This window comes from Lactuca virosa, chromosome 2 (genome assembly GCF_052849685.1).
Source record: "Lactuca virosa cultivar CGN04683 chromosome 2, Lactuca_virosa_CGN04683_v6, whole genome shotgun sequence".
Taxonomy (NCBI): Eukaryota; Viridiplantae; Streptophyta; class Magnoliopsida; order Asterales; family Asteraceae; genus Lactuca; species Lactuca virosa.
Window position 1 is genome coordinate 224,847,957 of NC_136427.1, and position 72,089 is coordinate 224,920,045.

General features: G+C 39.5%; 2 protein-coding genes across 3 annotated transcripts; both read right to left on the reverse strand.

Annotated features, from left to right (window-relative positions):
* Window positions 1–23,487: 23,487 nt before the first annotated feature.
* LOC145158253 (epi-neemfruitin B 7-O-acetyltransferse L7AT-like) lies at window positions 23,488–25,173 on the reverse strand. Its single transcript, XM_079077175.1, has 2 exons — window positions 25,013–25,173; window positions 23,488–24,901 (listed from the first exon to the last, which is right to left on the reverse strand). Exons 1-2 carry the CDS (start codon window positions 25,171–25,173, stop codon window positions 23,488–23,490), a joined length of 1,575 nt encoding a protein of 524 aa, XP_078933301.1.
* A 26,309-nt stretch (window positions 25,174–51,482) lies between these two features.
* Window positions 51,483–54,144, reverse strand: LOC145160306 (aspartic proteinase 36-like). Of its 2 annotated transcripts, XM_079079446.1 has the most exons (8): window positions 53,498–54,144; window positions 53,172–53,292; window positions 52,642–53,072; window positions 52,409–52,565; window positions 52,254–52,336; window positions 52,055–52,151; window positions 51,875–51,947; window positions 51,483–51,776 (listed from the first exon to the last, which is right to left on the reverse strand). In XM_079079446.1, the coding sequence occupies exons 1-8, from the start codon at window positions 53,812–53,814 to the stop codon at window positions 51,673–51,675; spliced, it is 1,383 nt and encodes a 460-aa protein (XP_078935572.1). In that variant the 5' UTR covers window positions 53,815–54,144; the 3' UTR covers window positions 51,483–51,672. The 2 variants fall into 2 exon arrangements, with proteins under 2 accessions (XP_078935572.1, XP_078935573.1); XM_079079447.1 differs by lacking the exons at window positions 51,483–51,776; window positions 51,875–51,947 and having other exon boundaries at window positions 52,055–52,138.
* Between the last annotated feature and the right edge of the window lie 17,945 nt (window positions 54,145–72,089).

Below are 72,089 nucleotides of genomic sequence, written 5' to 3' on the forward strand. Positions count from 1 at the left end.
CTGCCTGAATCAAGGACTCATTCGAGTGGTTCTCATCGTATATAGAGCCTACTCAACCTTCTCTTTTGGATATAACTTAGTTTATGTAAAAAGTCTAGTCTAATTTCCTATCTTTGTTCAAACTAGGACCTGTTAGGTCTTGATTAGGTCGTAGTTCTGTCAAAATTTTCCCATCTTGGTTTGATGTAAGACCTACTTCTAGGTCATTTTTCCCGAACTTGTTACATCCGTAAATACCAGTATTATTGACAGATATCTAATCCCATGGAAATTTTATCCAAATGCTTTCATCTACATTCAATCGTGCTATTCAATTGTGTTGTTGGACTATGGAGAGTTAGTCCATGAGTCATTCTCATCAAATTCTCCCTATTAAATTCTTATCAATATCTTCATCTTTGTAAACTTATAGTTGAAAGATGCCTCCACGTCGATCAACGAGGCACGATCCTTCGATAACTGTAACACCACCTGCTCCTCAAATTGATACGACAGCTCTGAATGCTGCTGTAGCTGCGGCTGTGGCTACAGCCATGGCTTAGTATCATTCCACCAACGCTAGTGGTGCGGAAACGCCTGTTCAATCTACTCATGGTGAAGCTCCTGTGCGCTTGAGAGAGTGCTCCTATAAGGGCTTCACCAACTGTAAGCCATTGTCCTTTAAGGGGACTGGCGGAGTCATTGCCCTCTCGCAATGGTTCGAAAAGACAGAGTCGATCTTCGAGATCTGCTCATGCCCGGAAGGAAGCAAAGTCAAATTTGATGCTTGCACCTTCGAGGCAAAAGCCCTGACATGGTGGAATAGCCATGTCAAGTCACTATCCCTTATAGTGGCAAATGCTATGGGCAGGGAAGCTCTGAAAGAGCTGATGATTGAAGAGTACTACCCGAGGGGCGAAATCTAGAAATTGGAGCAGGAACTGTGGAGCCTAACCATGAAAGGCTCCGACATAGTCTCCTACACCGCCAGGTTCTGTGAACTGGTGGCCCTCTGTCCCAACATGGTTCATATAGAGGGAAAGAAGATAGAGAGATACATATGGGGGCTGGTGCCTCCATTTCAGGGGAATGTGTTAGCTTCAAACCCCACTACATTCGATAGTGCCAAACGGTTGGCACAGTGGCTCATTGACCATGGGGTTCGTACCCCGGCCGCAACAACAACCCTGGCCATCTCAGAACCCACCAAAACCGCTGATTCCAAGCGGAAGTTCTGGGATGACAAAAAGAAGAAGAAGGCTGCCAAAAAGCAGCAGGTCGTGGCAGTACATGCTGCGATAGCACCTGCCGCTGCTGCTCCGGCAAGGCAGTATGCTGGAAGTTTTCCTAAGTGCAACCAGTGCAACTTCCACCACATAGGAGCCTGTCGTGAAATGCAGTGCTCTAACTGCAGCAGGAAGGGGCACACTGCCCGCTTCTGCAAGGCTCCAGCAAAACCAATCACCCAAGTCCCCGACGTTGGTGTGGGCCAAACTTGCTACGGTTGTGGCGAGGTGGGCCACTACAAGAGGAACTGCTCGAAGGCAGGGAATGCCGGTGGAGTGGGAAGGGTTCTGGCCATAGGCCATGAGGAGGCGGTTGCTGACCCCACAGTGGTCACTGGTACGTTTCTCCTCGATAACTCTTATGCATGCATACTGTTTGATAGTGGAGCGGAGAGGAGTTTCGTGAACCAAAAATTTGCTCATTTACTTAAGCAAAAATCACGAGCACTTAAAGAACCGTTCACTGTAGAAATGGCTAATGGAAAGACGGAGAGCACTAGCAATATATAAATAGGGTGTACCCTAACTCTAGATAGCCATTCATTTTCGATCGACCTCATGTCGGTCTCAATTAAAAGTTTCGACGTCATTATCGGCATGGATTGGTTGAGTCTTCATCGTGCCGACATCATGTGTTATGAAAAGGCGGTTCGCCTTAATCTGCCGTCTGACGGAACTCTGGTAGTTTATGGCGACAAACCCGGCACAAACCTTCGTATCATCTCGAGCATTCAAGCCCAGAAATTCTTGCGAAAGGAATGTCGCGCATTCCTTGCTCATGTGGTCGATGTGAGCCAAGAAACGAAAGACCTTAAGAACATTCCAGTAGTACGCGACTTTCCCGACATATTTCCAGAAGAACTCCCAGGATTACCTCCGCAACGTCAAGTCGAGTTCAGAATCGACTTAGTTCCAGGGGCTACCCCAGTAGCCAAATCGCCCTATCGTCTAGCACCTGCAGAGATGCAAGAACTGTCCGTTCAACTTAACGAACTGCTCAGCAAGGGCTTTATAAGACCAAGCTTCTCACCCTGGGGAGCTCCAGTCTTGTTCGTCAAGAAGAAAGACGGATCGTTTCGTATGTGCATCGACTACAGGGAGCTCAACAAGCTAACCGTCAAAAATCGTTACCCTCTGCCTCGTATAGACGATTTATTTGATCAACTGCAAGGGGAGAACTTCTTTTCAAAAATCGATCTAAGATCCGGATATCACCAACTACGAGTGCTAGGGGAGGATGTCCCGAAGACAGCCTTCCGAACTCGTTATGGGCACTACGAATTCGTAGTGATGCCGTTCGGATTAACAAACGCGCCCGCAGTATTCATGGATTTAATGAATAGGGTGTGTCGTCCTTACTTGGATCAGTTCGTCATCGTCTTTATCGATGACATACTTATCTACTCTCGTAGTAAGGAGGAGCATAGTCAACATCTTCGACTAGTCTTAGAAACGCTGCGTTCGGAGAAGCTTTATGAGAAGTTCTCAAAATGCGAATTTTGGATCCGAAGAGTCGAATTCTTAGGGCACGTGGTTAGCGAAGAGGGAATACACATGGACCCTTCCAAAATCAAAGCCATTGAGAGCTGGTCAGCACCGAAGACGCCTATAGAAATTCGTCAATTTCTAGGCCTCGCTGGCTACTATCGCAGGTTCATTCAGAACTTCTCACGAATCGCAAAACCTCTTACGACTTTGACCCAGAAAGGTGTAGCCTTTGACTGGGAAGAGAAGCAGGAGGGAGCGTTCCAAATGCTCAAGCGAGCCTTGTGCACCGCACCAATACTATCCCTCCCCGAAGGGATAGAAGACTTCGTTGTCTATTGCGATGCGTCAAATCAAGGGCTCGGCTGTGTACTGATGCAACGAGGTAAGGTCATCGCCTATGCCTCGAGACAGCTGAAGACACACGAGGTCAACTACACCACTCACGATCTTGAGCTAGGAGCAGTTGTGTTTGCTCTGAAGATCTGGAGACACTACCTGGATGGTACAAAAAGCACTATCTTTACAGACCACAAAAGCCTACAACATATACTCGACCAGAAGGAGCTCAACATGAGACAACGACGGTGGGTCGAGCTACTCTGTGATTACGAATGTGAAATTCGCTATCATCCCGACAAGGCCAAGGTAGTAGCTGACGCCCTAAGTCGGAAAGAATACTCTGGTCGTAGAGTCAAATCATTGACTATGACTATCCATTCACACTTGTCCACGCAAATTAAGGAGGCTCAGCTCGACGCTTTGAAACCTGAAAATGTGGCGGGTGAATCCATGCGAGGGATGGATAAGAACTTGGAAGTCAAGGGTGGCGGAGCTTATTATCTCATGGATCGGATCTGGACACCGAAACACGGTGGTTTCAGAGACTTGGTCATGACCGAGGCGCACAACACTCGTTATTCCGTCCACCCAGGTTCAGATAAGATGTATCCGGATCTTAAAAAGCTATACTGGTGGCCTAACATGAAAGCAGAGATTGCTACCTTCGTAAGTAAATGCCTTACTTGCGCCAAGGTCAAGGTCGAATACCAGAAACCCTCAGGTCTACTACAGCAGCCGTAGATACCGGAATGGAAGTGGGAGCGGATCACTATGGACTTCATAACCAAGTTGCCCAAGACAACGGGTGGACTTGATACCATATGGGTCATCGTCGACAGATTGACCAAGTCCGCACACTTCCTGCCTATCAAAGAAACAGACAAGATGGAGAAGCTTACAAGAACCTACATACGGGAGATTGTACGACTGCACGGTGTTCCCATATCCATTATCTCAGAAAGAGATAGTAGATTCACTTCGAGGTTCTGGCAGTCGCTACAAAGTTCCCTAGGAACTAGGCTGGACATGAGTACAACCTACCATCCACAGACCGACGGACAAAGTGAGAGGACTATCCAAACCTTGGAAGATATGTTGCGAGCCTGTGTGATCGACTTTGGGAAAGCATGGGATACTCATTTACCCCTTGTCGAATTTTCCTACAACAACAGTTATCACACGAGCATAAAGGCTGCTCCATTCGAGGCCCTCTATGGCCGAAAGTGCAGATCCCCTCTGTGTTGGGCTGAGGTGGGTGATACCCAGTTAGCTAAAGGACGAATTCCTGACAGCACTCTCACAGGTCCGGAGATCATACGGGAAACGACAGAGAAAATCGTTCAGATTCGTGAACGATTGAAAGCCTCTAGAGACCGACAGAAAAGCTACGCAGATAAACGAAGGAAACCGTTGGAATTCCAGGTGGGAGACCGTGTTCTATTGAAGGTCTCACCCTGGAAGGGCTTAATACGCTTTGGAAAGCGTGGAAAGCTAAATCCAAGATACATAGGGCCTTTTGAGATTCTTGCGAGAATCGGCCCTGTAGCTTACAAACTTAACTTACCTCGTGAACTCAGTAATGTACATTCTACTTTCCACGTCTCGAACTTGAAAAAGTGTCTGTCCGACGAGACTCTTGTAATCCCACTCGACGAAATCGAGATCAACGAGAGCCTCAACTTCGTGGAAGAACCTGTAGAGATCATGGACCGAGAGGTCAAGCAAACAAAGCAAAGTCGTATCCCGATAGTGAAGGTTCGCTGGAACGCCAAGCGAGGATCTGAATTCACTTGGGAGCGAGAGGATCAGATGAAACTGAAATATCCTCATCTTTTTGCTTAGTTATTTGTAACTACTTAATTGCTTAAACTCTAATTTCGGGACCAAATTCCTTCTAACGGGGGGATGATGTGACAATCCGAAATTTTTATCTTGTACTCTTATTCAAATCAATGAAGGTCAGACTCGTTTTTGCTATCTTCTAGCTCTGTTTGGAGTCAATTAGAGTGTTTAAAACTTAGTATAATCAGGGGATGAGTCGTGGGATGAGTATTGTGAGTGTAACACCTTGCAAATGAGCCAAACACACCAACACAAGGTGTGTGCGGCCGCACACAAGAGTGTGCGGCCACACACCCATCCCAACCGCACACTCTCCCCTATATATTCAACACTTGTCATTTTTGAACACTTTTCCACTTCTTCAAGACTAGAACTCGAAATCCTCTCAAGTATCATCCAAATCTTCATCTTGATCTTCATAAAAGTAAGTAATTCTTCCTTTTGATTTGTTGATACACGACCCTAACTAGCAAAACCCTTTGCTTTGATCCATGAAAACATCCATTTTTAGTCAAGAACACCAAGAACACACACTAGTTTTGGACCTTAATCACCCTTTCAAGTCTCTATAACGTGTATACACTTATCATAACTTGTTATATGCTAAGAACACTTGATGATATACTAGAAAAAACGATTTTATCATCTTCATAAAGGGCGTGCGGCCGCACACATCATGGTGGCCGCACACACCCTTTTTAGGTCCAAAAATGGCAATGAACTCAATATAAGGCTAAAGCTTGAAGTAAGAAACCTTCCTAGATGAGTCCTAAAGCCTTAAAATACATTTTGGCACATTTCATAGGGAGTGTGCGGCCGCACACACACCCTGGCCGCACACACACAAAAATTGTGCATTTTGACCATACACTCCCTTGTATAGCTATATACCCCTTATATACCATCACATATGGTGGTAACACTTCAAAATAAGTGTTTACTAGTCCCTAAGGTGGTTCCAATTCAATAATTAGTTGTTATAAGCACTAATTGTATTCATATATGTATCATTATATGTTAAATAGGATTCGTTTGTGTTCAAGACTCCAATTGACACCCAACAATCCTATATCGATCTTTCATTCGAGTTACTCACTACAGGTGAGTTCATACCCCTTAATCAACCTTTTAAATGATTTTAAATGATTTTATGGGGGGGGGGGGATACAAGTTGAACTATTATAGTTATTATATCAATCACATGTGATTAATAACTACCAAACAAGTAGATTTATTACTTTTCAAACTGTGTTATCAAACAAACTACTTCAAACTGTTTTACAAACTCTTTTACATGTTAAATACTTTTAGTAAACTCTTTTAAACTTATACTTTGTCATATGTATATCTATATAGATATAGTTATATAAGTGGGATTGAAAGGACTTAGGACTGATAGCTCACCTTGCTTCCTGTTCCTTGTTTGGTTGTGGACTTAGGGTATCGGTTATTTGTCCGAAGGTCGTTTGAATCTTAGTTATATATTATGTATATGTGTATAGATATAAAAGTTCCTTCATTCAGTTCAATACCTTTGGGTAGCAAAGGTATACAAACATGTTTATACATAAAAACAACATTATTAGTAAACTATAATAGGTATAGTTTAGGAAGTTACAATACTATTACTAGAACAGTGAAACATACAAAGAGTCAGTTCATACATGAGTTAATACACACTATGATGAGAAACAAACATAATGTAACATCCGGATTCCCAGGTATCTTATTTTATGCATTTATATTGAGTTTTGGAGAGGGACTCGGCGAGTAGGCGCCCAGACTCGCCGAGTAGGATCGCGCATGGTTGGACTGATTTAGTGGCGGACTCGGCGAGTCCATACGTGGACTTTGCGAGTCCACGCTGTTTAATGAAACCCTAATTCTCGGGGCCTGAGCCCTATTTAAGGACCTTTATAGCCCCAATTTGCGGCTATCAGACCCCTGAGAAACCCTAGAAATCAGAGAGAAGGCTTGTGGTGCAAGAGGAAGGCTAGTTCATCACTCTAAGTGTGATTTTGCAAGAAAGAAGGAAGGAGGACAAACAAGGAAGGTTGAGGAGCTCAGATCTATCATCCATTTCATAAGAGGAGGCTACTAGAGGTACTAATATGTGCTCAAACTCGTGTATTTGGTGTTCTAGTTGAATCTAGGGTTTTCTTGTGCCTTCTTTGGCTTGGATTCAAAGTATGTGAGGTCCCAAGGTGGAGTTCTTCCTAGATCTGGACCTTAAGAGGTCCAGAGAGTCCTATCCATATTGTTTTTTTTCTATTCCATTAGAGATATGGCCCTAGGTTGCCATTTTAGGGGTTATTTCACCCAAAGAAGCTTTATGGTCATTGCATGGGTGTAAAGGTCGGACCTTTACGTGATTATAGTGGTTGGGAAGGCCATATCTATGGATTAGAGGAACAGATCTGACCTCAGAAGGTCATTTGAGTGTGAGCATGGAATGAATTCGTCGAGTCCATGAGCGGACTCGACGAGTTGAGTCGGGTTGCCCCGCGACTCGCGATCTGTGATGACCCGTGGAGTATAGGGTTGACCCAGTGAGTCAAGAAAGGACCAGGGGCGAAGAGGGCAGGCGTGTACTCGCCGAGTCACCTTAGTGCACTCAGCGAGTCGGGTCAAGAGTGGCCGTTGACTTTCGTTGACTTTTAGAGTTTCGGTCAACAGTTGGACTTTTGAGTCAAGGAGGGGTAAAATGGCCTTTTACCCTTCTGAGGGATCGTAGAAGGGGGTTTAATCTAGCCTTTGAGAGCCATTACTTATTGAGGATACTTTGTATGTGATTAGGCGGGGACTAGATCAGTAGATTCGTGTGCGAGATCATCCGAGATACCCGAGGTGAGTCTTCTCACTATACTTTACCTTGAGTGGTAATAGAGCTATGTGATAGAGTATTTTGTATGTTATGTATGTGATGTGTTGCACTGCATTATTTCTATGTGACATATGCTGTGTGTATTTCAGAGTTACAGAGTTAGAGCCGTAAGGTTCACAGAGTTAGAACCGTAAGGTTCACAGTGTTAGGACCAGAGGGTCCACAGAGTTAGGACCAGAGGGTCCATAGAGTTAGGATCGGAAGGTCCACAGAGTTATAGCCTCGAGTGGCTAGTATGTGTTATTTGTGGTATTTTGGGGAACTCACTAAGCATTTATGCTTACAGTGTTATGTTATGTGTTTCAGGTACCAGTGAGGATCGCGGGAAGGCGCCGGCATGATCCGTACACACACGAGGAGCTTTTTATATTTATGATCTTGGGATACGCTTTATGGAATGTTATGTGAAACAATGAGATTTTTATAATGTTGTGAATGAAAGTATGTTTTAAAATGTGAAAAACTGTTTTGAAAAATTTTGTCGTTACACATAACATACAGATAGAGAACACTATGATGAGAAACAAACATAACATATAGATAGAGAACACTATGATGAGAAACAAACATAACATACAGATAGAGAATACTATAACGAGAAACAAACGATAACGTACAGAGAAAACATACATACATACTAGACAGATAGAACATACAATACAACTAGTACATACAATACATATACAAGAACATTGCAACAGTTATGTGAGCCACGTAACGGGGCATGACATCACCTGTCATGGCTCGTTTTGTATCCAGAGTCTCCTTAAATGGAGAGCGTTGAGTTTGTGTATTGATCTATACTGGATTGACTATCCTACACCTTGCTGCTCGCTACAGTGGGACTTGCAAGTCTACGGGTGCCAAACGTCATTTCTTCCGACGTCTTACATCGTCGTGTTTCTAGTCGGTAGTATGGTACAGGCCAATCACATGGTACTTTAAATAACAATTGGTTTAAGGTAGTTAGTACAACAGTATTTACTTAATACAACACTACAGTACTATTTTATTTCCCCATTGCATTCACTTGTGATCTTCACATAATGAACAGTAATGTACGATCAGCCAGCGCCCGAACGGTGATTTCCCAAAATACCCTTACATTATGTGCTATGAGATATTATGTGATATGCTATGTATGCTAGAGTAGGCTAGGTATTCATGGTTAGGACTAGAGTGGGCCTGATTTGTGATGCCTTAGCCTAGGAGTTATTGCTACAATGAGATACTTCGAGAGTAAGTAGGTAGCAGCGAGGAGCTTATGAGTGGTCTACTGGAGGGCAGCCTGATTTGAGAGAGATATAGAGTACTTGTGATCCGGGATCCAAGGAGGAGGACTTAGGGTGAATACTGATGCGGTGTGGACGGTAGTATAGGGCCCGTACTACTGAAGACACCGGAGCAGTACGCACTCTAAGTAAGAATCCTTTGGGTACCAGGGAACAAGTAGAGTTGAGTTATTGAGTGTGAGTATACTCGAGCGAGTCTCGGATTTCTTTCGTGTTGTATTTCAGAGACATCATGGTTGGGACGCGTCATCACCCAGGAGGCAGTGGTACCAGTGGTACCAGTGATGAGGAGATCCGCAGATTGATTCATGAGGAGGTGGCTGCGGCCATTCGAGCTGAGATACCAGAGATGTTCGGGTCTATGAAGACCATGTTGATCGAGACTTTTGATGAGCGGTACGCCGCTCTTACTGATGCAGCTGTTGCTGCGGCCACCGCAGCCATCGCTGCTGCCAGGCCACAGGGGGGTGACTCATTGCTGTACCGAGAGTTCAGCAACACGAAGCCACCAGAGTTTGATGGGACACAGGATCCGATTGCTGCGATGAGATGGATTTCTGACATTGAGGGATGCTTCTATACGTGTTCTTGTCCGGAGCATCTGAGAGTTCGGTTCGCACTGAACCAGCGTCACTTGGGAGCGAAGGACTGGTGGAAGTTTGTGACAGCGCACTACACACCTGCAGAGTTTGCCGCGGTGACCTGGGAGAGGTTCACCGCTATGTTTCGTGATGAGTATGTTCCCCTGGTGGAAAGGGAACGTTTGGCCCAGGAGTTTTTGACCCTCAAGCAGGGTACCGAGTCTGTTACAGTGATCACCAGGATGTTCCATGAGAGGGCGATGTTCTGCCCTGAGCACGTGTCTTCCGAGCAGGCACGCATGAGTCGGTATTCAAGTATTCTGAGGAGAGACATCCGTGAGTTCCTGGCGAACTCGTCGTACCGGACATTTGTCGAGCTTCAGGCAAATGCCCGGAAGAGGGAGATTGAGCTCGAGACTCAGGCCAGGGAGGAGGCGGAGTCTCAAGGGAGGGATCGGCGACCGGCACAGTCCCAGCCGGCAGCCAAGCGGGCCAAGCCCGCCGATTCGAGATCAGGGAACCAGAAGAGCCGCACTTGTGCCAAGTGAGGCAAGGGTCATAAGGGGGTTTGCAGAGCGGGATTTTGCTACAAGTGTGGCAAGGAGGGGCATATGGCCAAGGATTCCCCCAAGGGGTTTGCAGTCTGTTTTCACTGCAACCAGACCGGACACCGGAAGGCAGAGTGTCCGCAGTTACGAGGGTCAGCCCAGGGAGCATCACAGGGATCTGCTCCTGTTGCCGTTCGAGCTATAGAGAGTCGGCCAGTGAAGGCCGAGGCACCGAAGGCTTGCGGGAGAGCCTTCCAGTTGACAGCGGAGGAGGTCCGCGCAGCGCCTGATGTCGTGGCTGGTACTTTTCTTGTGAGTTCTGTACCTGCTTTGGTGTTATTTGACTCGGGTGCGAGTCGATCTTTTGTGTCACTAGCATTTAGCCAGCACATCAGTGCCCAGCGGGAGGCGTTGAGTCGACCTTTACAAGTTTCCATAGCTGACGAGCGAGCAGTGTATGCTACGGATGTGATTCGGGGATGTGTGCTCGAAATCTTCGGTGTTGAGTTTCCGATTGATCTGGTCCCGATAGCGATGGGGGACGTATGTGTTATAGTGGGCATGGATTGGTTGAGCCGTTTTGGGGCTGTTATCGACTGTGAGCGACAGTTGGTGACAATACAAGACCCCAGTAGGGGAGTTCTTATAGTGTACGGTGAGGGTACCCGTTCAAGGTCAGCATTCTGTTCGGCTGCTAGAGCGAGACAGAGTCTACAGCAGGGCTGTAATGGGTTTGTGGCCTATGTGATGGACACACGAGTAGCAGCAGGGAGACCGAGTTCTGTTGATGATGTGCCGATAGTGCGTGAGTTCCCGGACGTTTTTCCCGAGGAGTTGCCGGGTGTGCCTCCCGAGAGGCAAGTGGAGTTTCGCATCGATTTGATCCCGGGAGCGGCACCTATCGCCAAGGCGCCTTATCGCCTTGCGCCGCCAGAGATGCAGGAGTTATCCTCACAGCTTCAGGAGTTGTTGGGGAAGGGTTTATCAGACCGAGTAGCTCGCCTTGGGGAGCAGCGATCCTTTTTGTCAAGAAAAAGGATGGTTCACACCGGATGTGCATTGATTACCGGGAGTTGAACAAGTTGACGGTCAAGAACCGTTACCCATTACCGAGGATAGACGATTTGTTCGATCAGTTGCAGGGAGCGTCTTGGTTCTCCAAGATTGATCTGAGGTCGGGATATCATCAGATGAGAGTACGTGATGAGGATATCCAGAAGACGGCATTCAGGACTCGTTATGGGCATTACGAGTTCGTGGTGATGCCCTTTGGGCTCACCAATGCACCGGCAGCGTTCATGGATCTCATGAACGGGGTATGCAGGCCGATGTTGGATCGCTCGGTGATTGTGTTCATTGATGATATACTGGTGTATTCGAGGTCCAGAGAGCAGCATGAGGAGTACTTGAGGGAGATCCTCGGAGTTTTGAGATCGGAGAGGCTTTACGCCAAATTCTCTAAGTGTGATTTCTGGTTACGAGAGGTCCAGTTCCCGGGACATCTCGTTAACCAGAATGGGATATTGGTCGATCCGGCCAAGATTGAGGCAGTGATGAGTTGGGAAGTACCGAGATCTCCCACCGATATCAGGAGTTTTCTAGGATTGGCCGGCTACTATCGGAGATTTATCAGGGATTTCTCCAAGATCGCCGTGCCTCTCACCAGGTTGACCCGGAAGGGCGTGGTTTTCAGTTGGGGCCCGGAGCAGCAGGCCTCATTCGAGACACTTCGCCAGAGATTATGTGAAGCCCCAGTGCTAGCCCTTCCGGAAGGGATGGAGGATTTTGTGGTGTATTGTGACGCATCGATATTAGGGTTGGGTGCGGTGCTGATGCAGAGGGGGCACGTGATTGCATACGCATCGAGGCAGCTGAAGCCTCATGAGGCGAGGTATCCGACGCACGATCTGGAGTTAGGAGCAGTGGTGTTCGCCTTCAAGATCTGGCGTCACTACCTGTATGGGGTTCGGTGTACCATATACACGGACCACAAGAGTTTGAAGTATTTGATGGATCAGCCCAACCTGAACATGCGCCAGAGGAGGTGGTTGGACGTGGTGAAGGATTATGATTGTGAGATCCTGTACCACCCGGGCAAGGCTAACGTTGTAGCTGATGCCCTGAGCCGTAGGGCGGAGAGTGCCCCGATACGAGACGTTTGCTTGAGATTGACAGTGATGACTCCGGTATTAGACACCATTCGGGAGGCCCAGGAAGAGGACGTGAGACCAGAGAACCGCAAGAGGGAGCGGGTGATTAGGCAGGCACCGAAGTTCGTTACCGATAGACGTGGGCTTATGACCTTTCAGGGTCGGGTTTGGGTGCCGTATACAGGCGGGGCACGTACCGTGTTGATGGAGGAGGCGCACAGATCGAGGTTCTCGATCCATCCCGGGGCCACTAAGATGTACTTGGACCTGAAGAGAGATTACTGGTGGCCCTGCATGAAGAGGGATGTAGCGTGGGTTGTTGAGAGGTGCTTGACCTGCCGCAGGGTTAAAGCTGAGCACCAGCATCCGCACGGTCAGTTGCAGCCACTTGAGGTACCCCAGTGGAAGTGGGAACAGATTTGTATGGATTTCATCACCAAATTGCCGAGGACCGCGAGGGGCGTCGATGCATTTTGGGTGATCGTCGACCGGCTGACGAAGAGCGTGCATTTTCTTGCTATCAGTGAGAGCTCTTCTGCCGAGAGGTTGGCAGAGTTGTATGTGATAGAGGTGGTATTGCGTCATGGAGTACCGATCTCGATCGTGTCTGATCGAGATGTACGTTTCACTTCCAGGTTCTGGAAGAAGTTCCACGAGGAGTTGGGTACGAGGTTGCATTTCAGTACCGCCTACCACCCCCAGACGGACGGGCAGAGTGAGCGGACGATTCAGACGCTCGAGGACATGCTCCGAGCATGTGTGTTGGACTTCGGAGGAAGTTGGGACACGTACCTACCGTTGGCTGAGTTTTCCTACAACAACAGCCATCATTCTAGTATTGGGATGCCTCCCTTCGAGTTGTTGTATGGTAGGAGGTGCCGGACTCCCATTTGCTGGGGATAGGTAGGGCAGCGTGTGATGGGTAGCACTAAAATAGTGCTGCAGACGATAGAGCAGATACAGCAGGTTAGACAGAGATTACTGACGGCTCAGAGTCATCAGAAGAGTTATGCGGATCGGCGACGATCTGAGCTGGAGTTCCAGGTAGGAGATTTCGTACTCCTGAAGGTATCTCCTTGGAAAGGAGTGATCCGGTTCAGGAAGAGGGACAAGTTAGGGCCCCGGTACATCGGTCCATTCAGGGTGCCCGCGAGAGTGGGCAAGGTAGCTTATCGATTAGAGCTACTTGAGGAGTTGAGCCAGATCCATAATACCTTTCATGTGTCCCAGTTGCGGAATTGTATAGCCGACGAGTCGGCGGTAGTACCACTGGAGGATATTCAGGTGGATGTGAGCCTGAATTATGCTGAGAGACCAATCGCGATCCGGGATCGGAAGATCAAGGTTCTGAGGAACAAGGAAGTGCCTCTGGTGCAGGTCCAGTGGCAACATCGGAAGGGGTCTGAGCTGACCTGGGAGCCGGAGTTAGAGATGCGTGAGCAGCATCCAGAGATGTTTGTCGAGCAGGACTTCGAGGGCGAAGTCTGATTCTAGTGGGGGAGAATTGTAACATCCGGATTCCCAGGTATCTTATTTTATGCATTTATATTGAGTTTTGGAGAGGGACTCGGCGAGTAGGCGCCCAGACTCGCCGAGTAGGATCGCGCATGGTTGGACTGATTTAGTGGCGGACTCGGCGAGTCCATACCTGGACTCGGCGAGTCCACGCTGTTTAATGAAACCCTAATTCTCGGGTCCTGAGCCCTATTTAAGGACCTTTATAGCCCCCATTTGCGGCTATCAGACCCCTGAGAAACCCTAGAAATCAGAGAGAAGGCTTGTGGTGCAAGAGGAAGGCTAGTTCATCACTCTAAGTGTGATTTTGCAAGAAAGAAGGAAGGAGGACAAACAAGGAAGGTTGAGGAGCTCAGATCTATCATCCATTTCATAAGAGGAGGCTACTAGAGGTACTAATATGTGCTCAAACTCGTGTATTTGGTGTTCTAGTTGAATCTAGGGTTTTCTTGTGCCTTCTTTGGCTTGGATTCAAAGTATGTGAGGTCCCAAGGTGGAGTTCTTCCTAGATCTGGACCTTAAGAGGTCCAGAGAGTCCTATCCATATTGTTTTTTGCTATTCCATTAGAGATATGGCCCTAGGTTGCCATTTTAGGGGTTATTTCACCCAAAGAAGCTTTATGGTCATTGCATGGGTGTAAAGGTCGGACCTTTACGTGATTATAGTGGTTGGAAAGGCCATATCTATGGATTAGAGGAACAGATCTGACCTCAGAAGGTCATTTGAGTGTGAGCATGGAATGAATTCGTCGAGTCCATGAGCGGACTCGACGAGTTGAGTCGGGTTGCCCCGCGACTCGCGATCTGTGATGACCCGTGGAGTATAGGGTTGACCCAGTGAGTCAAGAAAGGACCAGGGGCGAAGAGGGCAGGCGTGTACTCGCCGAGTCACCTTAGTGCACTCAGCGAGTCGGGTCAAGAGTGGCCGTTGACTTTCGTTGACTTTTAGGGTTTCGGTCAACAGTTGGACTTTTGAGTCAAGGAGGGGTAAAATGGCCTTTTACCCTTCTGAGGGATCGTAGAAGGGGGTTTAATCTAGCCTTTGAGAGCCATTACTTATTGAGGATACTTTGTATGTGATTAGGCGGGGACTAGATCAGTAGATTCGTGTGCGAGATCATCCGAGATACCCGAGGTGAGTCTTCTCACTATACTTTACCTTGAGTGGTAATAGAGCTATGTGATAGAGTATTTTGTATGTTATGTATGTGATGTGTTGCACTGCATTATTTCTATGTGACATATGCTGTGTGTATTTCAGAGTTACAGAGTTAGAGCCGTAAGGTTCACAGAGTTAGAACCGTAAGGTTCACAGTGTTAGGACCAGAGGGTCCACAGAGTTAGGACCAGAGGGTCCATAGAGTTAGGATCGGAAGGTCCACAGAGTTATAGCCTCGAGTGGCTAGTATGTGTTATTTGTGGTATTTTGGGGAACTCACTAAGCATTTATGCTTACAGTGTTATGTTATGTGTTTCAGGTACCAGTGAGGATCGCGGGAAGGCGCCGGCATGATCCGTACACACACGAGGAGCTTTTTATATTTATGATCTTGGGATACGCTTTATGGAATGTTATGTGAAACAATGAGATTTTTATAATGTTGTGAATGAAAGTATGTTTTAAAATGTGAAAAACTGTTTTGAAAAATTTTGTCGTTACACATAACATACAGATAGAGAACACTATGATGAGAAACAAACATAACATATAGATAGAGAACACTATGATGAGAAACAAACATAACATACAAATAGAGAATACTATAACGAGAAACAAACGATAACGTACAGAGAAAACATACATACATACTAGACAGATAGAACATACAATACAACTAGTACATACAATACATATACAAGAACATTGCAACAGTTATGTGAGCTACGTAACGGGGCATGACATCACCTGTCATGGCTCGTTTTGTATCCAAAATCTCCTTAAATGGAGAGCATTGAGTTTGTGTATAGATCTATACTGGATTGACTATCCTACACCTTGCTGCTCGCTACAGTGGGACTTGCAAGTCTACGGGTGCCAAACGTCATTTCTTCCGACGTCTTACATCGTCGTGTTTCTAGTCGGTAGTATGGTACAGGCCAATCACATGGTACTTTAAATAACAATTGGTTTAAGGTAGTTAGTACAACAGTAGTTACTTAATACAACACTACAGTACTATTTTATTTCCCCATTGCATTCACTTGTGATCTTCACACAATGAACAGTAATGTAAAAACTATATTTTTGGTTAATGATAGTCAGATTTGGGAAAATACATACTCTTACAAGAGACTTACATACAAACATTGAATGCCTTGGTAGAAGGCTACTTTTAGTAGAAAACATAGGGTTTTCTAGGAGAGTTCAAACACTTACAAACCTTTACAAACGTTTACAAACTTGTACATCACATACTTACAAACACTTTCATACAAACACATACACTAAAATACTTATGATCTCACCAGCTTTAAAGCTGATAAACTCTTTCAAAATAACTTGTATTCTCAGGTCACCAGTAGACAGGTACCGGTGCCAGGTTTTGAGAAGATGGAGCTCGTTCAAGACTCATCTTTTATTTTGATTTATATTTTTGGTGTCTATTAAACTTGACAGAACACACTTGTATTAAATTATATTATTAATGCAATGGATGATGTTGTTGCTTGTTTACTACTATGCATTGTTGTGATACTGTACATGACGTCCTCCACCCCCGAACGTTTCCGCCGTTCCGGTTTTGGGGTGTGACATACTTGGATAAGGTACTAAAGAGGTTTAGTATGGAAACTTCCAAGAAGGGAGAGCTACCTATCCAGAGCAATACCAAATTGAGTAAGACTCAATGCCCGAGTACAAATGAGGAAATAGTTGACATGAGTTATGTACCTTATGCTTCCGTTGTCGGATCGATCATGTACACTATGACATGTACTCGCCCTGATGTGGCATTTGCTTTGAGCATGGTCAGTCGCTATCATGGAAACCCGGTAGAGCTCATTGGATAGCGGTTAAGAATATACTCAAGTATTTGCGAAGGACAAAGGACTGGGTCCTTGTGCTTGGTGGCAATGATACTTTGAGAGTAGATGGTTACAGTGATGCCAGCTTTCAAACAGATAGAGATAACTTCCGTTCTCAATCAGGCTGGGTATTTTTACTGAATAGAGGAGCAGTTACTTGGAAAAGTTCCAAGCAAGATACAGTGGTTGATTCTACTTGTGAATCAGAGTACATAGCAGCGAGTGAAGCGTCGAAAGAAGCAACTTGGTTGAGGAACTTCATCGGAGATCTCAGAGTTGTTACAACCATCCAGGAGCCTATGGAACTGTTCTGCGATAATGAAGGAGCGGTTGCCTTAACAAAGGAACCCAGAGATCATGGTAAAACCAGACATATCGACAGAAAGTACTATTTCATAAGACATAGAGTAGAAGAAGGCCATCTTGTTGTAAAGAGGGTATCATCTGAGGACAACCCAGCAGATCCCCTCACAAAGGGTCTGAGTAGGGTTAAAGCATATTCAACATGCTCGGAGCATTGGACTGAGAGATGATATTAGTTTTAGTAGTTAGATTAGTTTTGTTCTGAAACTTGTAACAAAGTAAATGTAATTGACTTTTGGTGATTAAATAATAAAGTATTATTTATGAGTTTGGTTACTGCCTTTTGTTAATTGTTTATTATTGTGTTTCATATTTTGCATGTTTTACTTCCCGAATAATATGATTATTCAAACTCCACAGTCGCTCGTACTTTTGGAAGTAAGTAGTGAATTAAGATTGTCATGAATTGGATTACAGATTGTCTAAGGGAGTTAGACATAGCAATAGAATTGCTGCAATGTTCATGAGTACTTAGAAATAGAGATTTGAGTATTGGATAAACCCTCGCTCAGAGTATTACTTCATGGAATTCATCACGAGTAATACTGAGACGATAATATTGTATAATCTTGAAACGAAGATATATGAGTTGTAATTTGCAAAGTCGGTTATACATTGGTGATACGAAAACACATCAGTAACTTGGTGTCATAAAATGTATTGTCATGTATAGTTTGATGAGTAAAAGATACAAGCATATGAGTCAACGTTTATTCGTTCCTTTTGCCCTAACCGGAAAAGCGATATCTGTGGGCCCCTCGATGATTTGGTGTTGACTTATGTGCTGGGCCCAGCCAGGAGTAAATTGATGTGTTCAATTAGAAGTCCTATATCATCACAAATCAGAAATCGGGAAACATAGATTCTGGACAAAGAGATTGACTACATTCCATGTCTTATGTCTGGGGATATCTTGCAGAACGGAGGATTATATGATCACTTATCTTAGGACATGTAACCGACTGGGTCAGAGTTCAACAACGGCTTTTGGAAGCTACAATTTGCTGGTCAAATTTAGAAGTCATACTAGCAATTATAGTTACAAACTTATCCAAGTGGGAGACTGTTGGATTAGGTGTCGAAGCCCATAACTATAATTGGTATGTACTTGAATTGATAGCAACACAGTCCTTTTGGGTTGCCCTCAAACCTAGCAACTGGACAAGGAAATTATGAAAGGAGAGATATTGGTTTATTATAAGATTAATAAACTAATATAAATGATTTATTAATATGTTAAAAGATTAATATATTAATTAGAAATCATCAGGTTTAATTAATAGTTAGCCAGAAATTAATTAGAATTAATTTTGGGGTTAATTGTATTAATTATAAAGTGCACGGACTAGTTTGCAATTATCAAATAGTTGAGTGGAAGGTTCCAGAACCTCCTTGGAAGGGGGTGGACGAAATCTATAGGGGAAACCCTAATGATTTCGTCCAATGGGCTTGGATAAGGCCTTTGGATAAGCTTAGGCCCCAAGCAAAGGAGTATTAGGGTTTTCCCTAAACCCTAGATCCCTCAGCTATATAAGGAGCCTCCTGGCTCTCAAAATCGGTGACTCCTACCTTGGAAAAAACCTAGGCCGATTTTTGCATACCCTACTCTCTCTCTCTCCTCACAAGTTTCCTTCTTGCTACCTCTTGGGTGTGATTCCATTAGAGACATTACATTTGTGGTGCTAGGCTTCCAAGAAGATCAAGATCAAAGGATTACCAATTGTTTGCTATAACAATTGAAAGGTATGTAACTCTAAAACCCTAGTTGGTTAATTTCGAAAATAGCCTCTCTCCTTAGGGTTCTTGTTTTGCAATTCAAAGTTATATGTTCAATAGTTAAAACATAGATCCAAAGTAGGTTGCATGTGAACTTAGGAATTGTTTTCTAGTTTATTTGTTTCACCTAAAACATATCAGTTGTTAATATCGGACGTCAACACTTACATGTTTGTCACTGCTAATACGCTTTTTTTCTTTTCTTTAATAACACCTTCTAGTTGTAGAAAATCCAATACATTAAATATTAAAAACTGATATGAAACATAGATTGCATAAAACTGATCCAAACATTCAAACTTTAATAATACGACATAACAAATTAAGTACCAAATACGTTATATATATTATACAAAGTCTAATATATAAAGGTAGAAGGCTTTAGCGGGTGGCCGGTGGCGGTCGGTGGCGCTGGAATATGCCGATAACCAAAGAGTTAGAGAGAATGCAAATAGATATCGTGTAATGGGGAAAAGAGAGGAGAAGACGATCTAAAGGTAGAAGGCTTTAGCGGAGACAAATGTCGTCGCTATTTATTGACGTCGCCACAAATTTAATGTACCACGAAGGATTGCCAACCAGGATCACCATTGGATTAGGATGTTCAATCAACATAGGGGGGTTCGTCCATCATCGATCACACTAATCGTGGTTAAAAAGTCTACCGTGACAACATGTCGAATTGCATACATCTATATATACGGTACACCTTCGTTTAGTCACATTTGCTAGCTACCAATAGCTACAACATATTTTCCCCAAAAGTAGTTCAATGCCGTCGAATAGACCATTTCTTGTAGGGTTAATAATTTTTTATTAATTTTTTTGAAAATACACAAAAGTAGTTTCAAACATAAACCGGTTAAAAATATAATTAATAGACAAAACTGCAAAAACGGTCCATGTGGTATGCATTTTTTTGGGGATTTTAGTCTAAACCCTGACTTTTTTGGCTTCTTGGTCATTTTGGCCATGTTAGTACGTAAATTTGGTTCCTCGTAAAATTGAAATGAATGGCCCTTCTGATATATTTTTTATGTTTTTTCTATTTAATTTAAATGAAAAAGAAAATAAATAATTAATTTGGGCCCACATATCTCTCTCTCTCTCTCTCTCTCTCCCTCTCTCTCCTGTGCAAACCCACTTGCGATCCAACCCTTGTTCACAATCGATTCTAGCATTACAGATGTAATTTCTTTCTTACAAACATTCGATTCCACCATCTCTAACACCCATAAAAATCATGCCAAATTTAAACTTTTTAAAACATTTCAAAACCAATGATTATTACAAAACTTGTTTTCAAAATAGTTCAGTGTCCAAAATATCCCAGAATCAAATCATAAACAATAGGAGGTGTACGATCACGCATTCACCTTCTCGCGATCATCATAAGTACCTGAACCAAAATCAACAACTGTAAGCCCGAAGCTTAGTAAGTTCCCCCAAAATACCCATGCACACATCAACATATACATAAACACAAACAACATACTATGGGTCCAATCAATCATCGGGTTGGAATACCCTAGGCCCTCAACCATCGGGTTGGAATGCCAACATACTATGGGTCCAGTCATCCTCGGGATGGAATACCCCATGCCCACAACCATCGGGTTGGAATGCCCTCATACTACGAGCCCAATCATCCTCGGGATGGAATACTCATGACCCACAACCATCGGGTTGGAATGCCTAGGTCTGTTGGCTCTCTCACAAAGCAGATGAGCCTCAACCACCACTCAAACATGTGCACATATATCAGATAATCACATAACAGTCTATAGACAGACAAACCAATCTAACATATCATACTAGCATAACATCATCCTATCTATCAGGGTACTGATCTAACATATCATAGCAACATAATACCATCCTATCTACCAGGATACTGATCTAACAACTCATACTAGCATAACATATCAGGATAACAATCCAATAGGGCCGGCCTTGGTGCCTTAGACCCTTGAGTATAATGAGGAAAACTCACCTCACAGATTTCGAACTGTAGTGATAATGCAAAACTCTCGAATCGTAGCCACGAACTCAACCACCTATCACCACCATAGGACCAAGTCCATCAGAATCCCAATTTACCAAAATACCCTCAAAGTCCAACTGGTCAACCCTTGGTCAAAGTCAACGATCCATGTTGACCTGACTCGTCGAGTCCAGCTAGCAACTCGTCGAGTTCCTTAAGAACTAAGGAAGTCATGAAACCGTAACTGACTCGCTGAGCTTCCAACCAACTCGTCGAGTCCATGCGTGTCCAGAAGTCGGGGAAAACCCTTACTGACTCGACGATTCCATGCAGAACCCAACCACGGTAAATCTTCACCAGACTCGCCGAGTCGTCTATGCGACTCGTCGAGTTCATGCAGTCCATTTCTTATACATATGTTTTTAAGCCACCCCAAAGCTCCATATTGCAGATCAAACCTCCTAGGGCATGTTTTGCACGTAAAGTTGCAAACTTTACGTGCATGCATGGTCCTAAATGCCAAAACTAGACTAAGGGAAAGGTTAACTCAAAGGGAAGGACCCAAGCTTGCCAAATGTCATAACTTTATGGCTAAAGGGACCAAGGGGAGTCCAGATTTGAATTTGCAACTTCAGATCTTGCCCCAATACTCGAAATGACTCCCAAATGTGATAAAGATGGCCCTAAACCTAAACATGAAGGGATCTAGCTAAAGATAAGCCAAGGTAACGACTTGTTACCTTCAAAATGATGCCAAGAAGAAGCAGAGTCAGATCCACAAGCTCCTCTTTGCTCCAAGCTTCTTATATTTCACACCTTCTTCACAAAATGCACTAAAAATCAGTCTTAAGCTTCACAACACTCAAGAACAAGGTTAATAGCGATTAGGGTTTCTTCTAGGCGTCAAGGGGGTGATAAGGGACTGGAGGAAATGACTTAAGGTCCTTTAAATACGGTGCAAACCCTAAAAATTAGGGTTTCATTTCCCAGCTCCTACTCGTCGAGTTTAGGTCCACCGATTCGTCGAGTAGATCCAATAACCCACGCGGGCTAACCCGCCTCTACACGACGAGTTGGGGGCAACCTACTCGTTGAGTAGGTCCATAAATATGTATATAATGCTTTAGAACTTGTACCTGGGAGTCGGGGTGTTACACCATCAAAAAATCCAATTTACCCTTCTAAAATAATTGATTCTTGCATTTGGATTGTATACCCTTCACCCTATTTTATTTCTTTCCTTTACCGCTTGTGTGAGACACACACTGAAGAAGATGAATACGAAACTTGAATCATGTGCAGGTGGTATGACAATACGAAAAACAACCCAAAATCGAAACTCAAATGATCCAGGTTAGCCATAGTAGACCTTTGAACCCACCATCTCATTTCCCTGTTCTCTGGCCAGCATCTCACTCAAAAATCAAAATAAAAAAATCGAAACTTATAGCAATCTAGATCAAGTACAAAATTCAGATACAAAAGTCAAACACAAACCTTAAACCAAAATCAGAAGAAGACCCAGAGCATGCAAATTCGTATTTTGAAGCGTATTTGGTGCAAATCGAAACAGAGCATGAAATGTTGTAGATCGAAAACATTGAAGAATGCTTAAACCAAATTAGAAGATTTTTTATCACAAGTAGATCGAAGGTGGGAGCGGAGCCTGGGCCGGAGAAGATGAAGTGGGCGGCTGAGTCATGATCGGAAAAGAAGAAGCTGGCGGTTGAGGTTCCATTTCAATGTACCACCTATAACACTTCCTTTACTGGAAAATGTACCAACATTGACGAAGGCTGGTAGGCTTAGAGAACCGACTCTCTCTCTCTCTCTCTCTCTCTAGAACACATATACACAGTTAGTTTCCACTTTTTTGTTATTGATCTGGTTAATTAACATTCGAATTCAGTGGAGGAAAAACGAGAAAGGATAGTGAAGAAGATGGGGTTGTTGCAGGTACTTTCTATGAATGAGGGGTGGTGTTTAGGTACATATTAGCGTCCGATGGAGAGAGAGAGAGAGAGAGAGAGAGAGAGAGAGAGAGAGAGTATGTTGACCCCTACATTTATTTTTTATATATAAATACTTACAGGAAAAAAAGAAAAATGGAAAATAAATATAATAAGGGCAATTTAGTATTTTTAGTTTACCGAATGACCAAAATCACAAGCAAACCAACTCAAAATGACCACCAATCCAAAAAAGTTATGGTTTAGAATAAAACCCCAAAAAATTGCATACCGGGATATTTTTGCAATTTTGTCTAATTAATATAACAAATGTACAACTGTTTGAAGTTTCGAAATGTATAATATAAGTTAACATGCATATATTAATTAGTATAACTTGAAAAGCACTGCTTGAGTGCTTGGTAACAAATTTTAAAGCAACTGAAGATACGTATAAAAAAGAGCCATGCAAATCATATATGATGAATCAACTTTGCAAAGGACTAGGCTCGACAGAAGCGTATAAGAGGAGGTCAGGGTCACACTCGAGTATGTCCATTTCTTCTTGGCCCAGCGTTACCCATGCTTCAACCCCATCACCGTTGCTTGTATCCATCAATATTATAATATTGGCATAAAGAGGAATATTGTCGTTAAAATTCCCATAGCATGACCACACTGGCCTTCCCCATCCAAAATCTGCTTCATATAACCCAGAATTACACATGCTACTAGACGAGTAGTAATCTGCATCATAGCGTGACATTTGACCCCCTAAACGTTTCATCCCATCAACAATATAATCACTCCCTTGTTCGCCTTTAAACTTCTCAAGAAATATATTGTCAACTTTCGCTATACCACCTTTAACGTGCCCAATCATGGTCTCCAATCTTAAGCTATCTTTTAATTCACAACTAGCTACACCGGTCCAACAAATGTTCCCAATAGCATTTTCTGGTAAAGGTGGCGTAAATCTTCCTCGTATATTCATGGCAAATTGCAAAATGGATGGTCTTTCTCCATGTAATGTCCTTGCAGCAGTTGTCGCGCACTTCCAAATCAGTGACGTCACTGCTACAACACGAGTGGAGGAGATAGATGATGATGCAGCTGCTTTCTCCTTTAGTGCTTGTAGTGCCGAGGAATCAAACCGAAATCTCTTGGTGGAACACTTTCCACTCTTCAACATCAAAGGCCTTACAGCTAAGAATGATAGAGGGCAAGACGCATTTGAAGCCGCTTTAGTGTTGGGATGGACTAGAGATGAAGAGACAAAATTAGGGTAAAGCATCTTCTGGGGATCTCCCTTTGCTGTAGACGCCCAAGCATTTAAGAACGTCGAGTATGTGCGACCATCAATAAGCTTATGCGAATTGTACATGGAAATAGCAACACCACCACAACTAAAGAAGTTCACTTGGATCATAACGAGATACTGTCCTCGTGTTGGCTCCTTAGAATTTAGAGGAAGTAGCCCCTGGAGTAAACTGTAATCTGGTTTGGCCACAAAACTTGAGAGATCACCATCAACTTGTGTCTCGACATAATGCACACCTTCGTCATTACATTCAATATGATTATCATCAATATACTTTCCTGCAAATGGGTAAAATCGAGTGAGTGTTTCCGACAATGAATCCCTTAACAGTTTGTATCTTTCAACCACCAAGTTGTCGATGTTGATGTTGGTGTTTCCGTTAGCATTGTTTGGATAAAAGAAAATAAATGGAACATAAGAGGGAATGTTGATTTGATCCAATGCAGAAAGCTTGTATAATCGGAGTTCATGGGGAGTTGGCTTAGCAGGCTTCACATGTTGTATAGAAATAACACGGATTCCACTTTTGCTCTTTTCTTGGACACTTTTAACACCACCATAAGTCTGCGAAAACTTGAATCTGCATTATAAAACATGAAAAATAATTGTCTTATATTCAAAAGAATGAACCCTATTTGCAACCAGAAACCAAGTTCAATTAACTTTTAATCACAGAGAAAAGTGCACGTACTCTTGAGGTATTGGACTTGGTCGTTGAGTTGAAAAGAACCGAGGTTCATAAGAACATTGCTTGGTAGTAATGAGATATGAAGCAAGTAACTGTTCACGGACAAGAAGAGACTGCTTGGATGCCTTTGAGGAGACCAACAAGCTACCGAATAGCCTTATCATTTTCACCTAAAGCCTTTTCAACTAGACTGTATATAAGATGTTGATGCTTTGTTTCTCATTTGAATCTCTATATATAGGTAAATGTATAGGAAGTAAGTTACTATAAAAAGAAAAAAAAACAGAAAGTCCATCTTGAATCTTGAATGATTGCGTGTGTATAACTATATCAATTATTATGCATGTAACTATATGAAGAAAGTTTGAGTCGCATCTTGAATGATTGCGTATGGATATATATAACTATATTAAGAAAGTTTTCTCACATCTTAGATGATTGTGTAGCATGCCTATAACTATATAATAAATGTGTGCATATAACTATATTTTGAATGATTGTGTATGTATAACAAAGAGTATATTACTAAAAAGTGAAAAACATATAATTAATTATCGTAGCACCTTGAAATCTTTAATGATTTACTTATCCCAACTAATTCCAAACAATTACCCAGTAAAATTTTCAATACAATCACATACCACCAGTATATCATATTTTTTTATTAATATTATTGGTTTGTTTCGTTTTATATCTAAATCATATGTTTTTAATCGATCAAAATTCAATACCACTCTTTTAGCAAATATATTATATTAAAATGGTTTGGTTAGTAGATTATTTTCACCCATCACAATTATTGATTTCGTTTTTACAGTACATATTATTGTTTTATGGTAGATTATTTTCTCTTTATTAAATAATTCAAGATTAATAAAAAAAATCCCCCCCCCCTAGATTTGTAATGACGTATGTTTTTAATAATTTTTAGACAAAACTTCAAAATTGGTCCCTGTGGTTTCCGGAAATCTGAAGTTTAGTCTTTAATTTTTAAAAACCTCACAGATGGTCCTTGTGGTTTCAAAACTTTTAATGTTTAGTCCTTATGGCTAACTCCGTTAGTATTTGTCCGTTAAGTAAATGGTATTTTCGTCATTTCACTACCCAGGGACCATTTATGAGGTTTTTATTATTATTTTTTTTAAAAAGAAAAATAAAAAATGGAATTTAATCTCTCTCTCTCTCTCTCTCTTATTAGCTTCGATCATCTCTCTCTCTGTCTCTCTCTCTCTTTCTCTCTCTCTCTTATTAGCTTCGATCAACTCTCTCACACACAAGACACAAATCGATAACTTATCGTCTACCACGAATTTCAGGATTAGGGTTTTTGTTTTTGTTAATTTGGGGTTTTTAGTAATTTAGTATCAGTAGTAGATTGATCGGCATAAGTTTGTAGGTAAGGTGTTTGTGGAAATTGCTCTATCCAAGTAGAAGTATTTTTCAATATTGTTTTGATTTGTGTGTAATATAGTTTAGCATTCAGATAAAGTGGCGAAGATGAGTTTGGGAACGGAGGAGGATGAGTCGGGAACGGAAATACATCTCCCAGCCGACATTGATTGGGAGATGCTTGATAAATCACAGTTCTTCTTCCTAGGCGCTGCCCTATTCTCGGTTGTGTTACTGTGAAAATTAGGTTTTCAGAGGCAAAAGCAGATGTCATTGCGAATGTTGTAGATGGGTTAAGTGCAGTCGTGGCTGCTCAAATGGTTTGAACACCAATTGATGTTGTGAGTCAGAGACTGATGGTTCAAGGTGGACATGGTGCATAGATTAGATATAATGGTATAATTGATGTATTTAGGAAGATCATTCAAACTGATGGTGTTCGAGGGTTATACAGAGGATTTGTGATTTCAATCTTGTCCGAGTCTTCCTTTGTCGCCTCCGAGACTATTAACACGTACCATTGTTGAGGCGATGCTATGGATTCAATTTGAGTTGGGGATTCAATTTCAAGGGTGAGTACGATCAATCTGTTTTTTGTTTCTAAAAATCTTTCTGCTTCATTTACTATATTTTTAATCTGGGTTTTGATTTTGGTTCAACTGTTGGATGATTGGGTGCTTTGTCGGATATACAAGAAGAATTCAAGTGCACAGAAACGCATTTCTGATGGTGCTCCGACCACCGAACAGAGCCATGACTCTTCTTCATCTTCAGATCATTTGGTCTGTGTGGTGTGGATATGTTTTGGTTGTTTTCTAATCTTTCTAGAGTTGTTTACAGTAACAGATCATGTGGGTTTCGTTTTGTTTATATGGATTTATTCATTTCTTCATCGAGAAATCTGTATGTTTGCATAATGATTTGGTTTTATTCTTTCATTTCGTTTCTTATTTATTTGAATGTTGAGTTTAAGAATCTAGTGCAAGGTGAATCGAGGTAGAAAGAAACAATCTGGTATGGAGTTTAAAGATTCATAGTTTACACACACACACACAGAGGGGTGAGGCCCTTTAATATTAAATAATTATATATATATATATATATTTAAAATAAGGCATAACTTCATAAATGGTCACTGTGGTTGTGAAATGACAGAAATGTCCTTCACTTAACGACTAAATGTTAACGGAGTTAGCAAAAAGGACCATTTGTTAAAAGTTTTGAAACCACAGGGACCATCTGTGAGGTTTTTATAAATTACGGACTAAACTTCAGATTTCCGAAAACCACAGGGACCATTTTTGAAGTTTTGTCTAATTTTTTTTTAAATGACAAAATCTAATCTATTCCTAAACTACTAGAGTACATTATAGTGTTGGTCCCTGTAGTTTGGATAGATTCATACTTTTGGTCTAATTTATGAAAAATGTACAAGACGTATCCCCATGGTTTGGAAAACTACATATATGGTCCCTGGTGAAAATAAAAATACAATTTTACACTTTTTAATTTCTTTTTCCTTTTACCTATTTACAATCCTCCCTAATAAATAAAGAACTTTTTGGCATATGTCACATTTTCATTGATTTGGCCACATGTCATTTTGTGGTTATTTTCAATTAATTTTTTTCCACACGACATTTTGTGGTTTTTTTCATTTTATTAATTTTCACATAATATTTAAATGTGATAATTACAATAAATGTAATAATAAATACATATCAGTTTCATTAATTGACTTCCTTTTTTTTTTTTGAAACGAATTGACTTCCTTCTAATTTCAAATTTTCTACATTAAAGTTTCATTAGTTTCATTTGTTTATTTATCTAAATTATTTATTTAATTTAAAAGAAAAACAAACAATTTAATTTCAATAATTCAATATTTTTCTGTTTTTTCTTATAAATTCAAACTTGTTAAATGTTTAGAATTTCATATTTTTTTTTCTTTAGAATGAATCCATGTAAGGTATTACATCTTGATAATTGAAAATTAATAAAGGACCACTCACCCCATCCCAACCCTTTTCCTTACCCCCCACCCATTCACCTCTTTCTTCTACCCCTCAATTGAAAACCATAATTGCATCCAATCTCATTAATTATATTTATAAGAGAAAACTTGAATAGTTAATGATGGGGGTTAGGTGGTGGCAGTTAACTTGTTGCACCACCACCATTTCAATGTATCAATTGTCGAGAAGGAGGGGCATGAGGGAATATTGCTAATGATAGTGATGAAAACAAGAAAGTAGGTTTTAAAATGTGTGAGAATTTAAGGTCTTATGGTGGTGGGGATACAATCGACGATCTGATGGTGGATGCCAGTGGTAAGGCGGCTGAGGAGCAGGGGAATACGATGCATATGTATTTACTACCTTTAACAGGTATTTAATAGGAAAGGTAACAGTTTTAGTCCCTGAACTTCTCATCTTGTTCCATAATCTACTCCTTCATATCATTTATTTATTTCCTACTTTGTGAGATTCCATTTTGTCTCCTTGAACTTCTATAAGTTCTCCATTTATTTAATTCTAATTACTTTAATTTACATTTTAGTATACTCATGTAGGCACATAGTCACAACAAGTTAATGATATTTTTATAGGTAACATGATCATTTTAAGTTATACGCAACAAATAATTAAGCATAAAATGACAAAAAAATTAAAGGGACTAGTTTATTAACATGTCGGTGAGTTAATTAGAAACTAGTGTCATCTTTGGCTGCTACATTCTTTCCATATCTCAAGTTTGATGCATGAATCTTAAGATTGTTTGACTAGAATTGTTGAGAATCTGTTCATATGCTCTATATATTTATACATTCATGTCTTAGTAGGTTGCCTTACCCTCTCCAAGCATCGATGACGATGCTTAATCTTAAGCTTGGTGAGGAGTCTTTGTATGTTAGTTTCTACTTTCCTCATGCATATCATCCAAAACATTTCAAAAATCCAAAAAGATTTTTCTTTTCTTATTTTCACTTTTAAGTTCATTCATTTCAAAGCTTCTAAAAAAATCACAAAAATATTTTTTTTTTCTGAATTTCTTTGCATTTCACATTGTTAATCACCAAAACAATTACAAAAATATTTTATTTTCAACTTATTCTTAATTTGTATTCCATCCAAAAACTTATAAAAATTCCAAAAAGATTTTCTGTTTTTAGCATTTTTATCTTTCTGCATTGTCAAAAAAAATTTATCCAAGACAACCTAACCTTTTCAAAAAACAGTTGAGTTGGTATGTGAGTCGTATGCCTTGAGATTAGACTTGCTTGTTTTTTTCAATACAAATTTTAAAAACAATCTAATCACACACGAACACGTCTTCTGAAGCTACTCGTGCAAAACAGAAAATGAAGGTGTTGTCAACACCGAAGCATAATAACAGGTATACGTTAGCCCTTGGAATGCACAACCGGTCTTATGATTCGTTATTGCTCAATCGAACCTAAACTCCAAATTCAATAAAAAAGGAATAAAAAATTTTAGTGACCCGAACGTTCCAACGCTCTAAAAACTCATTTCTACATATTACCTTTTAAGTACCCTGCTTGGGACATAGTTTCTAACTATACTTACGAGTCCTTGCGTGTTTACATCAATGACCTGAAAAATACCTTAGAAGTCTCTAACGGTAATAGACCGTGAAATGTCCTAACAATAGAAAAAGTCATGGACGAAAATATAAAGAATTAAGCCAAAAAAATAAAACAAAAAAATGTTGTGATCAAGTAAATAAGTGGATAATTCCACAGTTTTGAGTCAATAAATGGATAATTCCACAATTTCGAGTCAATAAGTGGACAATTCCACAATATCGATTCAATAAGTGGATAATTCCACAACAACTTGAGTTGCATAAATAAATACAATTAGGAAAACTTAGCTGCCAAAAGATCCCCTTGGACTTAGACTTGAACTTATGAAATTTGGACTGATTGTTAACTACTTTGACTGGTGTAAGTGGTATGAAACAAGTAACAAATCTAGGTAAATCCTAGGGAATTTTTAGTAAAGATTTTTTAGAAAAAGATTGTTTTTGATCAACAAATAGTTTGATTCGGTCATTGTCATGTTTTGCAAAATGAAGATGATTGAGCATATTTTCCATCATATATGTTTTCACGAGATAAGACCATAATTTGTTCCATATGCTAACCAATACCGGTAAAAGTGAACAAGTGTTGTAACTTTTGATTTTGTTGAGTTGTATTAGGGAATGGCTAAAATTCTTGTTTATAATGTTATATATCTTTATGGGGCTATTTTCCAGTTAGTTCAAGGCACGACATGTACATCTTCGACTGTGTGACACAATCAGGTTAATTGGATTAAATCCCATTTGTTTTGTTTTGTTCATTGCATTGATGTTAAAAAAATATTATCTTTGAAGCTTTCTTAATATTTTGGTACATATTTTATTTTCACTATTTTAATTTTCTTTCATTGTATGCATGCGCTCTTAAATCCCTTTAGGATATTTTTCATTTTTTCCGTTATTTTCATCTTAGTTTCTTTTTAGTCACCTATCATTTTCTTTAGGGTCATTCTTCATTTTGTTCTTTCTTGAGGACAAGAAAGTTCTAAGCTTTGGGAGGTTTGATAGGTGCATTTTATGCACCTATTTTGCACGTCTATTTCTGTCTTTACATTGCATTTTACTTCCTAATTCTTGCATTTAGTTAACTATTTGGGCACTTGCATGTCTTATTTAGAATAACTAGTATTTCATTATTTTTATTAATTTTGTAGGCATTATGGAGCTTGGAGCTTGGAGCATTGGAGCTATGGAAAAGAGCAATGGAGCAATGGATCATGAAGAGAAGATAGACCGGTATTGTCGCGGAAAAGAACTTGAAGACATAACCATAGTCATTGCATTTCATCATAACAAACGACCACATTTGAAACACAGTTCATGTCACACCGACATGGGTTGTGTTTGTCCTTTTTCATCTTATATTTGAGCAACATGACCCTGGGTAAAGCTAGACTTGATCCAAAAATCATGGCCATGCCAAAACCACATGATCAAAACACATGGCTATGCTAAAAACACATGGGCAAAAGGCATGCCCAAGCTAAAAACATATGGTCTTATTGAAAGAACATGAGTAGTTAATTGTGGAGATAAATTGGAGGACATCGCCATTTTACAAACAAGGAAGGTTTCTGGAGCAAGTTTTGGCTATTGGGGGCGATTTTGGGAGATTTCTTGGAGCTTTTGAGAAGACCAAATCATTGCAAACAATTTTTATTTCCATTTGTAAGAATTAAACACATCCATTTCCATTTTTTTGTTGGTTCATTTGTTCTTAGCCATGTGTGGCTAAGAACCCTAATTTCTAGTTCTTGTTCAAAACATGTTGATTGCTTGACTTGAAGCATATGGCTTGATACTTGATACTTGATTTATGATTCTGTTATAGTGATTATCTTCGTGTTTAAACTAGAATCCTTTAAGTTGAGTTATATTTGATGGGCTACTTATACAAATTGAATTATTGTGTAGTTAATTAACTTTTAGGAGAACCTAACCGTTCTATAAACTTAATGATTGGTAAAAAATAATAGGTTTTCTTATTGTAGAACATATATCACATGTTTTCACACTTCCGCGCGTATGAGAAGAAATGAACATTGTTGGGAAGCTTATACAAAACTTAATGCAGATTTTCAATGCAATCTAAGAGTATGTTTAGGTTGAATTAGTAAAGTTAGGTCTAGTCAAAGAGCGTGTTTTGGTTAGATAATTTGACAAGAAAGGGGTATTAGAGCGTGTTAATTAAGCCCAAAGATTCCCTGAGTAAGAACCATCGGATCATCACTTATTCCACGAATAGATAATTACCAAAAATATGAAGAAATATTTGTCTTTGAGTCAAACTAAGCATAAATAGGCATTTGAAAGAAGAAACAATTTCGATTTATATTTAGAAATTCTAATTCTTTAAATTTTTTTGGTAGAATATTCGTGTGATATTTTTCTCAGATTTTGCGCGTGTGATACATGTTCCTTCGATTTCTCCAAACAAAACTCTTCGCATAGCAACACTACAACAAAATGAAGTTAATGCAACCCCGCTAAAAGGTTGCATTAGGCCTTGAAAAAATTGCATAATGCCTAAAGCAACCTTTTACGAAAGGTTACATTAGGTAAAGCTGCATTAGATCTAAAGCAACTTTTTTCTTGGAAAATGCAACCCTTTTTGAAATAGTTGCAAATGTTTTTTAGATACAACTTTTTTAATGCAACTTTTGTTATACAAAAACAACTTATTTTTACATTTAGATGCAAATTTTTAACTGTTTTAGTTACAAAATGCAACTTTTTTTATAATCACTTGCAACCTTTATTATGTTTCTAGTAAAGAATTGTAACATTTCTATTTGATATATGCAACCTTTGTTACGTCTTTAATTGCAAAAAATGCAACATTGTTTACAGTTAAATGCAACTTTATTTTTGTGACTTTTCTAACGGCAATGCGCCATTTTTTTTCCTACTCATGTAGACACTACATATGTTTACTACATTGCTATAAATATTCATTACTACTAAAATTACACCATAACAATAATAACATAAATATCTTATACAATTTTAAGGTCTCATTTGACATGTCTAAATTCAAAATAATAACCATAATTCACAGTCAACACCAAGTTGTCAACTATAATAACAAAAAAAAAGTATTAAAAACATCCTACAGCGTGTACTAAAAATAGATAATAAATCATATTATCAACTATCGACGTGCTGAAGGTTGTTGTTCCACAAACTTCCGCATCATGGCTTCAAGGTTTTCTCGTTGGTTATTAATATCTATTCGCATAGCTTTTAATTAGTCTGTTTTATTTCATGGTCCTCTAATCTCTTTTCACATTTTAATCAACTGATTTCTTTCAACTTCATTATCTTTGAATGATCCATAAGTCCCACCGGAATCATGTATGATGCATCACCACCACCCATTTTTTTATCAATCTATTAGTAACGCCTCTACCATAAAGCGGACGATATCCATCATTCTATTTGTTCATCACAATCATATAAGGATCTACGACATCACTTCCATCTTCTAGAGGTTTGTAGTTCTGCATTTGTTCCTTCAAGATTATTCAAAGATGAATAGGATAATATTGCTAAAAACTCTACCATTAAAAAGTTGTTTATATTGTAAATAAAATTGCATTTCAATGTAGAAAAAACATTTTTTATTGTGTAAAAAACAGCCACTTGATGTCCAAAAATCTATTATAAAAAGGCTATTTTTAGTACAAAAAAATTGCATTTTAACATCTAAAAAAACTGCATTTTAACATCTAAAAAATTGCATTTATCATCTAAAAAACTACATTTTTACATATAAAAAACTGCATTTGAACGTCTAAAAACTACAATTTAACGTCTAAAAATGTAGTTTACTATCAAAAGGAAAAACCTATTGTGAAATTGAAATACAAACTTACAATTTTCTTCGCCGTGTCATCATATGTATCAACATATACACGCCCATATGTCATTTTACGTGTACGTTCAAACATTTGACTTAGAGTTGGAAATTCCTTGTTTGGATCTTCATTTTTCTGTACCCATGGTAACATAGACATTAACAATAAAGTATCAAAGTGTGGGGAAATAAAAACACAATTCACAAGCAAAATGAAGACATTACCATCTCGTCACGAATTCTAGCAAAACCTTTTAGACCAGCCGTGTGCATATTTTTTAGAGACTTGTTTATTTCTTTTGCTCGCGACAATTAGAAAACACCGTTGCATGCTACCCTTCGAATTCTTATCCTTCCTAAAATTTGCATATATACATGTTTTTAATGTAATACAAATATTATATAATGTTAAATTGTTATGAACAATTTATTATTTGAGTGGAATGTTGGAAATTACTTTAAATGGATGTTCGCATTTAACAAACTATTTATCAGGGCATACCGGCACCTACGTGATCATATATATATATATATATATATATATATATATATATATATATATATATATATATATATATATATATATTGTAGTGTATAACTTTAGGTGCATTGGGTACTACTTATACAATAAAAATATGTCATATATTAATATATATCTTATATAGAATATAAATATTAATTAATTAATAACATGTATTGAAATCTTATTCGGTTTTCGACCCAAACAAGTTTTGTCACCCAACCCAAACCGCCAACCGATTAAAGTTACCGTCTAACCCACAAACCGAACTGATACCCGGTTAAACTGAAACCAAAAAACGAATAAGGTTCGGTTCGGATGATTTCGCGGTTTAAACCGAAAAATGATCACCCCTAATCCTAACCGAAAACATAAACCTATAAGGGCCAAGACAGAAAGATTGATAAATTTTCAACCCAAATCATTAACGATGCTTTAAAGGCATCCCCATTAATTTTCTCAGATAAACCAAACACAAAACCATTTATTTTTTTTCTGCACAAATTATAATCAATCTTTTAAGGGATATATACATTAAAGTCCCAATATTTTCATCGATTTGACAAGAAAGTCCTAAACTTTATTTTTTTGACAGTAAAGTCCAAATTACAGACAATTTTTGACACTTTTCCCCTTTTTTCTCGGTTAGCCGGTAATTAGGACTTTTTTGTCAAAAAAATAAAGTTTAGGACTTTTTTGTTAAATCGCCAATTAGGACTTTACTGTCAAAAAAATAAAATTTAGGACTTTCTTGTCAAATCGTTGAAAATATTGGGACTTTAGTGTATATATCATTTTTTTTGTTAGAAAGTTAATGGTATGATACTCTTTAAGCGTAAGAGTTATTGAAACATTTTCTAGTCAGCTAGATCCTATTGAAATCCTTAACGTTTGCTTCTTGTTAAATAGTTTTTTTAATCTCAACAAACCGACATTGAAAAAAATGGAGATAATCAAGAAAGAAAGAAAGAACCAGGGTTGTGTTACCTTTTTGTAGTCCCAAAAATGGAGAAATAAGAAACCGAAAAAAAACGAAATTGCCCTTCTTTCCCTTCTCAACATTCACACCCTTTTGACTAGGCATGTGTGTTTGTGTTTGTATAATTAGTTCCCACTTTTTAGTTCAAGATTTGGCGGCGAAGCAAGAAGAAACTTTTACAAGGGTGATATATACACTAAAGTCCCAATATTTTCAACGATTTGACAAGAAAAACCTAAAGTTTATTTTTTTTACAGTAAAGTCCTAATTGAGATTTGACAAGAAAGTCCTAAACTTTATTTTTTTGACAAAAAAGTCCTAATAACCGGCTAACCGGGAAAAAATGGTAAAAGTGTCAAAAATTGTCGGTAATTTGGACTTTACTGTCAAAAAAACAAAGTTTATGACTTTCTTGTCAAATCGATGAAAATATTAGGACTTTAGTGGATGATAACAGAAATAATAATATTCTTGTGCAAAACATTCTCATCATTGATCTATTTCTACAAACTGTCACTGAACAAAAGCTTTGTTGGCTAATAAACACAATCCAGCTTCCTAATGTAAAATGAATTAGCAACTAAAACAAGTATTAGATTGGAAATGAACTACGCTTTATAGAAAAACATATTAGAGTAAACAAAAATCAACATATGGTCCATTGCTCTAATTTTGCCCAGCACAGGGACCACTTTTGTAATAAAACAAATTCAATAACAGGGGTATTTCTTTAATTCGGTCTAGTAGAAGGACCATCTATTTAAAAAAATAAGCATGTGGACCAATACTATAGTTCTGTCAAGGGAAAATATAAGTGGTAGCTTCTGTTTTATTATGATTCCAGTTTTTAAGAAGCTTGACATTGATAACAGTAGAAATCAACCAAATCTTTGTACCAATTGTATGAAACAGTGACAAACTAACTGTTAACTACTCATATACATACACAAACAGCCAAGCGTAGTTAAACATATTGGTAACAAACCAAGAGTTAACAGGTTAAACACTTAAACACATATGAAATTATGTGTTGCAACTTGCAATTATCAATCATTCAATCTTGCATCTGAAATTAGAAATTTAGAATGGTTCAAGGCTTCAAGCAACTACCTCTGTAACAGTTAAACACTTCAATCATTTTGTTGAACTTGTTGGGCAAGTGCTTGAAGAGAAATCAACACCAACTTAAACCATTCGGTGATACAACATCAAACAGTAAAGCAAAGCATAGTGCCTACAGTGGAGAAGAAAAGAGGAAACATATCGAAAAAGTTAGAAGAATGGTCGACAATTGTAGTTGTTTACCTGAGACGAACTCATAGCCTGTCAGTTGTCGCAGTCGAGGTCTGATTCAGGATGCGGCCGACGGGTACTTCTGCTTGGAGATTAGATTTTCGATGCTTGATGAGTCGATGGGGAGGCGAGGTTGGACGTCGGACGGAGCTAGGGCACGAACATGAAGTTGCAATTTTCAATAAAATTTGCAACTTTTTTAATAAAAATTGCAATTTTCAATAAAATTTGCAACTTTTTTAATAAATAGTTGCAATTTTCAATAAAATTTGCAACTTTTTTAATAAAAAGTTGCAATTTTTAATAAAATTGGCAACTTTTTTAAATAAAGTTGCATTAAATCTTCTAGTGCAACCTTTTTGTTCGGTAGAACCTTCTTTATAATCAAATGCAACTGTTGTGAAAAGGTTGCATTAGACTCATTTTGTAGTAGTGCAATGCCTATTGTGTCTGTTTGACCTTTCATAAGCGGAGTCAGAATAAAGCGCCCATAAAGAAGACGTTTACTGTCTGCTGCTGATTCAACTCACTTCCACTGTAGTGTCCGAGTAGATACTGTTATTTTCTCTTGAACCATAATAATATTATTTGATCAGATCATTGAATCATTTATTTCTCTAGTTTCTCTTCCTTTGTTTCTCTTGCTATTGAAATATCTTCAATTTTTATTTATCTTTCAGTACCAACTTAGAATAGCAATCATGAATTATATCAAGTCATACTCAAGTTAAATGACAACATTGAGAACTAGAACTAGAACCATTCCAAGAAATTGTTTACAAGTTTATTTCATTTTCTGCATGTTCTCATAGTAGATTGTTATTTTCAATATTAGACTTTTGCAAACAACCCACACCCCCCCCCTTGTGATCAAAGTACCTTGCGCAAACAGGTATAAATTGATTGTTCCATGTCTCTGTGGTTCGACCCTGCTTGTATTGTACTACTTTTAAATGCATTAAAGCAGTGTATTTGGAGTCTATTGTACCCCTATTATTTGTTGGGTTTGACACACCTAACACTTATAGTGCTAGAAAATGATTTTAAAGTGTAACATCCCAAAATTCAAGACCAAAAATTTCTTTTTTTATTAAGTTATTATATAACTAAAAGAATAAAAACATTCATAGTGTCATCTCATATAAAAACCAGTATGAAAATAATCAAAACATGTCATAATGAAACAATATCAGAGTATAATCACAAAGATCTCATGTGCGGAAAACATAGTGTGATGCGCTGCGATCATACCGACTCCTTTCCTTTTGAAGAAGAAGTACCTGAAACCAAAACTGAAAACCGTAAGCACGAAGCTTAGTGAGTTCCCCCATCATACCACATAATCACAAACTGCCAGACATATCTGGGTGCCCGTCCTACCCTGTCAGACATATCTGGGTGCCAGACCTACGCTGATGAGCATACCTGGGTGCTCAACCTACCCATGTTAGGCATACCTGGGTGTCCAACCTACCCCTGTCAGACATATCGGGGTGTCCGACCTACCCCTGTCAGGCACATCTGGGTGCCTGACCTACCCTCCAGTTTATCTTAACCGGTTACTAGGACTATTTTACCCCTACCACCACCACATAATAACATATCATAAACATATTATTAGGCATATATTGGTACTGTCTACCCCTTCGTCTCTTTCAATCGGTAACCGGTGACGATTTGACCCCTCCCACCACTATCACATAATATCATAGCATCCTAGCACATAAAGCATAACAGATAGTGGCATACCAGACAATTATCACAAAGACAATCATCTCAACTATAAACAACTACAAGAGGGCCGGCATTGGTGCCTTCGACCCACTTCTACTGGAAGATAAATCACCTCACACTACTGAAGTCCCGCAGACAAAACTCTACTTGTTGGATGACAGATTCCCGAACTGTCAACATCAAAATAACACCGAATTAATAATTGGGTTCCAACACATAACCATAAGTCCATGCTTGGGGTAAAAGACTACTTTACACCTAACTTAGCTTGATTCAAGCCCAAGGCCCAATCCAAAGGCCTAAAAGTCAAACAATGAACCAAAGCCCAACATATGGCCAAATTTTCCAAATTAGGCCCAAACTTATACATGGTCTTACCCTAAGGCCCAACCATTTATTCTAGTCCAAACATTTGGCATTCCAATGGTCTAATATATCATAACCATCAAGGCCAAATTATGGCCCACCTATGGCCAATTTTCCAAATTGGGCCCAAGCCTTTCCAATGGGCCTTATCCTAAAGCCCATCCAAATATTCCAATCCATATACTTGTTCTTGGATGGCCCATCAATAGCCCTATCACCAAAGCCCAACAGAAAGGCCCAACTCAAGCTCCAAACAATAATTAGGGTTTCTCACATGAAATGATGATTAGCGTTAAGTGTTCCTACTTAACCCATTAAGGACTTAATCCATTAAGTCCATCGCCCCTCTAGGCCAAGCATACAATGTAATCGGGTATAAGTCATAACATCAATCCCATGGTCCAAAAAGTAGGTCCCGACAATCTCAAAACCCATATATCTAAAATTAGGGTTTTCTAAACCCTAATTAGGGTTTCCAACCCAATCGCGAGCCAATTAGTCGATTTGTTAAGCTCTTCAGTTAATTAATTGTTAATTAAGTCGCGTACCACCCACTACCACCTCGTGTAATGGTGGTCAATCGCGGCTCACGGCGGCGACCATCACCTCGTGGGGGTGGTTATGATTTTTGGCTAAAAATGTCCAAGCATCCCAAAATAACAATCACACACACAAAAGCACACAGCCACCCAAGGTGGCGGGTGGTGGCGGCAGAATGGCTGCATGAGGTGGCAACCACCACCTCACGGCGGTGATGGGTTGTTTTCCTTGAATCATCCGGCCAAGCAATACATTTTACAACACAATATCCAAATAAACACACACTCAAAATAACTCACACACACACACACTCAGCTTCACTTTTAAGATTTCCGGTCAAACAAAACACACACACGCCTTTTGCTCGGAGGATGAACCCAACCACCCACCTGGTGGCATGCAACGGTCGGAGAGCGTCAGTCACGGTGAAACAGCCGCAAGGCGGCGACAGCGAACAACTGCAGTGACACAAACGACGACAACAACAACGACTCACATCGGTGGCGGCGTAAACTCTTGGTGGTACCGGTGGTGTGGCTGACAACGGGACAGAAGAGGAAGAAGGCGCCTCTTCAACCGAGAACAACGGCGGTGGTCGTGGCTGAGGCGCAGCAAACGAAGAACGGAGAAAGGAGGCAACGACGCGAGTTATAGCAACAACAACAGAGGAAGGGACATCCGCTGATGGTCCTTGTCGTTGTCGGAAAAAGGAGTAGCGACGGTGCTGGATTGTGGCTCCCAACGACGTCATTGCTCCTCCGATTCTCCAACCGGTGCAGCTTCACTCCCATTTCATGTCGGTCTTCGTTGTTGCTGGTGACAAGAGTCGTTCAATGGTGCTAGGTGGTCGGAGCCGATAGCGGCGGGTGGAGGATGAGGGTAGTGACGGTGGCGGCTGTGAATAGTTTTTAGGGTTAGGGTTACCGGGAGGGTGACGGGTTATACACCCTGTCTCCATGAACTTCATCCCATAATGCCACATTTGGTCCCTCCTTCTCTCTTTTCTTTCAAATTGAGTCCAAATGTAACCAAATAACCCCTCCTCTACAAATTACTTTCAATTTAAGTCCATATATTACCATTCAGCCCCTGTCTTCTGACATCTTTACAATCCAACTCCAAATGTTACACCTTTAGCCCCTGATCTCAATAATATATTCAATACAAGTCCAATTGATATAATTTAGAATATTGTAAATTCCCGAACTTATAGCATTTAGCTCCCAAGACTAACACTAATTAAATTATTATGGCTTCAGGGCTTCGATAAAATAATATATAAAATACATCGCGGGATTCTAGGGCTTATTATTTATTTATTAATTTCATCTATTTATTTATTTAATAAACGGGATGTTACAACTCTCCCCCACTTAAATTCGATTTTGTCCTCGAAATCATTCCTTACCATTCCTGTCACGCCAAACCACTCAAGTGACATGGCCATAGTCATGAGCACACCCTAGCCTTCCCAGGGCAACCGAATCCAACCATCGCAAGGCCCTACAATCCGCAAATGGCCGAATTCCTTGCAACAATCACATTTACTCAATCTGAAATTTGCAGTCTCGAGATGGTCTTACTCCCTGACAGACCACCCATGTTGAGCTTTATTAAGCTTAATCTTCCTCAAATGACCGACCAAATGCACACTTTCTACCTTGATTATCTCGATGCTACCATTAGTAAAAAAATCACTGACCATAATCAACTATAGAGCACTTATACTTGACAGAAGCCTCAGATAATCCTTCAAGTAGAAGATCCTTCCCTGCAACGGTTAGACTCAGACGTGAGCTGCGCATCAGGGTCAAATCTATTACTCTGACATTATTTAACCCCAATGCAAGTGACTTAGCATAACCTAAGCAATCAGTTACTCCATCCATACATGAAATCCTAAAACACCAATACTGCCCGAAACAGCATGTTGCTACATGGTTGCTTTCTAAAAACCATCGAGACCTCCCTGGTCCCAATTCTTGAGTCAGTCACCTGAAATACCGGGTTCCAGCCCGGTCGCTTAGCTTAAAAGACTCCCACACAGTCGACCCCACACGACTGTCGAACAAAATCCTCTTCTGTCAATAATTACCATTAGTTATCTTACCACTATGGATCTAACGACCTCCTGATCCAACCGATCGGGTCCATACATCAAATCCTAACGTCACCAAATCCAAGGATAAAAGTGATTGCTACATGACCAATGGTAGCCTTATATCATAAACGACCTTAAACAGTCCATCGCTTCCTTGATCCCATGCCTGCAGTGGTGTTCCTACGGTCTTATCACTGGCTCAAGCAGGTCTAATTCATCTGGGAACTCCGTAAACCAATCTGTGGATTTGCTACACCCTCATTGCTGCACCCGAACTGGTGGGTACCACTGTTCCTTCCGCGTTCTAACAACACGCTCATGCTATCTACCAACCTAGTGAATGCTACGACTACACACGCAGTCTCACAACACTCTAGCACTATCTGCCAACCTTGTGAATGTTACGGCTACACCCGCAGACTTACAACACTCTAGCACTATCTGCCAACCTCGTGAATGCTACGGCTACACCCGCAGACTTACAACACTATAGCACTATCTGTCAACCTCGTGAATGCTACGGCTACGCCCGTAGATTTACAACACTCGAGCACTATCTGCCAACCATGGTCCTACCACCAATCCAACTATACCATCCTAGGTCGAACACACACTCGACCTAACACTCATCTGAACTAGAGTCCTAACTGGATCACTAATCTGGTCCCCGAAACCTGCTATCCAATGCCAAGGAAAACTGTGAACCAAATGTTGGAACGTTTTTTGAACTCCCAACTCACCCAATCCTCAACCAAGACGGCCACTCGACCGCCTCCTTCCCTGGAAGGGATGCGAAAATCATCCTAGTTTCACACCTATTTCTGCTCCTGAAAACCTGTTCGATTCTCCCCCACTTAGATTTGACTAAGTCTTCACGGCACGTGGGAATTGAAGGATTCCCAATCCTTCTTACTTCCTACTAATCCATTGTTGACAACTTGTGCTTACCCATGCTAGCGATCAATTACCAGTAAAACCCTAAGATCGTCCATCCTCTGAAATCTTGAAGAGCACCCTTAATATATGGTCCGGTCTGATACCTCAATCCACATCCCATGCTGGCGACTAGAGGCCTTAATCTTTACCCTGGCTAACGAATCCTTGTTCCCACTTCCATCCTCGCAGCATTGCCGAACTCTAACCAAACACAGCCCATGCGAAAATACAATTCTCTTGAACATTCAATAATCAAACTATTGGATTAGATGTCTAAGCCCATAACTATTATTGGTATGTACTCGACCCGAGAGTAGCATAGTCCATTTGGGTTGCATGGCATCGAAACAATTGGATAGACAAATGAGAAAAGGTTATTTATGATTTATATTAATATATTATAAGTTCTAATATATTAATATGAAATCATATTATTTAATTAGTATTGATCAAGAATTAATTTGGAATTAATTTTGTGATCAAAAGAGACTAATTAAATATATGAGGATTGATTATGTAAATCATTCATTCTTATATATGTGGGCTTGTGATCCATAGTCCTTCATGTTGGGCTTAAACCATGTGGTAACCCATGGAGGTTAAAACCCATGGATCATGGAGGAAATGGAAAGTCATGCACATTAGGGTTTACATGGTGTAACCCTAAATGAGCCACACTATATAAAGGACCCCATGGTTCATGAAATGACTAGTGGAGACACAAAGAGGGCAAAATCGATTTCATAGAGTGAACCAAGTAACCTCTTCTTAAGTTATTCCAATTTTTGGTGGTGTTGTGTGATTCCATTTGAGGTGCAACACTTGGGGCACTAAGCTCTTAAAGGTTCAAGACTTCAGGCTCCATCAAAAGGTATGTCATCTAACTAGACTTTTGTAGTATAGATACTACATTGTATGCTAGTTAGGATGATGCTTTGGAATTTTGAATGTATGCATGTATAATAGAGAAAACATAGATCCAAAGCACATAGGGTTGCATATATACCATAGGAGTGTTAGAATGCTCACAACCCAACACAAACACCTATGCGTCTAACACCCGTATCTTCCTGCTACCGCTCCTCTCCTAGTTTCAGTGGTACTAGAACCCAAAAGTTCTCCCTTAGCCCACTATCGATCATACCAGAACAGATGATGATACCACTATATTCCATCGATACGGGTGGACTAGCTTGATGAAGCTAACCACAGGCCTTCCATATAATACCCCTGACTGATCTCTATTATGAATGGAGAGAACACTGAACAACCCGATCCAACAAAAAGGAAACGACCTTTTACTAACTACTCAGTAATTCACGGTATGCAATTGGCAAATGAAAATATTTGATGATCTAACCCAACAGGAGCAAAGAAATAAACCAGGGATACAATTACCCAACCCGCTACAATATTCCAAACTAAAGCAAAATTCTCACAATACTGTGCCGATAAAATTGAAAGAAGGTAATGTTACATACCCACAACATCGCCTGCTGGAGTACTGAATTCTCCTGTCTGACACTGCAGGGCCTGACTCCTGTCTGCTGGGGCTCCTGCCCCACCCTCTCGATCATTAGAGATTTGCAAAATAGCCGGAGCAGGCGCCTTCACTGCTCCTCCCCTCCTCCTCGGACATTCGGCCTTCTTGTGGCCGACCTGATCGCAGTGAAAACATAATGGGCTTACCCCCTGAGAACAATCTCTACTGACATGATCAACCCTACCACACTTGTAGTAGCCTAAACCCTTGGAGCAATCAAATCCCTTGTGCACTTTCCCACACGTGTTGCACTGAGTCCGGCCCTGCTGGCCTTTCACCCGATGATCAGAAGTGTTGGGTCTCTTCCCGGGACCCTCTACTATACGCACCTGGCATGACCCTCTCTTCCCAAGGTGCTCCAAATCGATATCGCATCCGCGAACTCTGGAATTCATATCCTTTAGGGTCTGACACCCTGTCACGCTCACCAGCTCACTTGGCAATGACTAAACTGCAACAGCTTGAACATCCTCTACCTTAAACCGGGTCACAAACTCCTCCCAAGACATTGTCTCCAACTCATAAAGCGTCATATATTACGCAATCAATTTCTAACAACTCTTTGCCGACCGATACAGGAGATTCAAGGTGAACCGAACCTTGACTCCTATGGGATAGGGACTAGTGCGGAAGACACCTTCCATCTCCTTAATCCAACGCGAACTCAAAATCTTGGCAGTCCTTCCTTCGACTGGCTCACCACCTGATCCGAGACCTAATCCTGAGCCAGAACCGCCTCCCTGAGTGCTCATCTCCAAACTGGAAAACCCCAAAACCACTGCTCAAAACATACTAAAGGATTCTCCTCCTCGAAGCTTCTCAGATTCTCCAAGACTCTAACCAATTCGAGTATGGATCCTGTGCTTTCAGTAGTACGGGCCCAATATTACCTTCCACACCTATCCATATTTTCCTCAACAATCCTCCCGATTCATCCAAGTCACTTCCTCAAACTGATGCACCCAAGTCTCACTAAACCTCATTACTAACCCACTGAAGCATATCCCAGGCTTTCCTAGGTTCCCGAACCCACCCAGTCCTCAGCTGCTGAAGGATTCCCAGTAATGTCAACTAGCTACCTCATGAATATAGCCACATGTAACAAGGATCAGATAATCCTTCAAGTAAAAGACTCATCCCTAAAACAGTTAGACTCAAACGAGAGCTGCACAATAGGGTCAAGTCCATCACTATGAGATTATCCAGCCTGTGTCATATATGACTTAGCATATTCACTTAGTAGCTAACTCACATTGCTAAGAGCCCCACAAAGCACAAAGCAGGCAACATTGGGACAACGGAAAAACTAACCAACCTACTCCACTCAAACCATTCTATTCAACTATCTGAACCATACTAACAAGCAGTTCCAAGAGCTCAAACAATCAGTCATAACCTAAACAAACCATCCTATTACTGACTGATCAGTACTAGCGTGCAGATATACAAGCACATACAGTAGGCATATAAGGCATCCTACCTAGATCCTTAGCCCTAATCTAGCATGCAATTCACATATTCACAATTCATATCATACTATAACATGTATGAGTATCTTGGGGAAAACTTACTTGAGCTCGGCCGATTGCACGCATCACACTCCTTGTTCTTCATTAAAAACCCTTAGTTTTTAATTTTAGAAAAATTATTTTTCTTGTAAAAATCTTTCAAACCCTCAATTTGATTCCAGACACCCCCGAAGGTGTGTACGAATCCCTAAAACCAAGGCTCTGATACCAACTTGTAACATCCCAAAATTCAAGACCAAAAATTTCTTTTTTTTTATTAAGTTATTATAAAACCAAAAGAATAAAAACATCTATAGTGTCATCCCATATCAAAACCAGTATGACAATAATCAAAACATGTCATAATGAAACAATATCAGAGTATAATCCCAAAGATCTCATGTACGGAAAACATAGTGTGATGCGTTGCGATCATGCCGGCTCCTTTCCTTTTGAAGAAGAATCACCTGAAACGAAAACTGAAAACCATAAGCATGAAGCTTAGTGAGTTCCCCCATCATACCACATAACCACATACTGCCAGGCATATATGGGTGCCCGTCCTATCCTGTCAGACATATCTGGGTGCCAGACCTACCCTGATGAGCATACCTGGGTGCTCAACCTACCTATGTTAGGCATACCGGGGTGCCCAACCTACCCCTGTCAGACATACCGAGGTGTCCGACCTACCCCTGTCAGGCATATCTGGGTGCCCGACCTACCCTCTGATTTATCTCAACCGGTTACGAGGACTATTTCACCCCTACCACTACCACATAATAACATATCATAAACATACTGCTAGGTATATATGGGTACTGTCTACCCCTTCGGTCTCTTTCAACCGGTAACTGGGGACTATTTCACACCTACCACTATCACATAATATCATAGCATCCTAGCACATAAAGCATAATAGATAGTGGCATACCAGACAATTATAACAAAGACAATCATCTCAACTATAAACAACTACAAGTGGGTCGGCATTGGTGCCTTTAACCCACTTCTACTGGAAGATAAATCACCTCACACTGCTGAAGTCCCGCGGACAAAACTCTAGTTGTTGGATGACAGATTCCCGAACTGTCAACATCAAAATAACACCGAATTAATAATTGGGTTCCAACACATAACCATAAGTCCATGCTTGGGGTAAAAGACTACTTTACACCTAACTTAGCTTGATTCAAGCCCAAGGCCCAATCCAAAGGCCTAAAAGTCAAACAATGAACCAAAGCCCAACATATGGCCAAATTTTCCAAATTGGGCCCAAACTTATACATGGTCTTACCCTAAGGCCCAACCATTTATTCTAGTCCAAACATTTGGCATTCCAATGGTCTAATATATCATAACCGTCAAGGCCAAATTATGGCCCACCTATGGCCAATTTTCCAAATTGGTCCCAAGCCTTTCCAATGGGCCTTATCCTAAAGCCCATCCAAATATTCCAGTCAATATACTTGTTCTTGGATGGCCCATCAATAGCCCTATCACCAAAGCCCAACAGAAAGGCCCAACTCAAGCTCCAAACAATAATTAGGGTTTCTCACATGAAATGATGATTAGAGTTAAGTGTTCCTACTTAACCCATTAAGGACTTAATCCATTAAGTCCATCGCCCCGCTAGGCCAAGCATACAATGTAATCGGGTATAAGTCATAACATCAATCCCATGGTCTAAAAAGTAGGTCCCGACAATCTCAAAACCCATATATCTAAAATTAGGGTTTTCTAAACCCTAATTAGGGTTTTGTAAACCCTAATTAGGGTTTCCAACCCAATCGCGAGCCAATTAGTCCATTTGTTAAGCTCTTAGGTTAATTAATTGTTAATTAAGTTGCACGCCACCCACTACCACGTCAGGTAGTGGTAGTGAATGGCGGCTCACGGCGGCGGCCACCACCTCGTGGTGGTGGTTATGATTTTTGGCTAAAAATTTCCAAGCATCCCAAAATAACAATCACACACACAAAAGCACACAGCCACCCAAGGTGGCGGCTGGTGGCGGCAGAATGGTGGCGTGAGGTGGCAACCACCACCTCACGGCGGTGACGGGTTGTTTTCCTTGAATCATCCGACCAAGCAATACATTTTACAACGCAATATCCAAATAAACACACACACAAAATACTCATACACACACTCAGCACCCTTGTAGTGGCAGGTAGTGGTTGGAGGTGACAGCCACCACCTCACGGTGGTGGTGATGGCTTCACTTTTAAGATTTCCGGTCAAACAAAACACACACACGCCTTTTGCTCGGAGGATGAACCCAACCACCCACCTGGTGGCGTGCAACGGTCAGAGAGCGTCAGTCACGGCGAAACAGCCGCAAGGCGGCGACGGCGGACGACTGCAGTGACACAAATGGTGGCAACATCAACGACTCACATCGGTGGCAACGTAAACGCTTGGCGGTACCGGTAGTGTGGCTGACGACGGGACAGAAGAGGAAGAAGGTGCATCTTCAAGCGAGAACAGCGGCGGTGGTCGTGGCTGAGGCGCAGCAAGCGAAGAACGGAGAAAGGAGGCGGCGACGCGAGCTATAGCAGCAACGACAGAGGAAGGGACATCCGTCAACGGTCCTTGTCGTTGTCGGAAAAGGGAGTAGCGACGGTGCTGGATGGCGGCTCCCAACGACGTCACTACTCGTCCTATTCTCCAACCGGTGCAGCTTCACTCCCATTTCATGTCGGTCTTCACTGTTGTCGGTGACAAGAGTCGTTCGATGGTGCTAGGTGGTCGGAGCCGATAGCGGCGGCTGGAGGATGAGGGTAGTGAGGGTGGCGGCTGTGAATAGTTTTTAGGGTTAGGGTTACCGGGAGGGTGACGGGCTATATACCCGGTCTCCATGAACTTCATCCCATAATGCCACATTTGGTCCCTCCTTCTCTTTTTTCTTTCAAATTGAGTCCAAATGTAACCAAATAGCCCCTCCTCTACAAATTACTTTCAATTTAAGTCCATATATTACCATTCAGCCCATGTCTTCTGAAATCTTTACAATCCAGCTCCAAATGTTACCCCTTTAGCCCCTGCTCTCAATAATCTATTCAATACAAGTCCAATTGATATAATTTAGATTGTAAATTCCCGAACTTATAGCGTTTAGCTCCCAAGACTAACACTAATTAAATTATTATGGCTTCAGGGCTTCGATAAAATAATATATAAAATACATCTCGGGATTTTAGGGCTTATTATTTATTTGTTAATTTTATCTAGTTATCTATTTAATAAACGGGATGTTACATAAAGGTGGAAAAGTGTTTTCAAATGTATCTTGAGAGAGAAACTTCCTCTTTGATAATCCACATTCTAAAGGTGATATTATCCATCTCTTAGGATACTTGTGTAATTGAGTTTGGTGTTGAGTCGCTATGGAATTAGGGTTTGCAGCTATGGTTATGTTATTCCAAATTGATTGATGAAAGTGAATAAGTTTGTGATTAGATATCTAATTCAACTTAGTAATAAGGGAAATTTTTAAGAAAGGCGCTATATTAACACAAAATTTCAATTTTGACACAAAGTTTTTATCTTTCTCAATTATGTCACTATATTTACAATTTTGTTGCAAGATCAACCAAATGACCGGTTCTTCAGTAACAACTTTTCCCGAATTGTAATAAAGTCACTAAGTTTACCAACATTTTGATTTTGACACCGAGTTTCAAATTGCAAGAAAGTGACTATATTACCATAAAATTTTGATTTTGACACCGAGTTTTTTTTTCTCAATTATGTCACATTTACAATTTTGATGCAATGTCAACCAATTGTCCGATTCAGAAGATGTTATTGTGTTTTAGAAGCTCGATTTTGTATAACAAATAAATGAAGGTCGGTCTAATGGTTCAAACTCACTTACAAGTCAACGAAAAGTGCACAATCACCTTTTCAGGAGATTTCATTGTGGTTTAGAAGCTCAATTTATACAACAAATAAATGAAGACCCCTACAAGGTCGATTTAGTGGTTCAAACTCACTAAGCATCTCCTGGATTGACCTTATAGGGGTCTTTATTTACTTGTTGTACAAATGGAGTTTCTAATCTACAATAACATCTCCTGAAAGGGTAAGTATGCACTTTTCGCTGACTTTTAGTTAAATTTGAACCACTAGATTGACCTTCAGATGACATTTGTGAAGAAATACTCTTTTGAGAGTTAAACATTAAACATTATCATAAAATGTGCCACCTAAAAGGGTGAATACGCCATTTTCGCTGACTTTTAAGTAGGGCTGTAAATGAACCAAACGAACACGAACGAGGGCTTGTTCATGTTCGTTCGTTTAAGTTAGCCGAACAAATAAACGAACACGAACGGATAAATGAACGAGTTTTCTTGTTCATGTTCGTTCATTTAACAAATTACATTGTTCATGTTCGTTCGTTTATGTTCGTGAACATGCTAAACGAACATAAACAAACGAACATAAATGAACAAAGATAAACAAACATAATTGAACCTATATGAACATATAATATAGTAATGTAATCATACACAATAAAACATATATGAACACAAAAAGAACTTATATAAACGAACGTAAACGAACAACATAAACGAACGTTCACGAACATAATCAAACGAACGTGACCATTGTTCATGTTCGACTGTTCGTTCGTTTAACTAAACGAACGAGAAGTTGTGTTCATGTTCGTTCATTTATTAAATAAACGAACATAAATGAACTTCCCGCCGAACGGTTCACGAACAGTTCGCTGAACGTTCGGTTCGTTTACAGCCCTACTTTTAAGTGAGTTTGAACCACTAGATAGGCCTAAAATAATATGTGAAACTGGTTTCGATGCAAAATCTATATTTGAAACTCAATCCTACCACATAAGATCTTACGTAACTTCCACATCAAAATATTGTCATGTCATTTATTTGGTAACCTGCTAGATTTATGGTAACCAGCCAATTGTTTGACATCGTAACATTAACAAAATTGTTACAATATTAATCAATTGATCGGTTACCATCAATCTAGTAGGTTACCAAATAAATGATATGACAATAGTATGATGTGGAAACCACGTAAGATCTTATGTGGTAGGATTGAGTTTCAAATATAGGTTTTGCATCAAGCCTAATTTCATATATGTTTTTAGATCGACCAGTGGTTCAAACTCACGTAAAAGTTAGGGAAAAATGCGTACTCACCATTTTAGGTGATACGTTTTATTATAATGTTTAATGTTTAATTCCCATCAGAGTATTTCTTCACAAATAAAGTCAGTGAAAAGTGTGTACTCACCCTTTCAGGAGATGTTATTGTGGTTTAGAAGCTCGATTTGTACAACAAGTAAATAAACACCCGTATAAGGACGATCCACGAGATGTTTAGTGAGTTGGAACCACTAAATCGACCTTGTAAGGGTCTTCATTTATGTGTTGTATAAATTGAGCTTCTAAACCACAATAATATCTCCTGGAATGGTGACTATGCCCTTTTCGCTAACTTGTAAGTGAGTTTGAACCATTGAACCGACCTTCATTTATTTGTTGTACAAATCGAACTTCTAAACCAAAATAACATCTCGTGAATTGGTCAATTGGTTGACATTGCAACAAAATTATAAATGTAATGACATACTTGAGAAAAAAAAAACTTGATGTCAAAATCAAAATTTTATGGTAATATGTAACTTTCTTGCAATTTGAAGCTCGGTGTCAAAATCGAAATCTTAGTAAACTTAATGACTTTATTGCAATTCGGAAAAAATTATTACCGGGAGAACATGGAGAACCAGTCATTTTATTGATATTACAACAAAATTATAAATGCAATGTCATAATTTAAAAAAAAAAAGAACTTTGTGTTGTCAAAATCAAAAGTCTATAATAATATAATGATTTTCTTGTAATTTTCTCTAGTAATAATAATATTGGATTAGTCTCGTAATATATCTCAAAAAATTGATAAAAATTTAAAATTAGGGTTTGTGTAGTGTTTTAGGAAATTGTTTGGAATAGTATCCAAACCTTTGTAATTGGTAAAGACTGGTTAAAAATGGAATAATTATCATTGAATTGATTGTTTTATCTCATGTTTATATAATGTAAGTGTCAAGAGTAAATGGATATGAACTTGTTTGACCTATGAATGATAAATTACAACAATAGAAAATAATCACAAGAATCAATCTAACAAATATTACGTACAGACCTTATCTTTAAATACTGAAACCAAACCATATGATGAAGAAGAGTTCTGAGCATATGGCTACACAAAATTGCAATGTATTAAATAGTTTCTACTCGGTAAAACCTTACACAGTAAGTGTTGCACGTAGATCAGAACAATTAGTTTTCCAAAATCCAATCTTGTCATTTTTTCTGTCATACATAACAAGAGTATTCCGAAAGATAATGCCTGCATGCATTGCAACAAACATATAATAAATAATTACACAACATTTTCATCGATAGCAACAAAAACCCGTATAATATATAGTATTAAACTTAAATTACCTCCAAGCATAGTCGTTGGATCCTTTCCATTTTGAAAAATCCCTAAGCAATATGCACCATGCACCTTTGAGTGCTTCACAAATCACAAATATCACACACATCAGAATATTTAGCAAACATACACCATTAATGTTTAATGAATTTGATTTTCTAAATATATATATTGGAATAACTGCTTACTCTGAACAAATAGTTCTCAGGGGTTAGTGACAACTTTTGTCCCTTCCCAAACACCATTTCAACAGAAGGAAATGTCTTCAAGAGCTGTGAAACATCACTGGAATTACATTATAACAGATTAACACTTAACAGTCAACTTTACTTCCTATTTATATATATACTTGAATACGATAATTAATGTATGTCATTACTGAAATACCTTCCAGCACCAGAAAAGCAAATGTCATCATAAGTTGGATCAGGACCTTTTATCTGTTTGACAGAATGGACTTCTTTCATGATCTGCATCCAAGATTTAAAACTTAATAACTACATATAGGAATGAAATTAATTAAGAAGACTTAAGAATCTTACAGCTTTCTTAAATGCAAGAAAAGCTGCTTCAGGTAGGTAACCATATGTTGTTCCACTGTCTAAAACCGTTCCAAGACTTCCATTAAAAACACTCTCACTCAAAGGCAACAGCTTTCCAGCAACATGTAACTCCTTCAGCTCAATATTGTAGTATGGGCTGTTGATGCATCAAATGTAATGTTATTATGTTAAAAAAAAAAGAAGTGAAATTTATAGATATAAAGCATACGTACCTACGAGTAGGGTTTGAGTAGGAATAGACCATTCCAGCTGAGGGGGGTGAAATGTCACCAAGAACAATGGCACCACCAACAATATCCATTCCACCATAACACAAAGAGAAGGAATCACTGATTACACCTCGGTCAACAAGTTGGTCAACTAGACTCGGATAACCACGACCCAAACCTATTATTCCATCGGCATGTTGACTGTAGAGATCACCAGTTTCCACATTTTCACAACCGAAAATGGCACGTTGAGGTGAAACTTCACTTTGGTTGCCAAATGATATGATGTCTTCACCAAGAACACCACTGCTAGTACTGAATTCAGCGTACACATTTTCATACACACATTGCTTTTTGTCCTTGTCACATGTGCAATTCTTGTTGCATTTCAGAGATTTGTAAGTGCTGGATGACTTTGGATCAAACTTTGGGTCCTGGTATGCACGATCAACAATTAACTTTTAGAACCTTAAGAAGAAAGCATACATGTAATTTACTGATGAACATCATGTAAAATGCAAAAAAGGAAAGACCTGATGATTGCCACATTCTTTACAAGTAGAACATGGAACATAAGTCACAGTACTCCCTGTGTCCACAATAAGAGCAAACTTCTGTGGTGGAGATCCAATCCATAGCCACGTTGTGTAATACCTAATAAACATCAATTCAATTCATCAAATATCTCCACCCCAAAAATGGTACAGTCTGTTAATTCTGAAATTCAAAGTGAATTCACTACTTCTACTCAATGATCGTTAGTTTCCCCAAAGAAAAACAACATTCAAATATATAAATTTCACACATCCTTAACGTTTTCGTGTTGGCGCGTCTATAGATCGAGGAGATGAATTGATACCCGTCGATGATGAGATCATCATGGAGAGCCATCCGCGCGTTCCGGCGATGAGTATCAGATTTCTGGAGGTGACGCTGAGATTTTCCGTCGCCGGAGAAGGAGGAGATCGGGGAGGAGTTAGGAGGAGAAGGAAAAAGAGGTAGAAACATGGTTTGGCGATTGATATCAGCATTCGGAGGATGGAGTATAGTAGTGCTTGTATCAAGGGCGACAGCAGAAACAAACACAGACGACCATAGATTGTTAAACAGAACAAAAATCGACAGGATCATGATAGAGGTAGCAGACGAGGCCAGTGCCCGGGTGAATCGTGCCATAATTCGTCAATCACTGAACTGTTGTTTCTGCGGATGGAGAAAAACGAAGAACTCGACCAGATATCTCTACTCTCTCGAGAATCGTAGAGCTAGAATGAGAGATGGATTTTCCGTTCCGATGGAGTTATCGGTGACTGTGAGTAACGTTTTCCCGCTGAAAAGATATTTTAATTCTCATTCGAAAGTGCCGGCGACGACGTTGATCGGATCTAGGCGTCACATGAATACGTGGATCGGATCGTTCTTAAACAGATAATGATGCACAATATTCCTTCACGTGCTTTCTCTCTCTTCACCATCACTTTTTAGGTAGTGTTTGATTTAAAAAAATAAGAATTCAAATAACACGTTTATACTTTAGGCTCCTCGTCCTAGACTAATAATACTACATTAGATTTGAAACTTTGGTTCCATTTCACACATGGATGAGTTTTGAACTAATAATACCCTAAGAGCGACGGGTGTATAATACCCTAAGAGCGACGGGTGTGGGCAACACCTTATGGCGTTATCTGACGTGGCCGCAACCATAACGGCGCCATAATGCTGAAACACCGCCCCAGCCTCCCGTTATGGGGCGTTATGCCAAGACGCATTACCATGGTAACAGATGGTAACACCATTTTTTCGACCGTTGCATTTTCTTTTCCGTTGAAAAACGGTAATATTACCGTTTAAAAACGGTCAATTGTAAAAAACATAAAAAATTGACTACTTAATTTTTTTAAACTATATCAATACATATATACCTCATTTTACACTTCTATTTCTCTATATCTATCTCTATTTCTTTTATCATTCAAAACAAAAAAATCACTATGGATCAAAACCCGAATACCCCTCCTCCGAACACAAACACATCCACTTCATTAGGTTTTGCGGGATACGAGGGATACATGAACCTTCTAAACTCCCAAAACTCACCACAAATTCCATATTCCGGCAAATTTTTCAATCTCGCCTCACCCCACTACAATTTTCTACCTCGCCATTTATGCAACAAAATGCAAACATTCAACAAAACCTTTTTAACACATTCGGTTCCATGCGCCAAACAGTCACACAACCCACACCCACGCAAGAAACCGTTGTCGAAATGCAAGCCGGGGGTAGTCAGAAAGCATCGGGAAAAAAAGGGAGACCAAAAAAGAAAGGGAAAGAGGTCATTGTCGGGGCGGATCAAACGAAAGCACCTCCAACATGGTGGACACCGGAGGAAGAGCATGTGTTGGCGGTGGCTTGGTGTGGTACTTCAAAACAACCAACTTTGGGGAACGATATGAAGAGAGTTGCTTTTTGGGATGCCGTAATTCTCAAATTCCGCACAATTTTGAACAAGGGTGACACATATCGCAATAATGATATGCTTAGTGGCAAATGGACTCAAATTAGCCGGAAGTGCACCAAATTTAATTCCATATACAACAAATTTTCTTCACAACATCAAAGTGGTGCCAATGATTTCGATGTGTTTAGAGCCGCGATGGAGGAATATCACGTGTAAATGGGTCACGTATTTGAGTACGAAAAGGTATGGGAGATAGTGAGGAAAGATCCAAAATGGATAAAAACGCCAACATCATCGGAACAACAATCAAAGAGGTCTCGTGGTTCGGGTTCGGTTGACGTTTCCGACGGACACACGAACATCGACCTCAACGCGGACACCGATGAGATCCCGAACGAGTTTGACGACATCGAGGAAATATCTCCGCCACGACGACCGATGGGGCGCGACAAAGCGAAGCGCGCGCAACGACATACGCATGAGAATGAAAGTCGGTTTCGAGAGCACGACGAAATGAAAAAAAAAAAACTCGACGCCCACACGGAAATCGCAAATAAAAGATATGAATTGCAACGGGAGCATTTGTATTTCCTTCGTCAAGAAGCCGAAGAATATCGTATATCGAAGGATTTGACAATTCTTACGACAAACAAAGAAAATTTGCCACCGAGACGAGCTGAAGTGATACGGAGGATGAAGGCAAAGATCGAGAGCAAATACTTGGGCGAAGAATAGTTTGTCGGTGTTTTTTTTTAATTATTAGGACTATCGTGTGTTTTTTGTTCAATGTTTTTGTCTTTTCTTTTGTTTTTTTTAATGTTTTTTTTAAGTTTGTATTGTATTTTTAATTTATTTGTTAATGAAATTATGTTTTATTAATTTATATATTTTTTTATAGATATATGACATAAATAAAAAAAAATAAAACAAATTAGAAATATATAAAGTAAATAAAACAAATAAAACAAATTAGAAAATTAGAAATTAAAAACATCCAAAAAAAAATAGAAAATAGTATGTGTTATCACATGTTATTTGGTGTTGTCCATTTCCACATTTGGTGTTATAACACCAAATTGTGACTAGGATGATGAGGTGGACAATTTGGGCGTGATAACATGTAATAACATGTTGCCCACACCTAGTAGTCTAAGATATAGATGTGAATACCTATATCCACATAATAAACATATAGTCATTTGGATGAGTAATTTCATATTTATGTTTTGTATTTGAATAAAAATTTGTACTTAATAAACTATGTACACTCCATAAATTATTCTACACCGTATAAAAATATTAATGCACAAATCTAGCAAATAAACTCTCAAATACATAGTTTCCAACTAGAATGAATAGTTAGAAACACATCAAAGGTTTTCGATCGTGTTATTTGGGTTTGAAACTCTAATTTAATGGAAATGTTGGATAAAGAGATGTCTTGAGAGTCTAATTTTACCAAGAGATGTCTTCATAACAATATCTCTAACATATGTACTATCCAACTTTTATCATCTGATAGTCTCATAGTGTCGATATAATGCTACAAATACTACATCACTTTTTGTATGTGAGCATGGGAATTTCATCCGAGTCCGGTGGGGAACCGGTTATATATATATATATATATATATATATATATATATATATATATATATATATATATATATATATATATATAGGGTGAGGTTCAATAGAGAACCATAATTAACCAAGGAACCAATCATTTTTTCAACTTTTAGAACTTATTTTTTATCAAAAAAAAAAAACTAAAAATACAAAAATTCATAACTTTTTATCCTTTTCCAATGATATCAAATTCAATTTCTTTTACGTCAAATTTACAATGTGAATCTTTGAAAATTCACAATGTGAATCCGGATTCACACGGTGAATCCGAAAAATATTTTTCACATTCACAATGTTAATATATGAATTTAGATATTTTTAGATTTTTTTTTCAATAAAGAATAAGCTCTAGAAATTGAAAAAAAGATTTGATTCATTGAAGAACCAATAATTATGGTTCTCTATTGAACTTTTCCATATATATATATATATATATATATATATATATATATATATATATATATATATATATATATATATATATATATATGCTTACGTTATTTTGTTTCTACTAACTATTGTGTACCAGAATGCACAGATCTGGACCATCGGATGGAATAGAATCAAAGGTCATGATCTGAGAGTCTATGATATTACAATAGGGTAACATGCACCATATAATCACACAATTTTCAGCATAAGGGTATTTTGGTCAATTTACCCTTATTAAAAAAGGAAATTTCCAGAATTTAAGGGATAATTAATTCCTTTATTTTTAAAAATCTGAATATTTTAAATTAATTCAAATTTAAAAATCCGATTTTATTCTATCAGAATGACAGACTGCCTATACAATAGTCTTTTCTTCTATATGCATAAACATTCTAAAGCATGTATAAATGTATTCTGTCAGAATATCATCGAAAATGAATAAAATTCTTAAACAATAGCATTCTTGCATATACAATTATTAAACAAATACATTCTTGCATATATCATCGAAAATGAATAAAATTCTTAAACAATAGCATTCTTGCATATACAATTATTGAACAAATACACTTGATCCTCTTCAATTGTCCATATAATCAACTTGATCTTCACATATATACTTGTTGTTGAACTCGATTCCAAATAATTCTCTTGTATGATCAGTATTGAATTCCTTCTCCATGCAATTCTGAAAGAATAAGATACATTACTTGTTAGTATTATCAGTTAAACAAATATATTTGTTAACATTCTCAAAGATATTCTAAACAGAATGCATTTATATAAATAAATTCTAACAGAATACATTACAGAATGCACTTAAATTATAGTCTTTTCTTCTATATGCATAAACATTCTAAAGCATGTATAAATGTATTCTGTCAGAATTACTAGCAACACATGTTTTATGTAATATTTATATTCTCATAGAATGAAAGTTGTGAATTACACCAAAACCCATAAGTAAAAATTGAAGAAAATACAAAAACCAATGAGTAAGTGCAAAAAAATAACAAGTTTTAGACATGATAGCTCATACAAAATCCAGTTCTTAGGTTGAATTGGAACTTAAGCATTGGAATCCAAGATTTCATTCTAACATAATTGGAATTCGTGATTCCATTCTGGCAGAATTACCCTCATCATATTAGATACTAAGGCGATTTTGCTACTGCTACTAATTGAAGATTATTCCTTTGGTGCTTGATATTCATGAGGAAGATAAGAGATAAATTTTTCACCAATGTCTTTTTCAAATATCAAATTCTACAAGATAGAATACAAACATGACAAAGTAATTGTTTTATATGTTATCTGAAACTATTCTAAAATTCTATGTGGCTGAAGTCGGATGACTTCACCATCTGATTTTTTGATGTACTGGTGTGACAACCGTCAAATTTCGGTCAAGTCAAAGTCAAACAAAGTCAACAAGTCAAACCGGTCAACTCCATTAACCCTTGTATGTTAAGGTTTACGTTGTACAATTCGCTATTTTAATGAGAAAACATCATTTGGAAAATTCATGTGTTTGATTTTCCTTAGCCTTAACAGTGCTAAACAACGAACCAAAGCGATAAAACACTATTGCACAATTATCGGGGGCTATGTAAGACTCTTAAACATGGCTTAACGGGGTTTACAAATATGACAATTGTAAAAATCTCATCATATTTACTATTTACTATTTACTATTTACTATTTACTATTTACTACCTACTATTTACTATTTACGTTTTAAAAATTACTATTATTAGCCAATTAGTATTAACCATCTTCTAGAAACATTTGTCATGATTACATCATGAATATGTCATATACACTAACTAGTTATATGGAGAATGTCAACATTTAACACTTATTATTAAAGAATTATATATGAATAGTAATTCTTACTAGTATAAATACAAGGCTTAAGTCACTCATTTTCTACACCATTCTCTCTCAATTTCAAGACTTCCAAGGTTAATCATCAAGCTTTCTTCCACTCTTGGTTCTCGATTCGTCAAGGCATCTTCTAAGTGTTTTTGAGTTGAACACTTCTCTTCTCCAACATCCATACTCTAAGAACACATAAGGTGAGTTCATACCCCTACATTTACATGTTTTTCTTAAGTTTTAAGGGGGGGAATACAAGTAAAATCATCAAGAACACAATTAAACTTTTTCTATCAGATTACATCAGAAAAGATGAACTTCGATCACAGACTGTTTTGGTCAACTTAAATATTTTAGTTTTCAAAACTGTTCCAGGTGCAAGTAGTTCAAACTCTTAGCTTTAAAAATGGCTACTTGCACATCTCCATATGATTTTTCTACAATTTATGGTGATTTTTACAAAACTGCCTATCATTTCAGAGGCAAACCCGGACCAGTCTGTGATTATGAACATTTTCATCTCTGTTAGAGATCACTAAAAATCATGATAAAATTTACGAACAAACTAGACTCATATTCCAAACTCTCAGAATTTGCGGATTTGGATTTAGAGCTTTGATGATTTTTTTATAAAGTTTCTAAGAACAGTAACAGAAACTGTATTCAACGAAAAGTTGATGTCAATTTCATTTCACCTTGTAACATGTTGAGCAAGGTGTATATCTTTATGTGATTATATGTTATTGCAATATATGATATTTTATCTTAATATTTAGACACACATCAGTTTACAAATGGATTTGGACATATAAAATATAAAGAATAACAAGTGATTATAATCAAAGTACAACCGATACATTCAAACATTTAATAAACTATTTTGAATATAGTTTGCATACATTACTACGTACTACCCTTGGTTGATAAACTATAATAGGTATAGTTTATGATACATTACATAACACATACATTTAAAAAGGGTACATTTATACAAAGGATATTTTCATTAAGCAAGGTATGGCCATACGGTACCAAGTTTTCATAACACGTAATTCCGTTAATGACTTTGTGAGACATTTACTTCAAATTACCATTAAGTCCTGTATTGTAACCAGAGTCTCCTTGAGGGAGAGCGTGATAGTTGTATATAGATCTATATTGGGTTTGACAAACCCACACCTAAACTGCATGCAACAGTTAGACCGATAGGTCTGGGGTGACAAATGTCATAACATTTCCGACGCCTGAAGAACGTCGTTTTAGGCAACCTTGGTCATAGTATGGTTATAATAAACTCACATAAAGTATTAATAAACATTGGAATTTACGGGAACTTCATTAAAATTTAACGAGTTTATGTCGATTTAAACTTGCATTGTTTTACTATAAATATGACAAATTACTTGTACATTTCGGTCTTTGGGGTTTAAGACTACATTTACACATTAAGGAAAATATTGGATTTTCTAACACAAATACTACTTTTACAAACGAAAGGATTTTAATAATACCAAACAAAAGCTTATGAACTCACAAACCTTTGTGTTGACACTTTTTCAAACAACTTGTATTCTCAGGAAATCATTAAACAGGTAACCAAGTGCTTTTGAGGATGGGGCGCTAAGGCGTCTACTATTTCATATTTTGTCAACATATTGTAATTGATTCGTAAACATGTAATTCATACAATGATGTCAATTTTTCAATTATATATATGTTGGTTGTGTTTGCTTCAATTACTATTACAATTGTTGTTATGATACTATACATGAAGTCATCCACCCCCGGACGTTTCCGCCATCCTTGGTTTGGAGGTGTGACAGATTGGTATCAGAGCACAGTTTATAGTAAATTAAGTATATCAAACCACATAAGATATACAAACTATAAACACAATTGGGACTAATAGTCTCTGATTTGTGCATTTTTCAAATAAATATACTCTTAGAAAATAAATGATTTTCTTGATTAAAGTATACATACATACATTACATGCTCGCATGGTATCATAACTAGCGAAAACATAAAGCAAAAGAAGAAGAGTTGAACATTTTGAGTATGCCTTAGTATATGTGGATTAAATCTGGGAAGGATATAGCCTGATCAACTATATCTGTCCGGGAATTTACTTGCATATACCGGGGGATGGTCAGGATGGACAACAAATCTAACAAACCTAATAACACACTACAAAAGGATACTTTAAGAACTCAAAACTAAACATTTACAAATACTATAGGAGTATTTTGTGTTACTATAATAAATTATCTGAGAATTAAATAGGTCTTTATTTATAGATCAATAGCTGCTAAGTGGATGCGCTAAGGTCATATGTAACTAAGATGCTATAGACTTAGAATTTATGTATCTTTGTTTCACTTCCTGTCCTTGTTTGGTTGTGGTCTTGGAGTTAGGGTCATCTATTCGAAGGACTATTATATCTTAATCACATATGACTGGTATGCACTTTGCAACTAATTTAGTAACCGATAAAGATCATTTTAAAATATAATATATTAATTATGTCCCGACTAAATTAGTATATGTAAAACTTTTACAAACAGTCATATACTTGGAAACAAGGAGACTCAAATAAAATATTTTATACTTTCATTTTACCTCATAACCCAATGTATTGGGTCAATTAAAAGTATAAAATCGTATGTATCGTAAACATACCGGAAAACAACGTAATAATATACTTTATGTATAAAAGATTTCTCTTCCTATAAATATACTTTTACTAAAAGTACATTGGTTTACGACTTACGACAGAACCATGCCGCCAAGGAGAAGACCAAGACCTTCCGGCAACATAGCAACACCTCCTCCGCCGCTGCCTCCACAGTTTGATCCTGCGATGTTCCAGGCTGCAGTAACAGCAGCCGTAGCGGCCGCAATATCGCAGATAGGGACAAACGGAGCTGGTGGTTCTGGATCGGGTGCTACAAACTCTAACCATGGAGACAGTACGTGGCGTACAAGAGAGTGTTCCTACAAAGACTTCACCAATGGCAAACCCGACAACTTCAATGGGAGCGGGGGAGTCATCACTTTAATGCAATGGTTTGAAAAGACTGAAGTAGTCTTTCAAGTGTGCTCTTGCCCCGAAGCGAGCAAAGTTAAGTTCGCCGGGCCCTTACTTGGTGGAACTGTCGGATTAATTCACTTACTCTCGAAGTAGCTAGCTCCATATCCTGGGCAGAACTAAAAACCTTGATGATGAAGGAGTACTGCCCGAGAGGTGAAATTCAAAAGCTGTAACAAGAACTTTGGAACCTCAGGATGACGGGCTCCGACCTTGAAACCTACACCACCCGATTCAATGAATTGGCTCTCCTCTGCCCAACAATGGTTACTCCGGAGGAGAAAAAGGTGGAGCGATACCTTTGGGGACTGTCTCCCCAAGTGCAAAGTAGTGTCCTGGCTTCAAGGCCAACTACTTTTGACAGTGCCAGGGAGCTGGCACACCAACTTGTTGACCACCGAGCCGGTCATAATACTACAACCACCACCACTGATCAATCAAAAGGGGGAAACAACAAAAGGAAGTTCTGGAACCAAAAGAAGAGCCAACCAGCACAGGACCCCGCTAAGAAGCAACAAACTGTTGCTGTCCATGCTGCCACTACTGCTACCACTCCAGCACCACCGAAGCCATATGCTGGAACCCTACCTAAGTGCAACAAGTGCAACTTTCACCACAATGGTGCTTGTAGGGAGATGCACTGTAACAACTGCGACAGGAAGGGGCACACTGCTCGTTTCTGTAAAGCGCCGGCTCGACCAATCAACCAAGTCGCCAGTACGGGGGCAACCCGAACCTGCTACAACTGTGGAGACGCCGGTCACTTCAAAAGAAACTGCCCCAAAGCACAAGCCCCTAATGCTGGTGGAGTAGGAAGAGTCCTGGCAATAGGACATGGGGAAGCAGTCGAGGATCCCACGGTGGTTACCGGTACGTTTCTCCTCAATAACTCTTATGCATGCGTACTATTCGATAGTGGAGCGGAGAGGAATTTCGTGAGCCACCAATATAAACAATTACTTGAACAAAATCCCCAATCACTAAAGGATACTTATGTAGTAGAAATGGCAAATGGGAAAGTAGAACGCACTAGCGATATATACTCAGAGTGTACTCTCACTCTAGACAACCATACATTTAAAATTGACCTGATGCCGGTCACCATAAAAAGCTTCGACGTAATCATCGGGATGGATTGGTTAGTTCCTCACCGTGCCGACATTCTATGTTACGAAAGGGCCGTTCGCCTCAATCTACCAAATGAGGAAACCCTTCTCATCTATGGTGACAAACCTAGTGCGAATTTACAAATCATCTCATGCATCAAAGCCCAAAAGTATCTCCGGAAGGAGTACCACGCCTTCTTGGCCCACGTAGTAGACAAGAAACAAGACGTGAAAGACATCAAAGACATCCCCGAAGTGTGTAACTTCCCGGATGTGTTCCCAGAAGATCTTCCTGGTGTACCACTCGCACGACAAGTCGATTTCAGAATTGACTTAATACCCGGAGATACCCCCGTAGCCAGAGCTCCATACCGCCTCGCACCAACAGAAATGCAAGAGTTGTCCAGTCAGTTGAACGAGCTTTTGAGCAAAGGGTTCATCAGACCAAGCTTCTCACCTTGGGGAGCACCAGTCCTTTTTGTAAAGAAGAAGGACGGATCCTTTCGCATGTGCATCGACTATCGGGAACTAAACAAACTCACCATCAAGAACCGATATCCTCTACCCCGAATCGACGACCTTTTCGACCGACTCCAAGGAGCAAATTTCTTCTCAAAGATCGACCTAAGGTCAGGTTACCATCAGCTACGAGTTCAAGAAGAAGATATTCCCAAAACTGCATTCAGAACTCGCTATGGGCACTACGAGTTTGTGGTGATGTCCTTCGGTTTAACAAACGCACCTGCGGTATTCATGGACCTAATGAATAGAGTGTGTCGACCCTACCTAGACAAGTTTGTAATCGTATTCATCGACGATATCTTGATCTACTCGCGAAGCGAAGAAGAGCATCGCCTACATCTACGCCAAGTACTAGAGACACAAAGAGCGGAGAAGCTTTATGCTAAGTTCTCTAAGTGTGAATTCTGGATTAGAGAAGTGGATTTCCTTGGCCATGTGGTAAGTGAGAAAGGCATACATGTGGATCCCTCCAAGATCAAGGCAATCGAGAATTGGTCAGCACCCAAGACGCCAACCGAAATTCGACAATTCCTTGGGCTTGCTGGCTACTACCGAAGATTTATACAAAACTTCTCCAAGATTGCGAAACCACTCACCACCTTGACGCAGAAAGGTGTGATATTCAAGTGGGAAAATAAACAAGAAACTGCTTTCCAAACGTTAAAACAAGCCCTATGCAGCGCACCGATCTTGTCTCTCCCAGAGGGAACCAAAGACTTCGTAGTGTACTGTGATGCTTCGAATCAAGGCCTCGGATGTGTGCTCATGCAGAGAGGGAAGGTTATCGCGTATGCATCAAGACAACTTAAGACGCACGAGGTTAATTATACTACCCACGACCTGGAATTAGGAGCAGTAGTATTCGCTTTGAAGATCTGGAGACACTACCTCTACGGCACGAAATGCACTATCTTCACTGATCACAAAAGTCTTCAGCATATCCTCAATCAGAAAGAGCTCAACATGCGACAGAGGAGATGGGTAGAGTTGCTGAATGACTACGAGTGCGAAATTCGTTATCATCCGGGCAAGGCCAATGTAGTGGCCGATGCTCTAAGCAGGAAGGAGTACTCGGGCCGCCGAGTAAAATCCTTAACAATGACAATCCATTCCCACCTGACCATACAAATCAAGGAAGCTCAACTGGAAGCTTTGAAACCAGAAAAGGTGGCAGGAGAGACATTAAGGGGAATGGATAAAAACTTAGAAGTCAAGGATGATGGAGCACGTTATATCATGAACCGGATTTGGACACCGAAGTTCGGTGGACTCCGAGACGTCGTCATGAATGAAACACACAAGACTCGAGACTCCATCCATCCCGGGTCGGATAAGATGTATCTGGACCTCAAGAAATTATACTGGTGGCCGAACATGAAAGCTGAGATTGATACCTATGTGAGCAAGTGTCTGACTTGCGCCAAGGTCAAAATCGAATACCAGAAACCATCCGGGCTATTACAACAGCCGGATATACCTCAGTAGAAGTGGGAACGAATAACCATGGACTTCATAACCAAGCTGCCTAAGACATCGGGCGGGCTTGACACCATATGGGTAATCGTAGACAGATTGACCAAATCAGCACACTTCCTACCGATAAAAGAAACCGACAAGATGGAGAAGCTGACTAGAACGTACATCAAAGAGATTGTACGACTCCATGGTGTGCCGATATCCATTATCTCCGATAGAGATAGTAGATTTACCTCACGGTTTTGGCAGTCTCTACAAAAATCATTGGGAACTAGGCTTGACATGAGTACGGCCTACCACCCACAAACCGACGGACAGAGCGAACGAACCATTCAAACGTTGGAAGACATGTTAAGAGCTTATGTGATAGACTTTGGTAAAGCATGGGATACCCATCTACCGCTTATCGAATTCTCCTACAATAACAGCTATCATACTAGCATCAAAGTGGCTCCATTCGAAGCTCTTTACGGTCGCAAATGCAGATCACCCCTGTGTTGGGCTGAGGTGGGGGATACACAGCTAGCTAGAGGGCAAGTCTCTAATAGCACCCTCACTGGCCCTGAAATCATAAGGGAAACCACAGAAAAGATCGTTCAAATTCGAGAAAGACTGAAAGCGTCTCGCGATCGGCAAAAGAGTTACGCAGACAAACGACGCAAACCCTTGGAATTCCAGGTGGGTGATCGTGTACTACTAAAAGTTTCCCCTTGGAAAGGAATGATACGATTCGGCAAACGCGGGAAACTAAATCCAAGGTACATCGGGCCATTCGAAATCCTTGCTAGGATTGGGCCAGTAGCATACAAACTTCGATTACCTCAGGAACTCGACAAAGTACATCCCACATTTCACGTGTCGAACCTAAAGAAGTGTTTGTCTGATGAGACACTCGTAATACCACTCGAAGAAATCGAAGTTAACGAAAATCTCCACTTCGTGGAGGAACCAGTCGAAATCATGGATCGGGAAATCAAACGAACGAAACAAAGTCGTATTCCCATCGTGAAGGTCCGTTGGAACGCTAAACGAGGACCCGAATTCACGTGGGAATGCGAGGATCAGATGAAACAAAAGTATCCACATCTCTTCCCGAACTCTTGAAGTCCCAGTCAAAAATGCAAATTTCGGGACGAAATTTCTTCTAACGGGGGGATGATGTGACAACCGTCAAATTTCGGTCAAGTCAAAGTCAAACAAAGTCAACAAGTCAAACCGGTCAACTCCATTAACCCTTGTATGTTAAGGTTTACGTTGTACAATTCGCTATTTTAATGAGAAAACATCATTTGGAAAATTCATGTGTTTGATTTTCCTTAGCCTTAACAGTGCTAAACAACGTACCAAAGCGATAAAACATTATTGCACAATTATCGGGGGCTATGTAAGACTCTTAAACATGGCTTAACGGGGTTTACAAATATGACAATTGTAAAAATCTCATCATATTTACTATTTACTATTTACTATTTACTATTTACTACCTACTATTTACTATTTACGTTTTAAAAATTACTATTATTAGCCAATTAGTATTAACCATCTTCTAGAAACATTTGTCATGATTACATCATGAATATGTCATATACACTAACTAGTTATATTGAGAATGTCAACATTTAACACTTATTATTAAAGAATTATATATGAATAGTAATTCTTACTAGTATAAATACAAGGCTTAAGTCACTCATTTTCTACACCATTCTCTCTCAATTTCAAGACTTCCAAGGTTAATCATCAAGCTTTCTTCCACTCTTGGTTCTCGATTCGTCAAGGCATCTTCTAAGTGTTTTTGAGTTGAACACTTCTCTTCTCCAACATCCATCCTCTAAGAACACATAAGGTGAGTTCATACCCCTACATTTACATGTTTTTCTTAAGTTTTAAGGGGGGAATACAAGTAAAATCATCAAGAACACAATTAAACTTTTTCTATCAGATTACATCAGAAAAGATGAACTTCGATCACAGACTGTTTTGGTCAACTTAAATATTTTAGTTTTCAAAACTGTTCCAGGTACAAGTAGTTCAAACTCTTAGCTTTAAAATGGCTACTTGCACATCTCCATATGATTTTTCTACAATTTATGGTGATTTTTACAAAACTGCCTATCATTTCAGAGGCAAACCCGGACCAGTCTGTGATTATGAACATTTTCACCTCTGTTAGAGATCACTAAAAATCATGATAAAATTTACGAACAAACTAGACTCATATTCCAAACTCTCAGAATTTGCGGATTTGGATTTAGAGCTTTGATGATTTTTCTATAAAGTTTTTAAGAACAGTAACAGAAACTGTATTCAACGAAAAGTTGATGTCAATTTCATTTCACCTTGTAACATGTTGAGCAAGGTGTATATCTTTATGTGATTATATGTTATTGCAATATATGACATTTTATCTTAATATTTAGACACACATCAGTTTACAAATGGATTTGGACATATAAAATATAAAGAATAACAAGTGATTATAATCAAAGTACAACCGATACATTCAAACATTTAATAAACTATTTTGAATATAGTTTGCATACATTACTACGTACTACCCTTGGTTGATAAACTATAATAGGTATAGTTTATGATACATTACATAACACATACATTTAAAAAGGGTACATTTATACAAAAGATATTTTCATTAAGCAAGGTACGGCCATACGGTACCAAGTTTTCATAACACGTAATTCCGTTAATGACTTTGTGAGACATTTACTTCAAATTACCATTAAGTCCTGTATTGTAACCAGAGTCTCCTTGAGGGAGAGCGTGATAGTTGTATATAGATCTATATTGTGTTTGACAAACCCACACCTAAACTGCATGCAACAGTTAGACCGATAGGTTTGGGGTGACAAATGTCATAACATTTCCGACGCCTGAAGAACGTCGTTTTAGGCAACCTTGGTCATAGTATGGTTATAATAAACTCACATAAAGTATTAATAAACATTGGAATTTACGGGAACTTCATTAAAATTTAACGAGTTTATGTCGATTTAAACTTGCATTGTTTTACTATAAATATGACAAATTACTTGTACATTTCGGTCTTTGGGTTTTAAGACTACATTTACACATTAAGGAAAATATTGGATTTTCTAACACAAATACTACTTTTACAAACGAAAGGCTTTTAATAATACCAAACAAAAGCTTATGAACTCACCAACCTTTGTGTTGACACTTTTTCAAACAACTTGTATTCTCAGGAAATCATTAAACAGGTAACCAAGTGCTTTTGAGGATGGGGCGCTAAGGCGTCTACTATTTCATATTTTGTCAACATATTGTAATTGATTCGTAAACATGTAATTCATACAATGATGTCACTTTTTCAATTATATATATGTTGGTTGTGTTTGCTTCAATTACTATTACAATTGTTGTTATGATACTATACATGAAGTCATCCACCCCCGGACGTTTCCGCCATCCTTGGTTTGGAGGTGTGACAACTGGTAAAATTCAGGTTGAGCAAGTAAATCATTGACTGAAGACTTCACCATCTTTATATTATGGATCTCAAAAAATCAAGAATATAGTATCAAATGGGTAAATAAAATTAGGAAAAATCAAACACTTACATATAGTGTTAGAACAACTTCCATGACAAAGCCCCTGAATGCAGCTCCAATGGGTTCGCCGGTGGTTGAACAGATCGCAAGGAAGGGAGATCTAATCTCCGGCAGGCTTCCCTTGGTTCACTATCTCCGTCTCCGTCAGCCACCAATCGTGGACAGGAAAGGAATGGAGGCAGCAGTGTTGCTGTCAAGTGGCAGCGAAGGCTGCTCCTTCTTCTATCCGACAACAATCACGCAGGGAGGGAAAGACTTCGGTCCTCTGTTGATCGGAGAAGAAAGAAACACAAAAACAGTCAGAAAATGGCCAGTGACTCTTAATAGATCGCAAGGAAGGGCTGCAATCGGCGGTGGAAAGTCGTTGATTTTGTTCTCTTTAGTGGTGATGTTCCAGGCAGGAAACGAAGGTGAAGGGTAGACATCAGGAGCGATCCTCAGGGGGGGTGTCTCTTGGCGGCTTAAGCGAAGGTAACAGCCTCCTCATTTTGATTTCATCCTCCCGGTAGGTGAAAAAGAAGAAGCGTAGGAAATATAAAAGATATAAGATAGAGAGAGAGAGACTAGGTCAAATATATTTACTTTATTTCCTTAATTGCAGGATTTCAATTAAATGATTTCCTTAATTAAAAGTACAAAAGGTCCAAAATACCCTTTAATGATTTATTTAATTATTTATTATTTCATGAATTCTCATTGGTGCATTTAGGCACACAATAGTTGCTAGAAACATTTGAACCTAGCGCTCTCTCTCTCTCTCTCTCTCTCTATATATATATATATATATATATATATATATATATATATATATATATATATATATATATATATATATATATATAGGGGAGCGTTCAATCGAGAACATTTGAGAACAAATTTGGACCACATAACTTTTTTAATTAAAACTATAAAATAATATTCATAAAAATCAATCAATTGTTACAAACAATTAAAAAACTCACTAATCAAAACTACTCACCACCCAACCAACACCACCCATCACCACTACCTACCACCCACCACCACCCGCCACCACCACCAAACACCACACCCACCACCACCCACCCACCACCATGCACCACCACTCATCACTACCGACCACCACCACTCATCACCACCACCCACCTCCACCACCACCCCCACCCATAACCCACCAAAACCATCACCCGCCACAACCATCACCACCTACCTCCACCACCCATCACCACCACCACCAACCACCACCCACCACCACCACCACCTATCACCACCCACCAAAACCACCACTCACCACGACTAGTACCCGTCACCACCATCACCACCCACCACCATCACCACTTGCTAACACCACCCCACCCATCACCCACCAAAACCACCACCCGCCATGACCATCACCACCTACCTCCACCACCCCCACCCACCTCAATCACCCATCACCACAACCAACCACCACCACCCTCCACCACCAACCACCACCTCCTATCACCACCCACGACCACCACCCATCACCACCATCCATCACCACCACCTCCACCCACCACCCACCAAAACCATCACCTGCCATAACCAACACCCGCCACCACCATCACCACCCACCACCTACCACCTACCACCCGCCACTACCGCCCACCACCACTACCTACCACCCACCACCACAACCACCTGCTACCACCACCCCACCCATCACCTACAAAAACCACCACCCGCCACCACCATTACCACCTACCTTCACCACCCATCACCACCTTCCTCACCCACCTCAATAACCCATCACCACCAACCACCACCATCCACCACCACCTACTACCTACCACCATCACCACCTATCACCACCCATCACCACCCACCACCACCACCACCACCCATCACCAACATTCGTCACCACCACCTCCACCCACCGCCCACCAAAACCAGCACCCGCCACCACCTATCATCATCACCACCACCACCATCCATCCATCACCCCCACCCACCCACCTCCACCACCCATCACTACCACCTACCCACTACCCACCATTATGACCACCACCTGCCATTACCACCATCCACCACCCAACACCCATCACCACCACCCGCCTCCACCATACATCACCACCACCCCCACCACCACCACTCATCGCCATCGACCACTACCACCTATCACCACCACCCATCACCACCCCACCCATCACCCACCAAAACCAACATACACCATCACCACCCTCACCACCAACCGTCGCCCACCCACCACCACCACCACCTATCACCTTCACTCGTCTCCACCACCACTTGCCACCGCCACCTGCCACCCACTATAATCACCACCCTACATGTCACCCCCACCACCCTTCACCACCATCACCACGTACCACCTACCACCACCAAACATCACTACACACCACCATCACCCATCACCACCACCAGTGATTATGTGTATATAATCACATATGATTATTTGTATTTAATCACATATGATTTATATGGATAATATTCTTTTTTGTCCATATAAATCATGTGATTAGATACATATAATCACATGCGATTAGATATATTTAATCAAATGTGATTAGATATATTTAATCACATATGTCATTATTGCTTTCTCTGTTCAATAATTATTTTTTGTCAACTTTAATCATATGTGATTAGATACGTATAATCACATGTGATTATATGTATCCAATCACATATGATTTACATGAACAATATTCATTTTTGATTTTTTGTTTCAATAATTTTTCTCATATATTCAATCACATGTGATTATAAGTATTTAATCACTTAAATGTGGACATAAATTTGTTTTAATGTTCTTGATTAAATAGTTGTTCTCGTGTATATAGTTACATGTGATTATATATATTTCATCACATATGATTTATTGAATCAAGAACGTGAAAACAAATCTTTTTCACATAAATCGTATGTGATTAAATACACTAGACCCAACTATTGAATTAAAAACGTAAAAATGAATATTGTCCACAAAACTCATATGTGATTAAATACATATAACACATGTGATTATATGTACCGAATTACATATGATTTATGTGGACAAGATTCATTATTTCTTTCTCAATTCAATAGTTGTAATCATGTACTTAATCACATGTGATTATATGTATCAAATCACATATGATTTATATTGATAATATTCGTTTTTGCATTTTTGATTCAATATTTTTCTTATGTATTTAATCGTTTGTGATTGTATGTATTTAATCACATATGATTAATGTGGAAAAAGAAAAACTATTGAATCAAAAACGCGAAAATGAATCTTGTGTATAGAAATCATATGTGACTAA

What these genes read in the sequence shown, in the direction of transcription:
- LOC145160306 (XM_079079446.1), bottom strand. Translation starts at nt 53,814, where the DNA reads ATGGCACGATTCACCCGGGCACTGGCCTCGTCTGCTACCTCTATCATG. An exon ending in GATGATCTCATCATCGACGG is followed by an intron (nt 53,293 to 53,497) that starts GTATCAATTCAT and finishes GATGTTTATTAG; the next exon opens with GTATTACACAACGTGGCTAT. An exon ending in TACTCAAACCCTACTCGTAG is followed by an intron (nt 52,566 to 52,641) that starts GTACGTATGCTT and finishes ATGCATCAACAG; the next exon opens with CCCATACTACAATATTGAGC.
- LOC145158253 (XM_079077175.1), bottom strand. Translation starts at nt 25,173, where the DNA reads ATGATAAGGCTATTCGGTAGCTTGTTGGTCTCCTCAAAGGCATCCAAG. An exon ending in CCAAGTCCAATACCTCAAGA is followed by an intron (nt 24,902 to 25,012) that starts GTACGTGCACTT and finishes TTTATAATGCAG; the next exon opens with ATTCAAGTTTTCGCAGACTT.